General features: G+C 37.9%; 2 protein-coding genes and 2 long non-coding RNA genes across 4 annotated transcripts; 1 reads left to right on the top strand and 3 right to left on the bottom strand.

The window, feature by feature from the left end:
- Window positions 1-22508: 22508 nt before the first annotated feature.
- LOC110878222 (transcription factor RAX3) lies at window positions 22509-24093 on the bottom strand. The gene is made up of 3 exons (XM_022126491.2): window positions 23849-24093; window positions 23569-23698; window positions 22509-23482 (listed from the first exon to the last, which is right to left on the bottom strand). Exons 1-3 carry the CDS (start codon window positions 23982-23984, stop codon window positions 22759-22761), a joined length of 990 nt encoding a protein of 329 aa, XP_021982183.1. The 5' UTR covers window positions 23985-24093; the 3' UTR covers window positions 22509-22758.
- Window positions 24094-38619: 14526 nt separating this feature from the next.
- Window positions 38620-39567, bottom strand: LOC110874538. The gene is made up of 2 exons (XR_002556035.2): window positions 39518-39567; window positions 38620-38920 (listed from the first exon to the last, which is right to left on the bottom strand). It is a non-coding gene; the product is annotated as an uncharacterized LOC110874538 (long non-coding RNA).
- A 5415-nt stretch (window positions 39568-44982) lies between these two features.
- Window positions 44983-46815, bottom strand: LOC110874539. Its single transcript, XR_002556036.2, has 3 exons — window positions 46487-46815; window positions 45881-45937; window positions 44983-45283 (listed from the first exon to the last, which is right to left on the bottom strand). It is a non-coding gene; the product is annotated as an uncharacterized LOC110874539 (long non-coding RNA).
- Window positions 46816-58731: 11916 nt separating this feature from the next.
- Window positions 58732-60141, top strand: LOC110876133 (zinc finger MYM-type protein 1-like). Its single transcript, XM_022124309.1, has 3 exons — window positions 58732-59522; window positions 59610-59824; window positions 59906-60141. The coding sequence occupies exons 1-3, from the start codon at window positions 58732-58734 to the stop codon at window positions 60139-60141; spliced, it is 1242 nt and encodes a 413-aa protein (XP_021980001.1).
- Window positions 60142-72089: the final 11948 nt, after the last annotated feature.

Here is a 72089-nt window from a genome sequence, read left to right as displayed (position 1 = left end):
TTACTATCAATCTTGGATCCCGAGGCTACTACACACACTCTAAGATGGATGATGGATGATGGTGGTGGATGTGGATTGTAGTGGTGGTAGAGTGTGGGTGAAGTGGGAGAGAGGTGGTTTGCCAAGGGATACCTTTGAAGTGAAACAAGCACCTCTATTTATAGCCTGCACAGAAGCCCGGACACGGCCCCGTGTCTATCCACTTTCTCTTTCTTCATTAATTGCAATTTGTCTGCATTAGCTCCACATGCCCCCGTGTCCACTGGGCACGACCCCGTGTGCAGAAGCGTATCTGTACTATCAAGATTTGCTTGGATTCTACGAATCTTAGCGTTGACCACGACCGTGTTGAGCTAGGTACGCCCCCGTGTCGGGAATAGAAGCTTCTATAGCTTTGTCCTTTCTGCAGACAATTGGCCACGCCCCCGTGTCCGCTGGGCACGGGGCCGTGGTCAGCCTTCTGTTCTCTTGTTTTTGCTAGGGAAGATGTTGTCGAGGGGTCGGGAATGCCATGGTTATTCCTTTTCTTGTATTTATGTTAGATTTGGCTGTATATTTGTTCCTTTTGTTCCTTTACGCTCATTTAATCCTGAAAATACAAAAGGAAGACAAAAGCACAATTTTTCCAACATTAGTACTAAAAAAGGGTTAGTTTTATGCCTCATTTGATGTAATTTATATGTTTCATTTTACACACATCAAATACCCCCACACTTGAATCTTTGCTTGTCCTCAAGCAAAACTCTTTATAATGTGGCTCACACACCCAAATGGAATGGGTAGAAGAGAAGTTTTTGGGCTTGTCTTGAGTGTCGGGATTCCAAGATCTTTAGTAGGCTTTATTTTTATGGTATTTACAATCCTATTCGTTATGATTTATTTAGAACGTTTCATAAGAAAAATTACTTATTTGGGCATAAGATGCCTCTTTAAAATTCCATTTATATACAAGTTCACATACCTCACGGGATATCACTCAACACTCGGCCGAAGATGTATTTTTGTGAAACACTCGAGACCGGCATGGAACTTACTTCTACCATATGCTTGCCAAGCAATCAATCCTCCTCCTTTTTAACTATAAACCTTTTTAAATATCAAGTGCACTTGGGGAAGGGTTAGGCTTGGGTTAAAGGTAGGCGGTTTTGGGTTAGTAGTTAGTAGAAAGGGCTAAAAGCGTAAAAAGCGTCGGTCGTCGCAAAACTTTTTTGTTTTTGTGACTTTTATTCAAACAAAACATTTTCAAACAAAGGTTCTTTGAGGAACTTGTTTGTTTTATTGCTAGACTTTTTTTTATAAGGAATGTCACATGAATGCCGAGCTTTTTACTAAAATAAAGGGTTTAAAAATAAAAAGGGTTTTGGTGGGTAAAATGGTGTTTGTTTTGTGGGTTTAGAAACGAAAAGGTTTAGGCTCAAAGGGGTTAACTAGGCGGATTTTGGGTAGGTGATAAAAAAGTGAAAAATAATGGTGTTGAAAAGAAAAAGGGTTAGTCCTAATGCCTCCATCATTTACTTACTTGGGTTTAAGTTGGTAAGGACCGGGAATGTGTCGTCATGGCAAGTTCTAGAGTTGTAAGAAACCAAGCGGCTATTCACACAAGAAACGAAAATTGAGCATTTAATTTAAAGATGTGTATTTGTATGCTCAATAAAGGCTCAAAACTCACTTTTTGTGGGAATGGGTTTATAATGTGATCAAGTATATATAATCAAATTTTTAACTAGATTTGTCATGCCGTTTCATAATTTTCTTATGTTGGTTCTTTTAATCACGACGCTATCGGTTGTAAATTTAAAAATATAACCTTTTTTAGAACTTGTTATTCACAAATTAAACCAAGACAAGTAAAAAAATGAAAAGTTTTTTGAAAAAATTTGGGGTGATTAGCGGTTCCAATAGAGTTTTGTGTAAGGCTTGTTATTAGGACTTGCAAGATTCAAGGTTTTAGCATCCCCCCCCCCCACACTTAAATTACACATTGTCCTCAATGTGTCCCAAAAATAAATTTGTAGGTTGACTGAATGCATAAAAAGGTGTATAAAAACAAAAATTTATGTTACTGGGCGTCTAGACACGGGCCCGTGTTGATCCGGGCACGGCCCCGTGTTCAGATTGCCAGTATCATAGTTTACAGAAGGCTGGGCACGGGGGCGTGTTCAATGATCACGGCCCCGTGTCCAGTTACCTGAACTGGGCGTTTTCTGCAGAACCTTGAGCACGGGGCGTGTTGGGCTGAGCACGGCCCCGTGCTGAACTTGCTGTAATGAAGAAAAATTGTCAGGAGGCTCTGTTTTTGTGCATGGGGTGTGGGTTCAAGTTTCCCTCAGTAACCTCCACCATTCCGAGTGTGTTTTACCCATTACAACATCATCCAAACACCATTAAAAACCGTCATTCATTGAAAGCAACAAATTACATAAGGTCCTAGAAAATTAAAAATAAAGCAGAAAATAAAAATTTTAAAGTTCCTAAGATAGATAGGTCGAGTGATACATGAAATCATCCTAAGGAGTTCTACCCTTATTGTAGGAATATCAAAAACCCGGAAATAGCTTTCCGGTATTTAAAGGCGTCGTAGAACTCGTAACCGAGGGGTGTCCCTTAGATGTCGTTGAGCCATTCTTCTATCTCTCTCGGGAGGAAGAAGGCGGGCTCATTTTCCACAACATCTTGTGGAGGAGGAGCGACGACAACCGGGACCCCATGTAATATGTCTCGAGGGGGTTCCGTGTGCATGGCGTACCTCTCGACTGGTATGATGACTTCTGGTACCACATTCCATTCCCTTTGCGTAATGATCGGTACCAAAGGAGGAGAAGCGAGAATATTCAACCTTTGGTGCAGAAGGTTGACTTCTCGAAGACACCCTTCTAGCCCCACCGTTAAATGATTGATACGGTCGACTAAAGCTTCCTCAACCCCCGTCATTTCACCTATGGCCTCTCTCAAGTCATATACATAGTTGACGAGAGAGTCTTCTACCGATGGCCTCCTTCCTCGTCGGTCGTTCCTGGAGTGTGATAAGATGTTCCGCTATTTCTGCTTGACATTCTAAGAAAACAAACCGAAAGAAATTTCAAATTAATGAAACAGTGCCTCGGACATGGCCACGTGGCCACCTCTCTGCAGGTTTTTGAAACAAGGAATCTTAAAGCTTTAAATTATTTTTCTGACTTTTGAAGCATTTTTAAGCAGAAATAACTTAAAACAGTGTTGTAAAACTTATTTCTATCAAGATTCCTTGAACAAAAACATAACAAATATCACAATAAAGCTTGAAAACATGGAGATTTCAAACTTTAATGGAGGTTTTGAGGAGAAAATGAAGAAGAAGGCAATGGACAAAAGTACAAAAGACAAGATGGTTGTTGAGAACCTTCTTTAGAATATACCTAGTATGGTATATGTGAAGATACCACCAGATCTTTGTCTTTGGAATGGGTCCAAGTGTGCAGGAATCTTGTTGTATTTATAGAAAACGACAGCACGCTGGACACGGGCCCGTGTCTGCTGGACACGGCCCCGTGTGCAGACAAAATTCTAACACTTTTTGTCTGTATTCTGACCAAAAGTCAGACAGGAATCTTAGGGTGGACATGGGGCGTGCTTACCTGGACACGGCCCCCTGGCTAGAAGTGTTTATGAAGTTTTGTCTATTTTCAAGGAGTTTATCCAGATCGGGCGGCTCTTTACTAGACGGAACAACACCGAAGTGCCTGAGATACCTAAATTGCCCTAGTTTTAGACAAGAACGCAAGAAGTTATCGGAAAGGGTGATTCCTAAGCTAAATACCGGTGGGCAAAACCAACCTTTATTTCCCTTATCCAGGCTCTCGTTAAAGAAGGTGTATGTCGAATCGCTCAGGTCTATGTATGCATCGGCGGAAACCGATGGGGAGTCCTTCATGGCACAATCGACACAGGGACGACTATCGCTCAAGTCCTCGCAAGAGTTGGAGGAGATTTCGGGAGCAACGATGTTGTTATTATCCGAATGCGATCTCAATAATTCCCCTTGATCGTCGTCTTGAGATGAATTTTTCTTTTCCATCTCAAGTTCTTTTATCCATTGGAGAATTAGTTCTTCTATTTGAAATGATTCTTCAAGAATCATTTCATTTAGAAGAGATGATTGAGAGCATTCGAGGGAGAGATAGTGATTATTTTTACTTTCGCCCATCTTAAGGCTACAGGAAAACGATGAGTCTATATAGTGGGGAATGTAATTTAAAAAATAACATTTTAAATTTTCATGAGTTCTGCCACATATTTGACAACACATACCATAAGAGGAGCGAAAGTAAAAAAAAAAATCAGTATCGCTCATGTTTGTGTCAGAAATTGCCAACCGTCGGGATCTTACGGTTCTGTTTTCAGTATCTGAAACTTGGGCACGGGGGCGTGTCTAGTGGGCACGGCCCCGTGTTCAGCTACTGTCTGACTTAAAATAGGATTGCTAGTACCAAATATTGGGCACGGGGCGTGTTCAGCGGGCACGGCCTCGTGCTGAGCTCTACAGAAGCTTAAAAATTACGAAAAATCCTAAAAAAACATAAAAACAAGATAAAAGATTAGGCCGTTGATTCCTAACTTTCATAAAATCCTTGTGTCCCCGGCAGCGGCGCCAAAAACTTGATGTGCGTGTAGCGTTATATATTTTTTATTAATATTTTAAGCCCTTTTTAACACTTTAGTTAAGTTTTAAATTTATAAAACACGATATTCTACTAACACTAAACACACATATGGGCAAGTGCACTCAACGTGAGCGTAGTATAGCGTTGGTAAGATACCGAGGTCGTCCAAGGACACAAGAGCTTTTAGTACCAGTTATCCTCAACGTCTAATTAAATCAAAATTTTAGAAAACGGTTTAAACATGAAAATTAAAAACTAAAAAATCTGAAAATAAAAATAAAATAAAAACAGATAGACAAGATGAATCACTTAGATCCGACTTGCCTTTAGTGTAACCTTTGATGATTTCCGCACTTTTGCACTTTTTAAGAGATTATCTTAGTTATAGTAGTAGGCCCCTCTTTTGAAGGTGACGTTACACTCAACCCAGTAGTTTGAGTCAGCAAGGATACAATCCTAAAGGGTTGGAATATTGAAAGATAATTAATTAAGTTATTAATGCGTAATGTGGTAGGCCCCTCTTTTGAAGGTGACGTTACCCTTGGCTAATTGGTTTGAGTTAGCAGGGATACAATCCCAAGTAGCCGGGTTAATGTATTAATAGTAGTTTACATATGAGGGGATCAAGCCATTCGCACCCCCGCCATCCAATACCAGTGGGTATTGAAGGAGGTCCTAGTAAGCTTGACCCAGGTCCTTGCAGGATCTATACACTGAACAAGGCAAGAACCTTACCAAACCATTCCCTTAACCCCCGACCAGGTAGCCAACATATCTCTATATAGGTCGTAGAGATATGAATGGTGTAAATCTTTTATTTTATATAGACAGTAAAATAATGCCAAGACACCACGGACAAATGATAAGAAAGTTTCACCTTCAACATAAGAAACTAGTTATTAAAGTCATTAATACAAAACCAAATAAAAAGTGCGAAAAGATTAAAAATCAAAAGTATTACACTAAATGCTTGTCTTCACCAAGTGATGTAAGATACTTAGGCAAACATGGCCTTTGATTGTCATGAACTCTTACTATCAATCTTGGATCCCGAGACTACTACACACACTCTAAGATTGATGATGGATGATGGTGGTGGATGTGGGTTGTAGTGGTGGTGGAGTGTGGGTGAAGTGGGAGAGAGGTGGTTTGCCAAGGGATGCCTTTGAAGTGAACCAGGCACCTCTATTTATATCCTGCACAGAAGCCCGGACACTGTCCATTGGGCGCGCTCCCGTGTCCATCCACTTTCTCTTTCTTCATTAATTGCAATTTGTCTGCATTAGCTCCAAACGCCCCCGTGTCCGTTGGGCACGCCCCGTGTGCAAAAGCGTATCTGTATCAATATTTGCTTGGATTCTGCGAATCTTAGCGTTGACCATGGCCGTGTTGAGTTGGGCACGCCCCTGTGTCGGGAACAGAAGCTTCTATAGCTTTGTCCTTTCTACAGACAACTGGCCACGCCCCCGTGTCCGCTAGGCACGGGGCCGTGGTCAACCTTCTGTTCTCTTGTTTTTGCTTGGGAAGATGCTTTCGAGGGGTCGGGCATGCCATGGTTATTCCTTTTCTTGTATTTATGTTAGATTTGGCTGCATATTTGTTACTTTTGTTCATTTGCGCTCATTTAATCCTGAAAATGCAAAAGGAAGACAAAAGCACATTTTTTCCAACATTAGTACTAAAAAAGGGTTAGTTTTATGCCTCATTGATGTAATTTATATGTTGCATTTTACACACATCAATAATCGTTATAGGATGCTTATCTTAATGTTATCTAACTGAACAACAAGAATGTTTTGGGATGACCGTACACTGATATGATTCTTTTACCCTCAAAACTCACAAAAAGAATGTCTGTAAATATTTATTTAATGCTTTCAATTTCTGCATCTCTGTATATATTTATTTACTGCTTTCCGTCTTTACATTTGAAATATGCAAAAATTCCAAAAGGATTTTTGGTGCGTTTTAATATAAACTTTATAAAAACCAAAAATATTTTATTTCTATCTTATTTTTTATCGTACGATGTTGGATCTCGAGTCTTTACCACCTGAAACCTGATTGAAACCAAAACAACTGCATCTTCATAAACCGTTAAAATTAACAAGTTTTGAAAGTTAAAATCCAAAATTGATCAAATTTTTAGGACTTTCAAACTATTGTTGGTCGGTAGTTAATTGAGAATTGGTCACATGTGTGTCATTTTAACTATATTCCAAGCGGTTGTTCTCATTATGTGTTTAGCTTTCTTGTATGTGCAGATGCAACATTTGAACCAGCTAAAGGCGAAGAGAACATGTTAGAAGATAAGCTTTGGAATAAAGACACGACATGGATGCAATCAAAGGATTAAGATAATCGAGTTGCAGCAGACCAGTCATCAACACCGAAAGGATCTGAAGTATTGAAGATCAAAAGTTGGGGAGTTTGTTGATACACTCCCTGTTTGTGAAACTTGAAGACATCTGAAGATCCGACAACGTGAAGAATGAACCTCACGAGTAGCATCCAAGGGGAAGTTTGTTGATGCACTATTGTGGATACGGCTCGTTTCGGTTCGCCTGCGTTTCAGAGTGAAGGCCGGGGTCAAGATATCCTCCTATCTTGACCCGGTACGATGTTAGTGTATTGTTGCTTGTGTTCTACAAGACCTTGTATGAAGGCATTGAAAGGCTTGCATGAAGTCTACAAAGAATCTAATGGCTGAAGAATTGCTTTGGACGAAGAATGATGTTAACGAACCATCACCATGATGCTTTGGACGAAGAATGTATAAGGATTGTTCACCACGAAGAATGATTCTTCGGGGTGATTGATGGTTCGTTGGAAAGTCCGCGAAGACTCCATTCTTCGTGGGCCTGATGAATGTTCGTGAGCCCAGTAACCATTCTTCGTAGGGTTACTGGGTGTTGGGCCTATAAATACAGGCACTTGTTTATTATTTAGATAGAACACAGAGTAGAACACAATGAGCTTATTCAGAGAGTTTGTGTGTTATCTTGTATCATCTCTGTAAACAAATTCCTTTGGTTGAATACATTTGGGCTTTAATCGTTGAATCTTGTTTTTGTGTTTGTGTTCTTTGTCTTGGTTGCATACCCGCTTGGATTCCGCACTTGCGCGTGTGTTCGGTAACAAGGAGAAGGTGTTCTAGATCGTCCTCTAGGGACCTACAGGATTCCGCACGTCGAATACGTTAGTCGAAGGTATCGTCATGTGTACCTACAGTCTTAGGCAATATAAACTGCTATAACTATTGTATCGTGGGAGATACACATGTTCTATAGAGAAGTTGCACAAACCTTTTTAAAATACCGGTCTTGTACACGAATTTTCAACGACCTATATTTGTTTTGTTCTTTGACCTTTTAAAACATGTATTTCCCCTATATTATTTAGTAAGTTATGTTTGTGTCTTAAGTTTACTATTCAATTTATTACCACTCTTAATGCTCTATGTACTCATACTTATTGCATAGCTATTTTTGTTTTATTTGTGGGTGTGTGAAGTAAATTGTAAACGCCACTATACCCTTTAACTTAACATGAGACATGTGTGGTTTAATTATTATTGTTTTCTAAAACTATTTACCTTTGAATCTTTGCACTTTTTTAAAACAAACAATAATTATCTTATATGAGTGGGTCACATTGACGGGTCTATTTATTTACCGTTTTCATTATATTTCGACAAATGATCACTTATACTAGTAACACGTATTTTACCATCAAGCCATTAACATTGCCCAATTAATTTAACTTATACCAAAATTTTAGTTTAGGTTTCATTTTCTATTTTTCTCTACGTTTTAATATTTGGTATCTGCTTGCACGTGTTTATTTAACATTGCGGCTTGCTTGTTTAAATGTGTTAACAATTGTTTCTTTTTATCGTCGCTTCGACGCTAATTTTTTTTACATGGGTTTTATTATAGTTTCAACTTAGGGCATGTTTGGCTAAGCTTTTTGAAGCTCCTTTTAGAGTTTCGTTTTCCAAAAATTGAAACGATTCAAACTCTTTCTTCAACAAATCATGACGAGACTTTCGAGTAGCTGCATTGCCTTCTCCTCTAGCAACTAAGGCATCCCACGATGTTTTCGTGGTCTTGTAGTAGGAGAACTGATGATAGATATCTTTGTTGAGTGCTTGTGTAAGTGTAGCAAAGGCCTTTTTCTCCAATTCATAAGCCTTCTTGTCATTTTCGAGCATGTTGGCATAACCTTCTGAAGTGAACGCTGCAACCTCAAGATTAGCATTGAATGCATTGATGAAACACGTCCAAAGATCGGTGCTTTGCCCTTGAACATACGTGTGAAAGCGGTTTTTCCATGATGGAAAGTCGTTCATATGATTCAACTTTGGTGGACGATTGTTGCTGCCCGTTTCGCTTTCACTAATCAGAAGATTTTGAATGCTTTGACTTTGATTGGATACCAATGCCCATTGACTTGGACTGATTGATGGCGATGGAAACATACTTTTTGCCCAAGCTGCAGCAGAGGTTAGCTCTTGACTAGATTGTGAGTCAATACTCCAGTCCCAAGGACTTGTACAACTCATTTTGATGAAATACTAACAGAAAACCTACACAAACACAAACTGTTAAATTCAAACAGACAAGAATTGAAAGATACTGACTTGTTCGAAAGATCAAGACTTGTTCGAGTGATCAACAGTGTTCGAAAGATCACTGTTGAGTTTCGAACAAAGACTTCGAAAGATTCACAATTTGAAAGATCCTTATCTTTCGAACACTAATCTCGAAAGATTCACAATGAAAGATCCTTATCTTTCGAACAACAATTTCGAAAGATTCACAATTTAATGATCCTTATCTTTCGTATAACTATCCTTCGAACTAGATTCCCTGTGTCGAAGGTTAAGTTACCAACTGCGAAGGATGGGTCGAAAGATGATTATCTATCGAGCCTTCCTTGATCGAAAGATGATCGTTCGATATCGAAAGATATCCTTCGATCGCTTCTGACACAACTGGCGAAAAGGTGACAGGTTGGTGAGAAAGGTGATTGGTTGGTGAACCAACTTTCGGCAGAAAGGATGTTCTGACCCCAACTTTTCACCAACTTTGATTTTCAAACAAAATATGCCCAAAATGGCAAACCTTATCCAAAAAGTCCAGTCACCGGAACACACCGGAATTTGGCCGGAAATCACCAAATTTCGTAAAAACAAGTTGTAAGTTACCCAACCCGCTTTTAAACACTCCCGGTTGGTTAGAACACGTTCTTATGCCAAGAAATCCCAGAAAATCACTAAAAACGGGAGCTAAACCAAGTGTCCAAACACACCAAAACTTGAACAAAACCCGGTTTTTAACAAGGTAAAGAGCCACGGCTCTGATACCACTTGTAGGTCCCTCGCGGAGGATGAGGTTCAACCTTAACCTTGTTATACTAACCCACTAGCAAGTGCGGAATCCAAGCTAGTGAGCAAACCGGGATGAAACAAGCATAAACACAATACACACAAGATTCACCGATTAACACCACTTGTATTAATACGAATGAAGGTTCCGGTTACAAGCACAATGTTTACAAATCTGTTTTGTAAACTCTCTCTAAGTGTGTGTGTGTTCTTGACAGAATGCTCTCACTATCTCGAGTGTATCTTTCTGTCTGTGTCTCCAAGTCTTACTGAAATGAACACACTGCATGGGTATTTATACCCAAACACAGCAAGTCTGTCCGAAGGGTCCGATAGATGTCTCGAAGGATCATCTATCGATGTTGAACCTGTCGAAGGATCAGGAATGCTGATCGAAAGATCATCTTTCGATCAGACTTTCATCGAAGGGTTCACAGTGACCTCGAAGGGTGATCTATCGAGGTCTATCCATCGAAGGTTCAACTTTCGAGCTCATCGAAGGATCTAAACTATCCTTCGATGAGACATCCTTCGAACTAGACATGTTACATTCATAAACTAACTGTTTGGCCAAGTCAAACCAGGAGGATGGTTGACTTGGTCAAACTTACATGACAAATAAGAACATCGTTTTACATCGTGATCGAATACAGACAAAGTACAGACACAAGTGCACCAACAAACTCCCCCTTGGCTGTAGCTTTGTCTCAATCTTGTCTCGATCTTGATCATCTTTGATCTTCGTGTCTTCAAGACTCTGATGTCCTTTAAGTCTTCGATGTCGGAGGATCTTCAAAGTCTTCACGTCTTGAAAGCAGAGAGTGTATCAACAAACTACCCGTATCGTGTAGGAAGTGTGTTGACAAACTCCCCCTTAACATAAGCTCCCCCTTGAGTTATGCTCGTGAAACACTTGATCTTTATGAAGTGAGATCCTTGTGGTGTTGATGATGGTCAGCAGCTACTCGATCATTTTCATCACTTGAGTGCCTTCACGTCGTGTCTTCATTCCAAAGCTTTGTCATCTACCATGTTCTCCTAGCCTTTAGAATCTGCACATGCAAGAAATCTAAACGCGTAATGAGAACAACTGCTTGGAATAGTTAGTATAAGCAAATGACACACGTATGACCATGTTTCAATCAAACACCGTCCGACAGTTTGAAAGTTTAATAAATTTCTCAATTTTAGATTTAACTTTCAAAGCTTGCAAATTTCGACCGTTTATGAAGATTTAGTCAATTCAGTTTTCGTTCAGGTTTCAGGTAACGAAGACTCGAGCTCCAACATCGTACGATCGAAAATAAACTAGAAATAAAATCTTTTTGGCTTTTATAAAGTTTATATTAAAACTCTCCTAAAATCTTTTTGGTATTTTTGAAATTAAAAGACAACAATTTTAATATCCTTTGAGTGTTATCAAACGACATCACCGCTAATGTCGTGCTGATATGCACCAAACGACGAAACTGTTTAAAAATAAAACAATAAAAGTTAAGCAGTAAATAAATATATACAGACAATCTTTTTGCGAGTTTCGAGGGTAAGAGAATCATATCAGTGTACGGTCATGCCAAAACACTCTTGTTGTTCAGTTAGTTAACATTAAAATAAGCATCCTATAACAATTATCGGTATTGTTGTCCACTTAAGCTCAACTTATCAGATGTAATCATGGCGAGGGGATACGTTAATGTATGATTTATACTTACCGACCGGTGTTCATCCACATCACGACACATTCCCGTATCAAGGTATGCACGAGAATTCATCTTACCGGTGAGTATACTGATTATCATCTGTTTGACCGTATAAGATGTGAGATACTCACTTATTTTGATTTGAAAACAAGCCCTATGTGATATAATCACTTATTGATGAAGAACTTGATTTTCATATACATGAGGGCACAGGAGCAAGTCCGTGAACAGGTCAGTACTTCCGTACAGCAGAGAGACGAACTTGACTCCCGGATAAATGTGATATTTTATCACTTATTTGTTTGGACATGTGATTGTTTATCACTTATTGAGGTCGAATGCAGTATGTAATATATACACGTATGTATAGTATCATGGAAGATCTAGACTTGCGTCCCCGTTATTTTTCCGGTAAAAGATACAACCATGATACCCAGATGATAAGCAGCATAAAGACCGAATATCTCAGAACCTCGGCAATCTATCAAACGAAATTTCGGTACTAAGACCATATGCCAATGAATGGTTCCCACCTGGTCTTCAGTCGATTTAAGTTTATATCACCCTGCACACTTTAAAATGATTGTGAGCCTACCAAAACATCTTATATAGAGCTGCTTATCGTTTTTCATTTAAGGTTTAAAGAGGTTTGAATAGACCACTGATGTACTATCATTTTCTCTTTTGCTCGCCAGGAAACTCATTTTTGTTTTTCTATTGTTTTTGTGTTTTTGAAATTTTTCGATTGTTTTTGGATTTTCCGATTTTTGGATTTACTCCCCCTAAAATCAATAAACTAAGACAAATTTAAAACACAAAGGTATTTACAAAAATGATTTTCCGATGTTGGTTTACTCTTGCTTGACCTTAATGCCGTTTACCAATAATAAAAAGTCAAATCTTGATTTGTCAAATGCTTTGGTAAAAAGGTCGGCATGTTGGTCATCGGTGTGGACCTTAACAACATCGATTAGCCTTTTCTCAAAGCAATCACGTATGAAGTGATATTTGATTTCGATGTGTTTGGTCTTTGAGTGCTGCACAGGATTTCTAGTGATCTGTAATGCAGCAGAATTATCAACGTAAATAGGAGTAGTTAGGAATTCAAAACCGTAGTCCCGCAATTGTTGTTGGATCCAAAGAACTTGGGAGCAGCAACTTGAGGCAGCAATGTATTCAGCTTCGCATGTTGATGTAGCGACGCACGTCTGCTTCTTGCACTGCCATGTGACTAGGCGATTTCCTAAAAACTGACATCCAGCCGTTGTGGATTTGCCGTCGATTTTGCATCCGCCATGATCAGAATCACTGAATGCGACTAAGTCAAAGTTATTATCCCTAGGATACCATAGACCGGTGTCAGGGTAACCCTTCAAATAACGAAAAATCCTTTTTACAGCTGCAAAATGTGAGGCCTTCGGGTTGACTTGATATCTGGCAAGCAGGCACGTTGGATACATTATGTCTGGCCTTGATGCTGTGAGGTACATAAGAGATCCGATCATTGCGCGATAGAGTGAGGGGCTAACAGCTTCACCCTTCAAGTCTGGAGTAATTCCGTGATTTTGTGGCAGTGGGGTACCAATGGGCGTTGCATCAGACATCTGGAACCGGCTCAAGATGTCACCAACATATTTAGTCTGATGGATGAATATCCCAGACTCAATTTGTTGCACTTGTAGGCCCAAGAAGAAGGTCATTTCCCCCATAGCACTCATCTCGAATTTATCCTGCATAATGCGCTCGAAATTCCTACACAAGACATCATTAGTAGAACCAAAAATAATATCATCAACATATACCTGTACCAGAAGAAGATCTCCATCTTGTTCTTTGATGAAAAGAGTACAGTCGATAAGACCTCTTCGAAAACCGTTCTCCAGCAGATAGGTAGATAAGGTTGCATACCAAGCTCGTGGCGCTTGATGAAGACCATAGAGAGCTTTGTTGAGCAACCAAACCCGATCGGGATGGATAGGATCTTCAAAACCTGGAGGCTGTTCGACGTACACCTCTTCTTCAACCACACCATGTAAGAATGCACTTTTCACGTCCATCTGGTAAACCTTGAATCCTTTGAATGAGGCATAAGCCAGAAAGATCCGAATAGCTTCCAGACGTGCAACAGGTGCATAGACTTCGTTGTAGTCGATCCCTTCTATCTGACGAAAACCTTGAACGACTAAATGTGCTTTGTTTCGAATAACCACTCCACGGTCGTCTTTCTTGCATTTGAAAACCCATCGAGTGCCAATTTTCTTGTAGTTCTCAGGTTTTTCAACAAGCTTCCAAACACCAAGCTTTTGAAATTGCTGCAATTCTTCCTGCATGGCTTCAACCCAAGCACCGTCTTTCAACGCTTCTTTCCACGATTTTGGTTCTTCTTGTGACACGTAACACGCGAAGGACCAGTCATTTTGTTGACCAGATTCTCTTATAGCTGAATACAAACCAGCATTCCAGTTGTTTCTCAGCTGATTACGCGTCTGCACACCGCGATAGACATCTCCTATTATGTTCTGCTGGGGGTGGGTATCATGAATCCTCATTTCAGGATTATCTGGCACACGAGCATTGATACCCAAATTGTTAAGATTAAGATCAACAACCAACTCCACACCAGGAATGTGTGTAGAGGTGGATGCATTCCATCCGGCTCAATCATAGTACATGGAGCACCAAACGGTTCTAGGTAAGAAAGATCCGGTTTCCTTTTCTGAAGGAGTTCGAAGCAAGTCTTGCCATGTCTCTTTACTGTAAGAACTCTGTTTAACGTGTAGCATGCAGCCGATACAGCCTCCCCCCAGAATTGAATAGGGAGTTCCGACTCTACTAACATTGTTCTTCCAGTTTCGATAATCGTCCGATTCTTCCTCTCCGCGACACCATTTTGTTGTGGAGTATAACGAGAACTGTACTCATGAAGAATGCCTTTAGAAGTACAAAACTCATCCATAACTTGATTTTTGAATTCAGTTCCATTGTCGCTTCGGATCCTCTTCACTTTCAACGAATAAAGATTCTCCAACATTGTAAGAAGATCCTTGAGGATGCCAGGAGTTTGACTCTTGTGTGCCATGAAGGATACCCAAGAAAATCTAGAATAATCATCAGTAACAACTAGACAATAAGCATCTCCGAATGTTGTCTTGTGCTTCATAGGTCCAAAAAGATCCATATGAAGACGTTCGAGAGGCATGCTGACAGTGTTGATTTTCTTCAAAGGGTGAGACTTCTTTGTTTGCTTCCCTTTTTGGCACGAGACACAGATATCTTGTAAATGAAAACTTCTCACAGGCACACCATTCACAAGATTATTTTTCACCAAATGGTTCATCTTTCTCAAGTGAATGTGTCCCATTCTTCTGTGCCAAGATATAGACTCCTTTTCCGTGGCTTTTGAGACAAAGCAAGTGACTTGTGCAGATGTTGTAATCGCTTGGCTCATGTCGAGAATATAAAGATCATTAACTCTCGGAGCCGATAAGAGAATCCATTCTTGTGGAATTTTGAATCCAGGTTTCAGCACATAGCAGCCGGCATCATCAAAATGCACAGAGAATTTTTTATCGCAGATTTGCGACACACTGAGAAGATTATGATCAATTTGCTTAACATAATTGATCTTGTCGAAGCACACCATACCATTTGAGATACTTCCCTCTCCAGTGATGAATCCGCCTTTGTCTCCCGCAAATGCAACATACCCTCCTCTAATGTTTCTCACGTCGTATAGGAGCCGTAAGTCGCCAGTCATGTGCCTGGATGCTCCACTATCAACGATCCAGTGACTGTTAATAGTTCCTCCTAGAACATCCTTCACATGTCATTTAAAAACATCAGTTGAGAATGGGGACCCAAGCCTTAGTGGTCTTGGGTCGTCCCTGAGCATCACGAAACGTGATATCAATCTCTTGATGATTTTCAAGAACAACTGCTCCCCCTGAATTGTCACCCGCCTTAGGTAACCAAGTTCGTTTTTGCCTACCAGTTTTTGAAGATTCTGGTTTTACAGGTTGTGACACACTTGGTTCCTTTTGAACTGTTTTAACTTCAGATTTTAAAGCTTTTTCAACAGTTTTCATGTTCTTACGTCGTTGTTTAGTTTCTTGTTCTTTTACAGTTCGTTTATCATGTTTAGGTGAAACTGACTGACGTTGAGGATGAACTGTTTCAGGTGGAGCTTTCTCAACAAATTTATTCTTTGGAGCATTTGGGCAGTTTTTGATGATGTGCCCAATTTCTCCACATTTAAAACATGTTCTCCTTTCAACAAACTTAGGAGAACTTGATTGACCACAAGATGTCGAACTCGTGGAACCCGAGGTACTAGCCTTTTCATCACACCCATTTGTGCGTTGAGTGTAATTGTTATCACTGTTACGTTTTAAGATTGTGACTTGCTTTACAAAATCAGTGTTAGACTTGTTCTCAAAAGTTTCAATCTTATCAGTACCCTTGGATGACACGAACTTGACATCTTTTGCTTTCTTTTGAAATCGAGCTCCTTTTGTTTCAGACTTCATCTGAGAGACTTTATGCTTTTGAGCTCGTTTGACTGGTTGTTTACCATTAGAAGCACTAGGTTGTTGAGTGGTTGAAGATTTTTGATTACCATACTGTTTTCTAATCTCAGCCTTAGGAATTGGATCACATTGTGTTACAACAATTCCCGGAAGTGTTTTTCCCAAAAATTTGTTTGTGTTGTCTTCAAAGACTTTGTCAATCAAAGATTGATTTACATTTTTAATTGGGAAAACGTGATCTGAGTAGATTTTATTATCTCCAACCAATGTATACAACACATTACTGCTTTTAACAGTAGACACACATGTCTTCTCAACTTTGACAGAATCAATCACTTGTTTCTTAACAGATGAGACATCAGGAGTATCAGGATCACAAAGAATGTGATTCTCTCGTGGAATAACTACTCCTTTCATCTTGTTAAGTGATTTATCCTGTTCACCTACATCCACTTCTGATTCATCATCCGATGTCTCATAGTCCTCGATAATTGGAGGACTTTGCTTCATGGATGATGATGTTTCTTGTTGCTTAGAGGATGTGTTTGAAGAATTGTCCGGTTTGAACCCTAGGCCAGTAGCAAATTCCTCAACATCAAGAGGCACACTGGGTTCATACCGAGGCATTTCCTCCTCATCAGGCATCTTGGTATAATTGTTCATCAAAGGGGGCGGACATTTCTTATACCCTATGCCTTTCTGATTTCCCTTCGGTTGTTGAACATCGATGATGTGATCAAGCACAAATTGGGAGTTCGAATAACTCTCCAATTTTTGTTTGATCGCATCATGCTCGCATTGGGCAATGGCTAATTGCTTCTTAGTTTCTTCCACAATGTTAATGTATTCATTTATACTTACTTGTTTGTGGTAAACTACTTTGTTCACTTCGGACACATTTTTCTTTAATGTTTCAATTACTGATTTAAAATCATTTTCGTTCCGAGTTAAAGCCATGTTCGCCTCTTTGCATTTTGATAGTTCAATAACCAAATTCTGATTATGACTATGAAGCTTTTCTGATTCAAGCTTCATATCAGCACATGATTTACAAACACTAGGAGCAGGAGGTTCAGAATTTACCTGACTAGAAGAGGCTAAAACGTTTGCCATAAAGGCAGTTTGAAAAGAAAAAGCTCCATCTTCAGAAAATAACTTCTCCATTTCCTTTGATGCAGTAGCCGCCTTCCTAATCAGAAATGATTTCTGACATTTAAGCTCATCAGCTTCATTCAGTAGATCCTGAATATCAGCACCTCCTTCCTCCTTCACATCAGGCTCAGACTGATTATCCCCAGAAATAGAGCCTTCTTCATCAGAACTACCCGAATAACCAGAACTGTCATCACTTTCAGAGGACTCTTCTTTATGAACATGCTTGATGATCTTTGCATAACAAGCTGTTCCACCTCCTTGATCACCTTCTCCAAACTGCACAGACCAGTCACATCCCTCATCAGCTTGAACAGCCAAAGCCCGATTGGGATTTGAAGTTCCAGACTGGCCTTGATTGTTATTAACTGCCACAATCCTCCTCTCACGGTTTTCTTGCTGGGCATTCACATTTGTAGTACTCGTCTGGTTTCTGAAAGGGTTGTGATTGCCATGTTTTGTTGGTAGAGTGCACTCACGTTTGAAGTGCCCTTTATTACCACAGTTGAAGCATGTAACGGCGTTGATATCAAACCCATACTTCGTATCTTTCTTTCCTTCCAACGAAGTTCTTCCAGTTCGAGCCATGAAATCTTTTGCCCTTCTAACTGCACTAGCAAAAGCCCATTTGATATCCATCAACTCCATTTCTTCCTTGTCGATCTGTTGATAATCTTCGTTGGTCATGTTGATGTTTCCAAGCTGACCTGCTACCAAACCACAGTAAGCACTGACCATTGTATTGATAATTTCCATATGCTCCTTAGCAACTTCAATGCTGAGGTGTGAAAGGTTTGAATTATCGACTCGGATTGTGTTAGGGTTTTGAGGTTGAGGATTGTTTGTATAATGAGCCTGCTGTTGTTGTTGTGGTGGTTGGACTTGTGGCTGTGTTGGGACGGGAATGTAAGTCCTTGGATCAAAAGCCGGAGCAGCAGTTGATTGAGGAAACGGAAGAGAACTTGTGTTAGACACAAATGCAGTTTGTAGTTTAGGTTGCTGAGCTGCAGCGGATCTTGCCAAAGCATCGAAGCCTGGAAGGTACATTTCTGTATTCTGAGGAGCGGGAGCTCGCTTTGCTTTCCTGATTTCTTCATCATTTTTATGTTCCAGCTTCTGAATGAACTCGTAGATGTTAACCGTGTCTAGAGTTCCAGTGTGCTTCAACAACTCAATAAAAGAACTCCATTTTGGAGGTAAAGCGTCAGCAAACCTATTCACCATGTCTTGTTGAGTAGAGACAACCCCATAAGCACACATTTCACTAATCAGATGATAGAAACGTGTTGTCATATCATTTAGAGTTTCGTTTTCCAAAAATTGAAACGATTCAAACTCTTTCTTCAACAAATCATGACGAGACTTTCGAGTAGCTGCATTGCCTTCTCCTCTAGCAACTAAGGCATCCCACAATGTTTTCGTGGTCTTGCAGTAGGAGAACTGATGATAGATATCTTTGTTGAGTGCTTGTGTAAGTGTAGCAAAGGCCTTTTTCTCCAATTCATAAGCCTTCTTGTCATTTTCGAGCATGTTGGCATAACCTTCTGAAGTGGACGCTGCAACCTCAAGATTAGCATTGAATGCATTGATGAAACACGTCCAAAGATCGGTGCTTTGCCCTTGAACATACGTGTGAAAGCGGTTTTTCCATGATGGAAAGTCGTTCATATGATTCAACTTTGGTGGACGATTGTTGCTGCCCGTTTCGCTTTCACTAATCAGAAGATTTTTAATGCTTTGACTTTGATTGGATACCAATGCCCATTGACTTGGACTGATTGATGGCGGTGGAAACATACTTTTTGCCCAAGCTGCAGCAGAGGTTAGCTCTTGACTAGATTGTGAGTCAATACTCCAGTCCCAAGGACTTGTACAACTCATTTTGATGAAATACTAACAGAAAACCTACACAAACACAAACTGTTAAATTCAAACAGACAAGAATTGAAAGATACTGACTTGTTCGAAAGATCAAGACTTGTTCGAGTGATCAACAGTGTTCGAAAGATCACTGTTGAGTTTCGAACAAAGACTTCGAAAGATTCACAATTTGAAAGATCCTTATCTTTCGAACACTAATCTCGAAAGATTCACAATGAAAGATCCTTATCTTTCGAACAACAATTTCGAAAGATTCACAATTTAATGATCCTTATCTTTCGTATAACTATCCTTCGAACTAGATTCCCTGTGTCGAAGGTTAAGTTACCAACTGCGAAGGATGGGTCGAAAGATGATTATCTATCGAGCCTTCCTTGATCGAAAGATGATCGTTCGATATCGAAAGATATCCTTCGATCGCTTCTGACACAACTGACGAAAAGGTGACAGGTTGGTGAGAAAGGTGATTGGTTGGTGAACCAACTTTCGGCAGAAAGGATGTTCTGACCCCAACTTTTCACCAACTTTGATTTTCAAACAAAATATGCCCAAAATGGCAAACCTTATCCAAAAAGTCCAGTCACCGGAACACACCGGAATTTGGCCGGAAATCACCAAATTTCGTAAAAACAAGTTGTAAGTTACCCAACCCGCTTTTAAACACTCCCGGTTGGTTTAGAACACGTTTTTATGCCAAGAAATCCCAGAAAATCACTAAAAACGGGAGCTAAACCAAGTGTCCAAACACACCAAAACTTGAACAAAACCCGGTTTTTAACAAGGTAAAGAGCCACGGCTCTGATACCACTTGTAGGTCCCTCGCGGAGGATGAGGTTCAACCTTAACCTTGTTATACTAACCCACTAGCAAGTGCGGAATCCAAGCTAGTGAGCAAACCGGGATGAAACAAGCATAAACACAATACACACAAGATTCACCGATTAACACCACTTGTATTAATACGAATGAAGGTTCCGGTTACAAGCACAATGTTTACAAATCTGTTTTGTAAACTCTCTCTAAGTGTGTGTGTGTTCTTGACAGAATGCTCTCACTATCTCGAGTGTATCTTTCTGTCTGTGTCTCCAAGTCTTACTGAAATGAACACACTGCATGCGTATTTATACCCAAACACAGCAAGTCTGTCCGAAGGGTCCGATAGATGTCTCGAAGGATCATCTATCGATGTTGAACCTGTCGAAGGATCAGGAATGCTGATCGAAAGATCATCTTTCGATCAGACTTTCATCGAAGGGTTCACAGTGGCCTCGAAGGGTGATCTATCGAGGTCTATCCATCGAAGGTTCAACTTTCGAGCTCATCGAAGGATCTAAACTATCCTTCGATGAGACATCCTTCGAACTAGACATGTTACATTCATAAACTAACTGTTTGGCCAAGTCAAACCAGGAGGATGGTTGACTTGGTCAAACTTACATGACAAATAAGAACATCGTTTTACATCGTGATCGAATACAGACAAAGTACAGACACAAGTGCACCAACAGGAGAAAAACTTAGCCAAACACTATGAATATAAGTCCTTTTGGAGCTTTTTTTGTCTTCAAAAAGTAGAAAGGAGAAGTCATAATTTGTGACTTCTTGATTGTGAAAAGTCGGAGAAGGAGAAAAGCTTAGCCAAACATGCCCTTATTTACTTTTTGTTCTAAATTTGGTGAGTAAATTACAGCCCTCAATGTGCGTGGGTGGTTAAATGTCTTTACGTTTATTTGCAACGTAAGAGTCCTAAAAACAGTGTTAGTCTTTTTGATCGAACTTCTTCCATCCGTTGTTTATTTGTTCCTAGAAGGCAAGATGTTTTTCTTGAGAACCCATACGCCACTACTAGAAAATGGATTTTTTTTTTCTACAAAACTAGTTTTCTCACAACTCAATTCAACGACTTTTCGACAACATATAAAACCCTAAAACCTCTAAAATTTCCCATAGTTTAGCAACGATCCTTTTTTGTCGCAAATATTTCAGTAGCTTAATTTGCGTCGAGGTTTATTCACACCAACCAACTTTGTCAGTGGGCACCCACATTTTGCCATAATTTTTTTCAACAAATAATGTTGCAAGAACAAGAACTCAGAATGTTGTAGTATTTAAACATATTTTCAACTTTGTATATTTAAAAATGTCAAAATTTGAAATGCAATAGTTTGCATTTTCTTCGGATAAAAAAATTAATTAATTTCAGGAAAACAGTAAAATATATTGCAGATAATTGTAACTAAATCACCATTTGAGAACCTTAAACAACAATTGGATTGGCCATAAAACCCATATGATGTACAAACGTACTATTTAACAAAAGAAAATATTAGAATACGAATACTTTTAAACAAAAGTCGGCCTGATCAACTCCTGGACATATGTTTCAAGGTAACATGACATCTTTCAAGGGCAGATCATATTCAGTCCTCAGATTGGTACTGATCCTAAAGTTTGAACACTAAACCATAATATACATCATATGATGCTAACTTTATTGGCTAAACCTTAATATGCATTCTAACTTTAAGTCATAAATTGTCTACTTGTAGTTATACATCCTAAATATGTACCATCCTAGCATCTAAATTATCATTTGAAACAAGACAGTACAAAATCAATAACTTTAAACAGTTGGTATATCTAATTGCATGCTTGATGGTTGATTGTATAAGGTTGTTTTCATTCATAAAGATTTGCCACTGTGATTATAAGTGTGTTAATAATTCCATTTATAACTACTGTTGCAGATTTTTACAATAATGTCATTAGCTTATTACATGAAGATGATATTATCTGTAAGTCCTATCATAAATTTTCACATTAATTTTATATCAAAAATTGCAACTTGGAAAGTAAAAAAAAGTAAGAAACCAAACGACTAGGCATTGTTTAATTATCCCGTACAAAGATGCATAAAACTGGTAATACACGTACAATCGAAATGACAATGGGTATGCCCTATTAACTAACTCCCATCAACTTATAGCCAAAATTTAAAAGGAATCTATTTTAGGGTTCCTAGACAGTCATAAAAAGTATGATGTGACCGACATGCATCTGAGTTAACACTAATTATTTTAATCTTATGCTGTTAAAATAAATTATTATAAACTAAGACATACCTTTTGCAGGAGAATAAAAGAGGAATTCACGCATCCCAATTTGTCTTGAGTTGTAAGCTATCTTGCAATATTCCGTTAAGCACCTATTTCTTCACACATGAAAAATTGTAACAACTAAAACTTGATACCAAATGAATTGAACAGTTAATGTTACAAACAATATAAACACACACACAAATACACTTAGTCCTCAACACATTTTGGGTAAAAATAGCAATTTTAATTCAAGCATTTTCCATGAAATTAGGGTTTCCTTGATCACAGCTTCTTCGCGTCTTGTAATTAAAGAACTAGGCTGTCGATGTCATCATCGTAAGCGCGATCTTGTAGTAACGCCGCTTGAAGTGATCATTGATGGTTAGTTGAGTTCATAACATTACTTAGCGAACTCATCTCGCCCCAATCGATGCTATCTCCACATGTAACAACACTGCTGCTTCCACTTGTGTTTACTTCACACATATCTCCGTACAAGAACTCCAGACCATCCAGTTGTTTTTGTGGGTTGGTACTATAATACATTTCCTCAAAAGCTGATGGGAAAGTACCATTTTGCCCTTCCTGAATAGGCAATATGTTGTAGTGACTATTTAGCAACATTGAAGAAGAAGACACGGGAGTACTACATGCAATAAAGTTCTGATCATTTTGTGAGGATGCCTGAAGATCATTTAGATTATTGTCAATTGGAAAATGTGAGACCATATTGGATTGAACTTGATTAACATTATCATCAGAGGAAAATCTCCCCCCAAGCTTGATGAGTAGTTTCCGTACAGATGTATGATCGCTGACAAAGCATGGTTCTTGATTCAAATAGGGCATAGGTGGCATCACCGGGAGCTCTGGCAAATACGGATCTTGAGAGCTGATGTTTTCATTGCCACTAACAACTATGGATGATGGAATTTCCGATGGCGATCGAGCTTTCTTCATTAATAAATCTCCCTTTCTTCGATAAATTAGATCTTTTCGCTGCTTACCTAATATTTTTTTCTTCAGCCTTGTATTCCAATAGTTCTTTATATCATTATCGGTTCGTCCAGGCAACTGGGCTGCAATTATAGACCACCTGATCGAACACGCAAACAACATATGTGTTACAACTTAAAAACGGAACTTCAAGCTTCGAGTTTTATCAAGAAATATGTAATTTACCTGCTCCCTATGCTAACATATAGGCTGCAAATTATGCGATCTTCTTCTTCAGAGAAACCTCCATGCTTGATATTCGGGCGGAGATAATTCAGCCAACGAAGGCGACAACTTTTCCCACATCTCTTAAGACCTAAATCAAAGTTCACAAGACAAGGAACAAACATGAAAACATAAATCTCTCCTATTTTGTACCAACAATTTCATCGGAAAAAAACTAGATTTGTTTTATATAAAAAAAAACCTAATACAGGAAGTTATTATATGAATAAACATATTTTACCGATTTTCTGAGGCAAAGCAATCCAGTTACCGCCGGTGCCATGTTCTTCGATATACGCTTTAAGCGTAGCATCTTCTTCAGGCGCCCATGGGCCTTTCTTCACATTGGCTTTGTCACAGCAAGGTGCTCTCCCCATACTTTTCTCCCTCAAATTTCTTGATGAACAGTAATATGTGCGTCTCGGTATTTCTTTATGCTTTATCACAACTGATCAGGATAATAAGTAGAGAAACAAGAATTATAGTGTGTAAAACAGATCTGCAAAATGGGAAGGGATAAAGATGTGTTCTTGAGCAGCCCATTTAATAATTAAAAAGAAGACCAACATTTTTAATTGGGTGTGGCGTAAAAGATTATAGTTATTAATTGCCAGAATAGGGAATAGGTTTTTTTCTGCTTGTCTTTCATTGTAGAGCATCATTTGTTAATGCCTCACGACTGTGATATTTTGGAAGTTTCTATGTTCAAAATTCTTTCAACTTTACAAGATAGTGACCGTAAATTCTTTTGTTGTGTAATTGTATATTCCTCATACATTATTTTAGATATAAATAAGATTTCATGCTATGCATTATCTTACAATCATGGATTTTGTTGATTAAATTATCTCAAGAAAAGGTGATATCTAATATTATTAAAACTTTGTTACACTTTAATTATTACTTTTAGTCTGTATCCCTTCTGATTTCAAGTTATTTATTAATTATCAAACTTTTAAGATTTGTAAGTGATGTTGGATGAATTTTAGGGTTTCCGTCAATTATAAAATGAATTTGTGTCTGTTTCTCGTCCTAGCTTCAGTTGGGATAAAAAAATACGTCTTCTTGAAATATTGAAATGCACATCATGTAGTTAACGACACATTGAACCATTTTTTACAATTTTTGCAATGGTTTTGATTGAGACATAAAACCTGGTCGCTAATCCATATTACGACGTTAAATAATGTCGCTATCTGGCATGGGTTTATAAGATGGACTAGCTTGGTGACAGGTTTCATTCGTACAATTAACCACATTTATTTTCCGAAGTGGTTTTTCTTCACATGTATATCCAGTTATGTAGTAATATTCACTACTTTGTTCGCACCTAATTATGACAAGCAACACGCGTTATATTTACAAATTTACAAAATAATAAATAAGCTCGTGAAATTTGTTATCTTATCTAGTCATTTTATTTTATCGAGCTCTAGTTTTGTCTTTTAGAGATAATTTCTACAATTCAAGTACAATACCCCATGAACAGTAAGCGTGGACTATCATGAAGTCAATTTAAGTGTACCAATTTTAGCTGAGTTTTTTTTTTTTTTTTTTTGGCAATATTATCCTGAAAAGTTCTCAATAATTTCCTTTGGAACACAAATGGAACGGATTCTAAAGGAGAACAAACCAGACAATAATTGATTTCCTTTCTTACTTTGTTTTTGCTTTTGTTAATTTTGTTAACTGTTGTGGTGGTAGAGCTTTGTGTTAAACATGGCTAAATTTTTATTTGAGACGACCAAACTAAGGGGTCTTTAACTGTTTATTTAATGTTTCGGCATATAGTTCTTAAAACATAAAATTACATTAAACATGCTAGGGAAACTTTAATACTAACATCCAAGTCAAGTTACAAAATTAAATAACTATTTTTAACTAAAGTAAAACATAAACGTAGTTAGAAGTCAGTCTTCCAGCGATAATATGCACTATACTATACTTGTACGATGTGCATACTAAATGTCAGTTACGCTCAGTGGCTTGTAGTTTATAGTGACAACTATATGTGAAATTAAATATATTATTAATATAATATTTAATCTTTTAGCCATTATAATCATTTATATTATATTAGATCAAAATATAATAATAACCTATTAATAATTAGTTGGTAATTGTTGATGGACCATATTACCCTTATTAACTAATTGGGTTTCCTCTTGGGTGTATATATAAGGAGATCATTAGAGAGTTTAAGGGTTAGACAATTACACAATTCACACAACCCTCATAACATCTATTTCGGCTCTCTCTCCCAACCGATTCTTCCCTTGTTTCGGTTTCATCACCATCATAACTTTACACTCTAAGGAGGAACCAGATCATCCTGACAAGTATGTCGAACTCAATGGCTGCATCTCTGACTGGATTCTCTGTTGGCCTATCTGCTGTAACAGGTATTATTTACATGTTTTCCCTTATGTTTAACAGAACTGATCCAACATGTGGTATCAGAGCATATGTTGATAAATCGGTTCTGTTTTCGTATCCATTATTCTGGGATCAAAAATCTGGAAACGGAATTTTTTAAAGCCTTTTAAATGTCTCGGCTGATTTCGAGTACCTTGTGCCGAAATCACTGTTTTCGGAAGAATGTTTATATATTTGACTCGAAATCATAAAGGGTTAAACTTGTTGTTACGAAATCCATTACAAAACCATTAAAATTCAAGTTTCGGATTTCCAGAATTATGTTTTCGGAAGAATGTTTATATATTTGACTCGAAATCATAAAGGGTTAAACTTGTTGTTACGAAATCCATTACAAAACCATTAAAATTCTAAGTAAAACTCGAAAATTCCTTAAATTTTGGAATATAATTTGGATTAGTGGGTGTTTTTACTGATTTTGGTCTGAATTTTATCTATTAAAGTCTTCGAAAACTGTTAATAGATAATCAGTTATTATTTTCGAAATCTTTGATAAGTTTAGATCAGCATTAAAACAGGAAACATTATCCCACAATCCCAAAAATTTTGAGTTTCCAGTTATTATCACAAAACAGCTGTTAACAGTGGACTCGAGACCATCAGATTACGACTCGAGATCATCAGTCTCGACTCGAGACCATAAGGTCTCGACTCGAAATCATCAGGTCCTTAAATCTTCACAACTCGAGACCAACAGATCTCGACTCGAGACCACAAGGTCTCGACTCGAAATCATAAGGGCTTAAAATCTTTATAACTCGAGACAAAGGTCTCGACTCGAGACCATAAGGTCACAACTCGAGACCATAAGGTTGCGACTCGAGACCATAATCTTCACAACTCGAGACCGTGGTTGCGACTCGAGATCTCATAACTGACTTGAGATCTCAAAACTCAGTCGAAACCTAACTCGAGACCTCACTCGAGACCTCATTACCTTAGGCACGCTGTCCCCCTGCACCCCCCAGCGAACTCACCGCGGAGTTTGATCCGCGCTAACAGGTGGTTTGCTATTAAATACTTGGTTTTGTTAACACTTAATTAACTAATCAGAATCAGATAATTTTTTACAAAACCAAAATAGCTTAACTTGAATGAGCTTCTGATGTATTAATTCTGGCCAAAGCTGATTTAATACATCTATTTATTGTTCAAGAATTATAAAAGCTATGTTGAGTATGCATTACAAACGTGAAATGTCTTAATTCTGGCCAAAGCTGATTTAGTTCATTTATGTTTAGCATGCTTGACAAGTGCATAACTAAAGTGATTGTCTCATTTCTGGCCAAAGCTGATTTGTCACGATTACTTTGCACACATACTTAAATGATTACACTTCTGGCCAAAGCTGATTTGTTTTCGTTTAAGTAGAATTTTACTAAGTCTATTATTTTGATGTTAGTAATAGACATTATCACAGCTTCATAATTAAAATGGTCATTATTTATGCCTGCCTTAGTATAACATGCCCTTAGATCACATTAGGACTTCTTTCTTAGTATCATAACTTGCTCATCTTATTTCCACTATCAGCACCCAATTGCGGGATTCCACCTTTGACTGGTGATAACTTTGCTGAATGGAAGGATGCCCTCATGCTTACTCTAGGATTGCTAGACTTCGATTATGCTCTTAGAGAGAATAAGCCAGCAGATCTTACTACTCAAAGTGCTGCTGCTGATCAGATAGTTCATGAAAAATGGACTAGATGTAACCGCATGTCTCTCATGTTCATGAAGCAATCCATTCACAATGCTATTAGAGGCGCCATTCCTGATTCTAAAGATGTTAAAACCTACCTGGCCTCTATGGAGGCTCAATTCAAAGGAACATCAAAAGCACACGCTAGCACTCTTATCCTCAAGCTGGTGACGACTAAGTATGATGGGAGGAGCGGCATTCGCGAGCACATCATGATGATGCATGACATGGCCAATAAGCTGAAAGGGCTAGAGATGGATATCAGTGATGGTTTTCTTGTTCACTTCATCATCACTTCGCTTCCTTCGTCCTATGAAGCATTCAAGATCAATTACAACACTCAGAAGGACAAATGGACGATGAGTGAGCTGGTCGCTATGTGCGTACAGGAGGAAGAGCGTATGAAGATGGATCGCACTACTGATGTTGCTAACTTCACAACCTCCAACTCTAAGAAGAGGAAGCACAATCATCAAAGAAAGGATGCTTCCAAAGTCCAAAAGCCCAATCCTAATACAAGTGCACCTTCCAGCTCCAAGAGCTCCTTAGGCAAACCATATTGCGAGTTCTGTAAGAAAACAGGACATAAGCAAAAGGAATGCCCTGATTTCAAGGAGTGGCTGGCTAAGAAAGGTAACGATTTTTTCATGATACTTGAGTCCTTTAATTTAAATGTTCCTGCTAATTTCTTGGTGGTTTGATTCTGGTTCTATGGTTCATGTAACTAACTCTACTCAGGGATTCCTTTCAATCCGGAAGCTGGGAAGAAACCAAAGAACACTTAAAGTTAGGGATGATCGGGAATTAGAAGTGAAGGCCATAGGAACATTACAATTATTTTTGAAAACTGGTTTATGTGTTAAACTTTATGATACCTTATATGTTCCTGAGGTAACTCGGAACCTTGTATCAGGACCAAAGTTAGACATGGACGGTTTTGTCGTTTCTCATGGTCATCGCAAACTCTCTATTCTCTATGATTCCGTTGTTTATGGTACTGGCATTCTGGATGGTGGTCTCTATAGGTTAGAACTAGATGATAATTTTCCAAATCTTTGTTGTCATATAATATTAATGAATCACTCACAAAGATGGAAAAGAAACAAGACTTAGAGACTTCATCTATGTTGTGGCATCAACGTTTAGGCCACATCTCAAGAGAACGATTAAATCGTCTTGTAAAGGATGAAGTCTTACCTCCTCTCGATTTCACTGATTTTGGAACATGTGTCAAATGTCTTAAAGGCAAAATGACATCAGCGAATAAGAAAGGTGCCACTAGGAGCTCTAATTTATTAGAACTCATTCATACCAAATTGCTGGCATAACAGGACATACTTCATTTATCACTTTCATTGATGATTATTCTCGTTACGCGTACTTGTATCTTATTAAGGAAAAGTCTGAATCTCTTACAACTTTTAAAGATTATAAAGCTGAAGTTGAAAAGCAATTAGATCGTCAAATTAAAGTTGTGAGATCAGACAGAGGCGGTGAATATTATGGAAGACATACTGATGTGGTTCAAGCTCCTGGTCCATTTTATGAGTTTTGTAAGGGCCAGGGGATTGTGAACCAATACACCATGCCTGGTACACCTCAGTAGAACGGTGTCGCTGAACGAAGAAATCGTACCCTTATGAACATGGTGCGCAGTATGTTAGCCAACACTAATTTACCATTATTCCTCTGGACTGAAGCATTAAAAGCAGCTGTTCATATACTCAATAGAGTTCCTTCTAAGTCTGTCCCTAAAACTCCTTATGAACTTTGGACAGGAAGGAAACCGAGTCTTAAATATATGAAAGTATGGGGCTGCATTGCTGAAACAAAACTCTATAATCCTTTCCTAAGGAAACTTGACCCTAAAACAGTTACCTGTTTCTTTATCGGGTATCCTGATCATTCGAAGGGTTATCGTTTCTATTGTCCTTCCCATGTCACCGGTATTGTTGAAACCAAGCGTGCTGCGTTCCTGGAGGATTTCAAGGTCAGTGGGAGCAGTACCAACCCTTACGAAGAATTGCAAGAAGTACAAGACTCGGGGGGAGAGACTCGTCGCTTACCATTACTCCGTTTACTCCTCTTGTACCCCATGCAACTGCACCTGAAGTCACTGCCCAAATTCCATCTCCACAACAAGAACCCATTATACCTCATAACGAAGGCACATCAAACGCTCAAAACCAAGACAATGCTGAACCCGATAATCAACTCAGGAGGTCATCTAGGCAAAGACGGCCTACTAATTGGGATGATTATGTTACCTACCTGACTGAAATGGATGCTGGAAAGCTCAATGATCCTATCTCTTATAATGAAGCCATTAGCAGTGATCAGTCTTCTGAATGGAATAAAGCAATGATTAATGAGCTTGAATCCATGAAGAAAATGACGTTTGGGATTTGGTAGAATTACCCAAAGGTATTAAACCTGTAGGTTGTAAATGGGTGTTCAAAACAAAACTGGATCCGAATGGGAACGTTGAACGCTACAAAGCGAGATTGGTTGCAAAGGGCTACACTCAGAAAGAGGGAATTGATTATCAAGAGACATTTTCACCTGTCTCTCGTAAAGATTCATTAAGGATCGTTATGGCCCTAGTAGCTCATTTTGATTTAGAGCTGCATCAGATGGACGTCAAAACTGTTTTTCTTAACGGAGACTTAGACGAAGATGTTTACATGAAACAACCTGAAGGCTTTAAACCTGAAGGTCAGGAGCATCTGGTCTGTAAGTTGAAGAAATCCTTTTACGGGTTAAAACAAGCATCATGTCAATGGTACCTCAAGTTTGATGAAGTCATGAAGAGGCAAGGTTTTATGAAGAATCAAGTGGATCAATGCACCTACCTCAAGATGAGTGGGAGTAACTTTACTATACTTGTCCTTTACGTAGATGATATTCTATTGACAAGTAATAGTTTAGACATGTTGCATGAGTCGAAGCGGTTACTCTCGCATAACTTCGACATGAAGGATCTCGGAGATGCTTCTTACGTCATTGGCATCGAAATTCACCGAGATAGACACAAAGGGATCTTAGGATTGTCTCAAAAGACTTACATAGATCGTGTCCTTACACGTTACAACATGCAACAATGCGAACCCTCAGTTGCTCCAGTAGTTAAGGGAGATGTTTTCGGTTCATTCCAGTGTCCGACAACAGAGGTTGAAAAGGAGCAAATGAGCCAGATACCTTATGCGTCAGTAGTCGGGAGCCTAATGTATGCTCAAGTCTGTACTCGCCCAGATATCGCTTATATTGCTGGAATGCTAGGCCGTTATCACACTAATCCTGGTCTAGATCACTGGAAAGCAGCTAAGAAGGTCCTTAGATATCTGCAAGGGACGAAAGACTATAAACTGACTTATAGAAGAAGTGATCACTTAGAAGTGGTAGGTTATTCTGATTCTGACTTTGCCAAATGCAAAGATGACAAGAAATCCACTTCGGGCTACATCTTTATGTTAGCAGGCGGACCTATCTCATGGAAGAGTCATAAACAACAGTTAACAACAACTTCCACAATGATGGCAGAATACATTGCTGTTTACAACGCAACCTGTCATGGAATGTTGCTTAGAAATCTGATCACTGGACTCAAAATCGTTAATTCCATTTCTAGACCATTGAAGCTTTACTGTGATAACTCAGCTGCCGTTAGTTTCTGGAACAGTAACAGTTCGACTAGAGCTGATTTATATCTCGATACAAAATATTTGTTCGTACGTGAACGAGTTGAGGAAAATAATCTTTGTATTGAGTGTATTAGTACTAAAGATATGCTTGCAGATCCGATGACTAAAGGTCTCCCACCTAAAGTTTTCGAAGAACATGTATCGAATATGGGACTTACTAAAGACCTTATTTAATGGCATATTGTACTAGCTTATGTTTTAATTAATAAAATTTCCTCAGTTTGATTTTGTATGTCTCTAACATATGTTTTGCCGGTGTAATGACATATAGACAAAAATATAAATACAAATCAGACGCTAAAGGGCTTATAAGTATTTTGATCATAACTATTAGGTTTTAAATTGAGGCTATAGTAGGATTAATGGGGGTCCTGAGTCGAATGATGATTCAACGGCTGTATTTCTCTGCTATAGTTCTTGGTTTAAGACTAAAATGAATGTTAACTCCTGGCCAGGCTCATCTAATACTCATGATAAATGATTACTCGGCTAAGTGGGAGAATGTGAGATTAAATATATTATTAATATAATATTTAATCTTTTAGCCATTATAATCATTTATATTATATTAGATCAAAATATAATAATAACCTATTAATAATTAGTTGGTAATTGTTAATGGACCATATTACCCTTATTAACTAATTCGGTTTCCTCTTGGGTGTATATATAAGGAGATCATTAGAGAGTTTAAGGGTTAGACAATTACACAATTCACACAACCCTCATAACATCTATTTCGGCTCTCTCTCCCAACCGATTCTTCCCTTGTTTCGGTTTCATCACCGTCATAACTTTACACCCTAAGGAGGAACCAGATCATCCTGACAAGTATGTCGAACTCAATGGCTGCATCTCTGACTGGATTCTCTGCTGGCCTGTCTGCTGTAACAGGTATTATTTACATGTTTTCCCTTATGTTTAACAGAACTGATCCAACACTATAAACTTTAGCAAGCAACGTTCACAATATACGCACGTCATTAGATCACATAACTTTACATAATGAAACAAAATGCAACGCCTCACTATAAACGATAATATGCACACTATACTATACTTGTACTACCATCGACAAACATCAAAGGCATTGCCCCTTATCCTGTCACACCTCAACCCGCAACGGATTGGTACGGGGCAGAGTGATTACCCATAGCTCATGATACTAATTAAAGTTATAATATATAAAGCACATCCAATTAAGTTGTCACATAACATATAATATTTAGAAATTGTTCATACAACGTTCCAAAACATAACATAAGTTTCCCAATTTATTTTCCTAAGGCTCATGCTACGTGACATCTTCACTCGATCATCAACCTGATTACCTGCATCATGTGAGGAAAACATATTTTAAGTCAACAAACATGTTGGTGAGTAATTTCCTCGTTTTATTGAAAAAACACTTTTATATTTAAATTTTAAAAATAAATAATTTTAACATCCATTTCAAGGTTAGTATGGTGATTGTATCATAGTATTAACATAGGCAACAATCGCATAAACACCAAACAAGATCACGCAACTAGTTAACAATACGAAATAAAACAATAGACTCATGACAATAGCGTGCATTAGTCTCAAGCCTCGAAGAGCGAGTCTAATACTTTTGGCGATACTATGCTACAACCCATGTCCGTGTGGAACCTAGCAGCCATGGATCCACATGAGACAATAGCATGCAATAGACTTGAAAACAGATAGTATATAGAATGATGGAAAAACATATATACGCGTTCACATAATAACACTTGAACTTAACATGTTGAATAAATGGAAAACGTGTGTAACATGATGCACCCCAAAATTTGTAAAATAAATTAAAAAAAAATGGGAAATGGAAGAGATTACTCGCGGGTTGCGTTCCATTTATTTCCTTGAATCGAACGAACGGATTTGAGGAAAACACCACGAAAAGACATTATCCTAGAATATCTATTTTCATATACGAATCAATAAATATCGAAAGTAAGATACAAATAGATCTAGGTGTTAAGTAATTAAATAATATTATCCTTATCCTAAATTATTAGAGTAAATTACAAGTTTGTCCTTTATGTGTACACCAAATTGCAGGCGGTGTCCTTTACCTTTAAATTTGACAGGTTTTCTACTTTATGTTACAAAATCTTGCACGTTATGCCCTTTGAGCCTAACCCAGGTAGATTTTATGGTTAAGAATGGTAATGTGCGTTGCATATAAAGGCATTCTTGTCATTTTACTTTTCTATGGACTATTGTGTAAATAAGTTAAACCTCATCATCAGCCTACCATTTTATATCCACACATACAAACCCTAAAGAGAAAGAGAGCATCAGAGATAGGGAGAACTAGCTGGTTTCCGGCGATCGATTCTGGCTATTTGCTGACAAGAGGCGACACCACCCCTCCCTCTTTGTTCTTCACGGTGATGGTGATTGCGACTTGCGATGTGTTTCGATCAAGCGATGAAGAGCCGGACAAAATGAGGTAGTGCCGGTTGTTACGATATCTCTGGAAGCAGTGGCGGACAACGATAATGGTGTTATGTGTGGTGGTCCGTCCATAACGACCGACGATGAAGGGGAAGATCGAGCAGCGGAATCCCAAGATGTTGGGTTCAGATGTTATTCTAAGAAAATTGAGAAGGATTAGCCGGTGTTGTTGGGTTTAAATGTTGGGTTCAGGGTGTAATCTTTTTGAACCATTGTTGTTATTCCCATAAAATCGAGGAGCAAAAACATACATCAAGGAATACCCAAAATTGTTATTATTCTCAGAAAATTTTGGATTACTCTCATAAAATTGAGAATGTGCATTAACTATCGAAGCTTTTTCAACATATATTTACGATGGTTATAAAATTTTTTTTCTTTTTATAATTGGTGAATAATTATGCCAACAAATGATCCTCATAATTCGGAGGTGCGTTAGGGGCGGTTGACTGTGGGAGGTGGTTAGGGGCGGGTGACTGTGGGAGGTGGGCAGTGGTTTGCGATGGTTCATCTTCATTGGTTTTGATTATATTAACTGGTTTGTGATGGTGAAGGGAGGTGGTGGTTGAGGATGGTGGTGGAGGGTAGTGTTGATGGTGATGGTGGTTGTTGATTTTTTAGTTTTGTATAAAATAGTCCCTTAATAAAAGTTTTTAACACAATAGCTCTTGAGAAGGTGAAATGACAAGAATGCCCTCATGTGCAAGGCACATGACCATATTTAACAAAAAGATCTGACTGAGTTATGGCTAAAGGACATAATGTGCAGGATTTTGAAACGTTAAGGACAAAACTCGTCAAATTTAAAGGCAAAGGATAACACCTGCAATCTGGTACAAACATAAAGGACAAAACTTGTAATTTACTCAAATTATTATTTTGATAATTTATAAAGTAATATCATATTCTATACTAATTAGTATTTTTTTCCACCTAATCCTAAATTTATAAAATATGGAATTTAATATATAATGTTTCGACCACATATCTTATTCTCACCAATTTATAAGTTTATAAATTATGGAATTTTAAATATAAGGCTCTTAGACCCTAACACGTTTTAACCACAAAAACGCTGCGGAAAACGAGCCATAAAATTTCTTTCTTTAAAACGTCTGGACATACTTGAAAGTCCATTTTAAAATAACTCTTTTATAATAAATACATTCTTCGTTCTTATTTAGGAAATAAAACCTAACTTATGTTTACTAAATTACATGATCACACATTTCTGTAAAATTTATGATATAACTCGATCTTCAACCGCTCACACCTCGTGGTGATGATCCATGATTCAGTGCAACCTTCGGTTACCACATACATTTACATCATTAGTACTTAGTAATATAATATATAATCTAAAATTTATAACTAACGGATCATGACGCGTTTTATTCTCAAATAAATTCCATTTAGTTATCCTTCTGAGTTCAAGCATTTCATCTCAGAATCTATCTTTCGATGAGTCGACAATGATGTACCTGCACATTATTTCATTCTCAAAAGCAAACTCAGTTAGTATCATCAATACTCATATGTATATTAACACCATATATATCATCGTACAAGTCTCATTCATTTGGAAACGTATGGTTTAATAACTTGCATACATATTATCTAATCCCACTCTTTCATGTATAATTTGTCCTACTACGAACATACATACCTTCCTACTCAAACTCTTATGTACGACTTACGCACTCACAAACTCATTAAACAAATCCTATGTCACACCCCAACCGATGACGGAAACATCGGGGCATGGCACTGATCAAAACAGATTGTCCAGAAGTTTCCATAATAATTATCAATACCAATCAATTTAAAATAACATGTCCCATACCATGTCTCAAAAGGTAAACAAATTATTACAGACAAAATCTAGGCAATTAGTTCTGTTCCGACAACTCAGATTCAAATTGTACAGACAACTATTTGTTGGCCTCTAGGACCTTATTCTAGCCTCGCTTTCCTAGCGGATAAGCATCCTAAACACCTGTCACATACGTTAAAATAAAGTCAATACACATAGTGTAAAGGCGAGTATACAAGTTTGATAATAACATATAGAGTTCGAAATAGTTTACGCATCCTATGTCACACCCCAACCGATGGCGGAAACATCGGGGCATGGCACTGAGCGAAACAGATTGTCCAGAAGTTTCCATAACAATTATCATTACCAATCAATTTAAAATAACATGTCCCATACCATGTCTCAAAAGGTAAACAAATTATTACAGACAAAATCTAGGCAATTAGTTATGTTCTGACAACTCAGATTCAAATTGTACAGACAACTATTTGTTGGCCTCTAGGACCTTATTCTAGCCTCGCTTTCCTAGCGGATAAGTATCCTAAACACCTGTCACATACGTTAAAATAAAGTTAATACACATAGTGTAAAGGCGAGTATACAAGTTTGATAATAGCATATAGAGTTCGAAATAGTTTACGCATAACCAGCACGTACACAGAGGAAAACGAAGCATGTTAATTATCGACATGAACCTATCGATACCAATGACTGCGGGTCGACTGCCCAAGGCAGTTCGCAATACATGATTACCACCGTAATCCATGCAAGTAATTGTCCTTAACAACCCCCGAGTGAACGGGTGCTGAGTCCAAATTATAGTACTATCGTCGTTAAGGCAGGTAGACAGCATTCCATGTGTAAACATAACAAACAAGCATTCATTAAGTCACGTATAACATGCGGTAACGGTTAGCGTTTAAAGTATTGCGTAGTGTGTTCGATTTTGATTTTGTATAAGTAACGTATGTAACACCCAAAAGTGCATAAAGCAAAACGGGATCGAGTATACTCACAGCGGTTGACGGATTGAAGGGAGCGCTTGAGAGTAAGATTAGCCTGAATAGTTCGATAGCATAACGATAATTGACGTGTAAAACGGAAAGCAAGTGTTGGTGGATCGAACAGCTGGTCGATCGGTTGGTAGTCCGATCGGTCAGCTGACCGTGCGGGTGACTGTCCGTTCGGATGACCGTTCGAGTGGATGGTTTCTTCCTTTAGAAAGGATGTGTTTGTGTATGATGGTTTGACGTTTGAAGTTTTTGTTGTACCATTTGAAAACATTGAAGTGTCTCTACCTTTCAGGTCGGTCGATCGGACAGTCGTTCATTCGGCCGGCAACCCGTTCGGCTGGGCACCTCAGCGAGAACAAGTTCATAGCAGGTTGTCACTCGATCGGGCAGCAGTTCGATCGGGTGGCATTCCTAGTGCATTGAACATGTTGAAAATTATTTAAGTGTTGAAGTTCAAATGTCTCATGGTACGTTAGCAGTTCGATCGGTTGGCAGTCCGATCGGACAGTAACTCGTTTAACACTCAGACTTCTTAGATTACTAAAATGGTTAAGTGTGGGTCCCAAGGTGTAAGTCGTTCGGCTGGCCGGTCGATCGGGTGACTGGCCGATCGGTCAATAGGCCAATCGGACGGCACTTCGTCCCGGTCGTCCTGTTCATCTTACACTTGGTTGCCTTTGATTGTTCGTTGTTTTATCGAGACGTTTTGATAACGAGTCAAACAACAGGAACTTTTTCAATAGTTGGTTCTCCTGATCGGACAGGAATCACCCAAATCCGATTAGTGAACTGTTCGAGATGGTGGTTCACGTTTAACCCGAAATCGGTAAACCTCATGGATAGAACCCGAATCTCGAGCCACACAATTACTAGAATGAGTAGTAGGTCGGCACAAGCTCCGTTTCTATCGGTTTTGAGTGCGTTGAGTGTAAAAGAGTTGAAAGAAAGTTGGATAACCATCTTCCAATCCTTTTCTTTGTGAATATGTTTAGATCTATGAAAGATCTTTGTTAGTTTATGTGGAAATCCGTTAGATCTAAGTTGTTCTTGGTGGATTGAGGCCAAAACATGAAGTTCTTCAAGAACACATGATGACGTCATCCAAGAACACCTTGAATCTTGGTGATTTCACGGTTAAAAGTTAAGATTTAAAAGATAGAAAGGTGTAGGAGTGCGTGTAGATCAAGAAAGTACAAGATTTAGGTCGAGATCTTACCGGAATTGAGAGAAATCTGGGAAAGGTGGGGAGAGCGTGCTGTTCGGTCAGAGAGTTGCCAAAAGTAGAAAGAATGAAAGTGACATGGGTATCTATAAGGTTCCAAAAGAGGAAAGGGCTGGTCGATCGGCTAGGCAGCTCGATCGGACAGCCTGTCCGATCGGACGGCTGTCCGAACGGACGGCTGGTCGATCGACTGGTTGCCTGATCGATCGGTCTCCTGTTTCGAGTGTTTGGTGCGACGAGGTTTGCTGTTTCGATTTCGATTGCGAGCGTTGCGATGCGATAGAGTTTCCTAATCAAATTACTTTTAATCCCAACTACTCATATCTCGCGCTATCTCTTCTCCACTAATTATCATACTATATCAACATACAATCATCCTTATTTCGTATTCGTTTTGCGTTTGCGATTCGATTGCGATTGAGTTAGATTGCGTTTCGATTGATCACCACACATAACATAAATAAACATGCACAAGTAACACATAAGGCACACACACGTATAATAATCACCAAAGTGCGTATTTCGAGTTGCGAGCGCGATGTCGATTAGATTGGCTTGATTAGCGTTTAGTTAACTTTATCGCTGTTACGCCCACATTTTTCGTCCTTACAAAACAACTTACAAAAGTAATTTATAGACATCAAATTACCAAACTTTGATACATAATAAAATTCTTAGGAAAATTGGGCATGACCCGTTCGTAAAAACGGACATGCCTCCCTGTTTTTAACACATAAAACTAACAACAATCTATGACCCTTTTTGACATTAAACTACCCAAGACAAAGACCACAAGTTTTTGCAAAATACGACTACTAACAAAGTTGGACAAAATAACAAGTCACGGACCATAAAGACGAACAAAAACTAGCGGAAGCATTTGGTATAACATAGCATGGGCCCGTGCTCGCTCCAAATCTCCAAATCGCCTAGAGTGGAGTTTTACCTACATTAACAACCAAATTTTAAAGGTTAGTTGTCACACATATTAAATCATAATTCTTTCGTTTTAGCTCCATCCATACAAGAACTTTCATTCTTTTTACGCATTCGACTACCCAAGTAATTGGGTTTAGCATAAACACTCTCATTGAGAGTTAAGCATACATATTCAACCCGTTTAATTGGGTTTGGCATAAACACTCTCGTTGAGAGTTAAGCATACACTTTCGACCCGTTTAATTGGGTTAATTGCTTTCAACATAAATCTTTCCTTTCCATCCGTATAACGGATTAAACTTCAAGCATTTGTCATAGCATTCATGACCACCCGTTCAAAACGGGTAGTAGCTTACTCTTACTCGACTTGTTCAACTAGAACTTGTCGACTTGCATAGCTTATCATACCCTTTTGTTAGCATAACCAAATCCACAAGGGATTTGCTATTTCGCATCCACTACAATCATAACTTCTAAAACCTTTTTCGAGATAAACTCTTACATCTAACCAATCTTTATCCGTAAAGAAATTGCACGAATTGTATTATCAAATAATATCATCGTAAATCTACTAGTAGAGTAAATAAAGTTCAAAAGAACTTACAGCGATCTTGAAATACTTATGCCTTCGAGTGACTTGCGCCTTCTTCCTTCTTCATGCCTATATGTCATAATCCCATACTTTAGCTTTCAAAAACATTACTTTCACATTCCTTATAGTTCATTATGGTGTCTACTAATCACTTACGCCATTATCATAAAGAAGTTACCTCGACTTAACAAGTATTCATGTAAAAACCATAACTAAACTCACTTAGGCATTTCATCGAACACATTGCGTGCGTACCATCTACAAGGCATAGTGTACAAGTATATTATGCATAATCTTACTAGTTCATATCAAAATCATGAAACTCAACAATTTTTCACATAACCTTCATCCTAAATCAGATCCTTATAATAATAATTTACAACATCTAACTTCATATATCATAACCATACTCAATTTAACACATTTAGCATCATCATCTTCATAGCATTACTACTACAAGTGGGTTTTTACAAGAATCATTCAAATAACCTAAAATCAAATATAATTCTTGTTCTAGAAAGTAATTCTAACTCAGATTTCTCATATTTGATACAAGAATTCGAGATTGGGTTGAACCCCTTTATTCTACAAATCATGATTCTAAAAAATTAAACTTACCACTTCGGAAACTGAGGTTAGCTACTCGAGTTTAGGGCATCATGCATCGAATTTTTCCTTTGATTCAAGCTAAATTGCTGGATTTCTTGATGCTAGGGTTTCAACCCTTGTCTTCCCTTCGATCGTCCAGAACCCACGCACAGAGAGTGTGTGTGGGTTTTTAATCCTTTTTAATTTTTAATTAACTTTAATTTTTGACATGTTACAACTTTAGTCCCTCAAGTTTCCTTTACTTATTTAGTTTTAAACTTCACCCCTTTATTATTTTATATCATGGAAATTAAATCCAACTAACTAAGTTAAGTTTTTAAATAAACTTTAACTTATCAAATAAACATTTTTGGGGTGTTACAAATCTACCCCCCTTAAAGGAGGTTTCGTCCCCGAAACCTTTCTCATTCCAACTAGGCCACTTATACTCTTACTTATTCATCTATTCATTCACGATGCTTAATACAATATAAATGCATTTGGAATCTTGGAAAAAGTTTCATTCATGCATAAACATATTTGTGTGCATTGTCCCTACGTCCTTAAATTAAATTAAATAAAATACTTTCATAATCTCATATAAATGAGAATCTGATCCAGAGCTCTTATTAGTGTCGTTTTCATTTTATAATGCTAGCTCCTATCATACATCATCACCAGCACTTCGTTCACTGAAATTTATTCCAATGTACACTATTGGTCGTACAAGCTTATGTTTACGGTTTGTTTCTGTCTTCCTAATTAAGCGTAACATATTCCTACATTTACTAATACAAATAAATCGATTTATTTCATTCCACTCACGAATCATGCACGATATAATTCATTATTGTAATCATGGGCAAACCCCATTATCCCATTACTAACGTTATTCTAATTACTTTCTTATTCATATGAGGGCTTATCATATCATTGTACGTGTACTATAAACATTTTATGACTTAGTGGTACTAATACAAAGCTAGCCACTTCCTAATTACTTTTTCATACTTAATACGAGTATAAAGCATCATTCTACGGTTACTATCGTCACTTGAACTAGTTACAAATTTTGAGTTTAGCCTCAAATTTAATCATTCGCACCCTTTATTATTAGCTCCTTACATAACCTACTTATGATAACGACTAGGTATGTTGTGTATGAGCACCCTACGAGCGTTTAACCAATTCAGCTCGAACTTTCATTTAAGGCCTTTAGATATCCCTCTTAGTGACATTCATACCTTCTCACGCTGACCATTACAGGTCGATCATTGTATACCATACTTATTCTACCATTCATTTTGTTCATACTTACAATTTAATCTACGGGTTCTTAATCATTACTCAAGAATTAAACATTCTACTAACCTCGCCTTCAATGCATAAGTCGGTTATCCGTGTGCCGGATCGATCCGCTTCTTTATATGTACCTTCCGTACCAAAATTGGTCCCATTTATTCATGAAATATGTTTTCACTCGTGGGCATCCTTCTACTAGCTTCATACTATCATTTCACTAAGAATTCCATCATATATATCCATAATTAAATAATTAACACATAACCTTTCGTAATTGTATCCTACAGGGTGTTTGTTCGCCTATTTTATCTTTCAAAATTTTCTTACGTACATACTAAACATATCATACATTCCATTTCTTACATACAATCCCTTTTTTTTTATTGGTTATTTCTCCAACTTTCGCAGTTTGACCTTTCAAGGTCAGACTATCACCCCCTCACCTATTGTGGTTGCATCGAGGTACACGTTCGTACCATATACTTGCATAATTGCAAGGACTTCATTTATTTCGTTTGACTTTTCAGAAGTCTAATTGTAAATGCATTCTTACATATGGGTATCAGTTATCCTATTCTGACACATCATTCTTTAGTCGAGCCCTAAGCTCTCATTAAAAATATGATCTTTCTATACGTACCTGGTGCGGGTCAAAACCCTTGACTCGTTATTTATACTTTGCGACGATTAATGCTTTCCAAACTGTGACAATGCATGCCCATACATTATGCTCACCTATAAATAATAAACTTGACAAACCGAACATTAAATACCGGGTTCAAACGGTGATCGCCATTTGACCCGTATAACTTATTTGAGTTTGGTACTTACTTTTTATTCTCACTTGTTAAAATCACTTACCCGCATCATGCAGAATATCCATCTTGAATGGGCTTTAGTCTTGGTTGCATATCGCCTATGCAGCTCCCACCCATATTGAGCATCTAACTTTATTTATTTGTTATTAACCTTATATATAAGTTTCATCTAACTTTCTTTACCGATCAAAAATGTCTACCTTCTCTACACATGCAGGAGCTTTTGACCATTCATTCATTATTAGTAATTGTTATTTATTTTTATCTTTATTTTTGTTTTCAATTCGTTTCTCTCCTTTGTCATCTATAACACCTCAAAATTTTTTTTTTCACTAACCATATAGTATAACCCAATATAGTACACCATCATTATTATTGAAAACAATCCACAAAATACGAAGTGGCGTACCTGCCGGCATATGGTCGGTGTAGCACGAACTAGTCTCGACGTAGACTATGACCCATACAACGAAGGAGTGGTGTAGTCTACGCCCTTGCTATATCTTATTGCTATCTTTGCTGGCTCCTGACCCATACGAAATAGCAAAACACTTGAAATATATTATTATTTTTATATCCTCAAGAACTAAGTTCTATACCTTGTAAAATCCCACGTAAATAGGACTTCCAAATTCCAATCATGATAACACATAACAAAATAACTTTATGATCAATTTGGTTATTTATAATTTTATGACACTTGCTCATCCATTTTATTACGGCATACATAAATAGCAACCAAACCTTCAAAAATTTAGTCTAAACTTTATCAATACCAATACCAATACATATACCATTATTTACAAAGAACTAAATCATAATTAATCAGGTATTCAATATTAGATGAACTCCCCATATTGAAGTAAGAATAACTTAATTTAAATCTTGCAATATTTAATGTTTGCTTTGTGCTCGTTTGACCAGTATGGTCCTCTTGACTCATAATTACCATCAGATCATTGGAAATAACATGTATCTACACATTTCCTCTTAACTTGTTCATGAACAATACCATATATTTTAGGATGAAGAAACTAGCATACATGATTAAAGTGAAGTAGTCATGTGAAACAAACTACCTACACAATTTTTGTCTAAGATTACTTACGTAATAATATTCGATAATACTCCAAGCCTTAGATCTCGAAACTTTTCACACAACATGAGTCTTATTCAATCTCATAAGAAATCAATCTATCTCAAATTATTCTTTATTATCGATTAATTCGCATCTCAGATCGCGTAAACTCAAAATACGCATCATAGTGTTAATTTCATAACGTTTTCGAATTAAGCCATAAGGCATAAGTGACACAAAACACCAGTTACAGCTTAACAATATATTCATGATTTAGGCTATTTATTCTACACCATAGTTATCTCTTAGATCAGTATCATTATAGACATACCTCGTTTCTCCAAAAGATGGTTCACCCACTCATCACAACTTAGGTATGTCCCTGGTTCCTTAGCACATCATCACAATTTTTGTGACCACTTATACTTCCACACTTTATTACACAATGCAGTCTTTATGCCACATTGTAACATGACACTATCACATAGACAAAAGCAAAACTGTAACATAGTAAGATAAACTTACTTGCACATCATTTCTCTCTAAATGCCGCCATCTCTTATCTTTAGAGACTGCTGCCTCAATATCTCTTTGGACCACCGCCCCTCTAACATTAGAGATCATCGTCTCTATTTCAATATTGGTTCACCGCATCACGTCTCCCATAGAATATTTCCATTACTGGGGTCACAAATACCTGTGACTCCCACATGCCATATCCACTACTGGAGTCTCATCACATCATGTGACTCCCAGTAGCCTCCTACGGGTGATCAGCCCGTAGTATCTACCGCGGATGATCAGTCCGCGTAAACCGCATGGTCACAACCAGTGACTCTTACAGCTGGGAATTCTTACATTTCAATTTTTGATCTTTTAAATTTCATAACTCTTATCTTATCATTCGATTTATCACTTCCGACTCTTACGAATCCATTCTTATTGTAACCACTAAGTGTGATTACATACATCTATTAGGCCTTATATGGACCTTACATAGTCATTAAATAGGCTTTCGGACAACCCGGTAACTCTAAATGTGAAAAACAAAAATTTTCCGTTACCACAAATTTTCTTTTATCCTTTCATGGCTTAATTTGTCCCATAAGGGCTCAACGGGGCCGTGAATCAGGCTTTCGGGAAGTACGTTTGGCTAGAATGTGAAAAACATGGAAATTTCGCGGATCGGATTTGCACAACCCGTCAGCGACGGCTAGAGGATCCGTCGGCGACGGGCCTCAGAATGTGGCGTCGGCCACTTGTTTCCGTCGGCAGACAGATAGGGCGTCGGCCCTGGGGGTGGCGTCGGCGACGGGCATCCAGCCGTCGGTGACGGCCTGCCGTTTGTTAATCCGTTGCTGCTTCCATTTTTAAGTGTTTTAACTCTTTTTCGGGTCCGTTTCCAGCCGTGTGGTCCCTAAAACTTATCATTTTACCCTCCATATTTACCTCTTCGCATACTTAACTTAACTTAACAAGCACATTACACATACTTGCGTTCACTAAAAACTTAAATTGTTACCTCATTGGCGATCTTGGAGCGAGCACACTTTCGAATGAGCCGTCGGTTTGAGTTCAAGCATCGCGTTAAAAGCTCGAATCCCTCAAACCTAGGTTCTGATACCAACTTGTTACGCCCACATTTTTCGTCCTTACAAAACAACTTACAAAAGTAATTTATAGACATCAAATTACCAAACTTTGATACATAATAAAATTCTTAGGAAAATTGGGCATGACCCGTTCGTAAAAACGGACATGCCTCCCTGTTTTTAACACATAAAACTAACAACAATCTATGACCCTTTTTGACATTAAACTACCCAAGACAAAGACCACAAGTTTTTGCAAAATACGACTACTAACAAAGTTGGACAAAATAACAAGTCACGGACCATAAAGACGAACAAAAACTAGCGGAAGCATTTGGTATAACATAGCATGGGCCCGTGCTCGCTCCAAATCTCCAAATCGCCTAGAGTGGAGTTTTACCTACATTAACAACCAAATTTTAAAGGTTAGTTGTCACACATATTAAATCATAATTCTTTCGTTTTAGCTCCATCCATACAAGAACTTTCATTCTTTTTACGCATTCGACTACCCAAGTAATTGGGTTTAGCATAAACACTCTCATTGAGAGTTAAGCATACATATTCAACCCGTTTAATTGGGTTTGGCATAAACACTCTCATTGAGAGTTAAGCATACACTTTCGACCCGTTTAATTGGGTTAATTGCTTTCAACATAAATCTTTCCTTTCCATCCGTATAACGGATTAAACTTCAAGCATTTGTCATAGCATTCATGACCACCCGTTCAAAACGGGTAGTAGCTTACTCTTACTCGACTTGTTCAACTAGAACTTGTCGACTTGCATAGCTTATCATACCCTTTTGTTAGCATAACCAAATCCACAAGGGATTTGCTATTTCGCATCCACTACAATCATAACTTCTAAAACCTTTTTCGAGATAAACTCTTACATCTAACCAATCTTTATCCGTAAAGAAATTGCACGAATTGTATTATCAAATAATATCATCGTAAATCTACTAGTAGAGTAAATAAAGTTCAAAAGAACTTACAGCGATCTTGAAATACTTATGCCTTCGAGTGACTTGCGCCTTCTTCCTTCTTCGTGCCTATATGTCATAATCCCATACTTTAGCTTTCAAAAACATTACTTTCACATTCCTTATAGTTCATTATGGTGTCTACTAATCACTTACGCCATTATCATAAAGAAGTTACATCGACTTAACAAGTATTCATGTAAAAACCATAACTAAACTCACTTAGGCATTTCATCGAACACATTGCGTGCGTACCATCTACAAGGCATAGTGTACAAGTATATTATGCATAATCTTACTAGTTCATATCAAAATCATGAAACTCAACAATTTTTCACATAACCTTCATCCTAAATCAGATCCTTATAATAATAATTTACAACATCTAACTTCATATATCATAACCATACTCAATTTAACACATTTAGCATCATCATCTTCATAGCATTACTACTACAAGTGGATTTTTACAAGAATCATTCAAATAACCTAAAATCAAACATAATTCTTGTTCTAGAAAGTAATCCTAACTCATATTTCTCATAATTGATACAAGAATTCGAGATTGGGTTGAACCCCTTTATTCTACAAATCATGATTCTAGAAAATTAAACTTACCACTTCGGAAACTGAGGTTAGCTACTCGAGTTTAGGGCATCATGCATCGAATTTTTCCTTTGATTCAAGCTAAATTGCTGGATTTCTTGATGCTAGGGTTTCAACCCTTGTCTTCCCTTCGATCGTCCAGAACCCACGCACAGAGAGTGTGTGTGGGTTTTTAATCCTTTTTAATTTTTAATTAACTTTAATTTTTGACATGTTACAACTTTAGTCCCTCAAGTTTCCTTTACTTATTTAGTTTTAAACTTCACCCCTTTATTATTTTATATCATGGAAATTAAATCCAACTAACTAAGTTAAGTTTTTAAATAAACTTTAACTTATCAAATAAACATTTTTGGGGTGTTACAATCGCATTGTTACTTCCTATTATTCATAGTCGTAAAGCGATTCGTAGCGATAAATATTCGTGGATTGCTACGATTCTAACTAATTACTCCACATAATACAACTAACGTAAACATAAATTAGACTATCTACAAGTCAAAGAAGTCAAAACAGGGATTGAACAAGGAGAGACAGATCGCAATTAGCAATCTTTTCTCCCTTTGACTTCAATCTTGACTTTGACGTTGACTTTCAAAACACGGGGTGTTACAGCCTCCCCTTGTTTAGGGAATTTCGTCCTGAAATTAGGCCGAAGTGGTAACAAACAACTGTGGGTACTTCGCTTTCATGTCGCTTTCGAGTTCCCAAGTGAACTCTGCGCCTCGTTTGCCTTCCCATCGGACTTTCACAATAGGAATGCGCGAGCATCTGAGCTGCTTGGTTTGGCGATCCATGATTTCGACAGGCTTCTCCACGAAGTGAAGTGTTTCGTTTATCTGGAGGTCATCGAGCGGCACAATTAAATCATGCTCAGCCAGCCACTTTCGGAGGTTTGACACGTGGAAAGTCGGGTGGACATTACTAAGTTCCTCCGGTAGTTCGAGTCTGTAGGCGACTTTTCCGATCCTTTCCAGAATCTTAAAAGGTCCAATATATCGAGGCGCTAGTTTCCCTTTCTTGTCGAATCTGACCACACCATTCCAACGTGATACCTTTAGGAGTACGTAGTCGCCAACGTCAAACTCAAGGGGCTTGCGTCGTCTATCGGCGTAGCTTTTCTGTCGACTTCGAGCTTTCAACAAGTTGTCTCGAATCTGGAGGACATTGTCAGTCATTTCTTGCAATAGCTCAGGAGCGGTTAATTGCGAGTGACCGATCTTGTGCCATACAATAGGCGATCGACATCTTCTTCCATATAAAGCCTCGAATGGTGCCATCTGAATGCTGGTATGATAACTGTTGTTATACGAGAATTCGACTAACGGCAGGTATTTATCCCAATTACCACCGAAGTCTATGACACACGAACGGAGCATGTCTTCAAGAGTACGGATCGTTCTTTCCGTCTGAACGTCGGTTTGAGGATGGAATGCGGTACTCAGATTAAGCGTAGTACCAAGAGCAGCTTGAAACGTTTCCCACAATCGCGAGGTAAACCGAGCGTCACGGTCAGAGATGATGTCGCGAGGCATCCCATGATTACAAATGATCTCGTCGGTGTAGATTCGGGCTAATCGTTCTACCTTGTAGTCTTCTCGTATTGGCAAAAAGTGGGCTGATTTGGTTAAACGATCAACGACAACCCAAATGTTGTCGTGACCTGATGACGTGTGCGGAAGCTTTGTTATGAAGTCCATAGCTATACTCTCCCACTTCCACATGGGGATTGGGGGTTGCTCGAGTAAGCCAGAGGGCCTTTGATGTTCAGCCTTGATTCTTGCACAAGTCAGGCACTTCCCAACGTAGAGAGCAATATCCCTTTTCATGCCCGGCCACCAGTACCTGTAGCGAAGATCCTGGTACATTTTATCGGCACCGGGATGAATAGAATATCGGGATTTGTGGGCTTCGTCCATTAGAATCTTTCGCAATTGGTCTGCTTAGGGATCCAAATTCGGTCAAGATAATGGAATATCCCATTCGACTTATTCACGAGTTGAGCTCCATCGTGATAGATTCGTTCCTTCTTCAAAGTGCGTTCATTAAAACAGGCATGCTGGGCTTCTCGGATGAGAGTTTCGAGATCGTATTGGGCTTGGGTATTGCGAATGCTGAGCAAATAACTCCGTCTGCTGAGAGTGTCGGCAACGACATTTGCTATGCCTGGGTGATAACGAATCTCACAGTCGTAACCGTTGAGTAGTTCTACCCATCGGCGTTGACGCATATTAAGTTCTTTCTGGTTAAAGATGTGTTGTAGGCTCCTATGATCGGTGAAGATCATACACTTGGTACCATACAGGTAGTATCGCCAAATCTTTAACGCAAAAACAACTACGCCTAGCTCGAGATCATGGCTTGTATAGTTCTTCTCATGGATTTTGAGCTGTTGAGATGCGTAAGCTATAACATTTTCCCATTGCATAAGAACACAACCAAGACCAAGGTTGGAAGCATCACGATAGACAATGAAACCGTCATTTCCGTCGGGCAATGTGAGAACAGGAGCGTTGCAAAGCATGTGCTTGAGGGTTTGAAAAGCAGATTCTTGTTCAGTTCCCCAATGAATCTTCGATAATAGCCCGCTAATCCGAGAAATGGCAAGCGGCACAGCAATCTTTGAGAAAGCAGATTCTTGCAAAGCATGTGCTTGAGGGCTTGTCTTTATGTGTGAGAGCGGTAAGCGGCACAACAATCTTTGAGAATCCTTCGATGAATCGTCGATAATAGCCCGCTAATCCGAGAAATGAACGGACTCCGGACGGGTTCTTAGGTGTAATCCAACTCTTAACTGCTTCAATCTTCGCGGGATCGACATGAATACCTTGACTATTTACGATGTGACCCAGAAACCGAACCTCCTCTAACCAGAATTCACACTTGGAGAACTTGGCATAGAGTCGATTCCCCTGGAGTAGTTCGAGCACCAAACGTAGATGTTGCGCGTGTTCGGCCTTCGATTTGGAATAGATCAAGACATCGTCGATCAATACGATGACGAAATGGTCGAGATATGGTTTACACACGCGATTCATCAGATCCATAAAAACCGCGGGTGCGTTGGTGAAACCAAAAGGCATAACAACGAACTCATAGTGGCCGTAACGTATGCGAAAGGCGGTTTTGGGTATATCCTCCTCTTGAATACGTAGCTGGTGATAGCCTGAGCGTAGATCAATCTTCGAGAAACACGTAGCACCTTGTAGCTGATCAAACAAATCGTCGATACGAGGTAGGAGATAGCGGTTCTTGATGGTTAGCTTATTCAATTCCCGGTAGTCGATGCACATCCTGAATGACCCATCCTTCTTTTTGACGAAAAGGACTGGCGCGCCCCAAGGAGAGGTGCTCGGGCGAATGAAACCTTTCTCAAGTAATTCCTGGAGTTGGTTTGAGAGTTCACGCATTTCGGACGGTGCGAGTCGGTAAGGGGCTTTGGCAACAGGGTTGGCTCCAGGAATGAGGTCGATTCGAAAGTCGATATCACGACTTAGCGGTAGTCCAGGAAGATCGTCAGGGAACACCTGAGGAAATTCGCGGACCACAGGGACGTCTTTTACTTCAGTCTTCCTTTTCTTTTCCTTCTTCGCTACTACAATGTTAGCCAAGAAAGCTCTGTATTCCTTGCGGAGATACTTGCTAGCTTGGACACATGACATGAGTTTGAGACCTTTTGAAGCAGTTTCACCATAAACACACAACAAATCACCATTCGCGAGCGAGAATCAGATCATCTTATCGAAACACACAACTTCAGCATGGTTTTCGCGAAGAAAGTCCATGCCTACTATGACGTCAAAACTTCCGAGTTGCATCGGGATAAGGTCGATTGGGAAGATGTGATTGTTGAGCTCAAGAGTACAATCACGGAGAACAGAATTAACGGCGACAGTTCTTCCAATAGCGACTTCAACATCAAATGTCGAGGGGAGATAGGAGCGCTTACGACTAAGAAGCTTCTCGAATTCAAACGACACAAAGCAATTATCGGCTCCAGTATCAAACAAACACGATGCATAAATACCATTCACAGGGAACGTACCATTGACCACGTTGTTGTCTGCATGGGCTTGGCGCGCATTGATGTTGAAGGTTCTAGCGCGTGCGGCTTGCTGTTGCTGCTGAGGCTGCTGCTGTTGGTGAGGCTGCTGCTGTTGGGGCTCTTGTTTCACAACCCTGTTCGGGCACATGTTCGCAAAGTGGTTGGGATCACCACATGCGAAGCAGACTCGGGCGTTGATCGCAGGTGCCTGAGCCGCATGTTGGCCTTGCAGGGCTGGGAGCAGAGCTTGATGAGCAGTGGCAGGAGCTGCGGTGTTGCGGGGACCAGTACGGCAGTTGACAGTGAAGTGGCCGTACATGTTGCAGTGAGCGCAGAAACGACAGGCAAGACCCACCGGGTGATGATAAGAACATGTTGGGCAAGCAGGGTGGGGGCCTGTGTATGCACGCTTTGCAGGTGGTGCATAAATGATTGGAACTGGGCGGTGGTGAGACTGCTGCTGAGCCGGTACGGCTTGGAGAGGAGCAGCAGTGGTGGTGACAGCACAGTTCTTGTTGCTGGAGCTGCTGTTGTTGTTCGTCTTCTTGCGGCGTGATGATTTTGATGATTGAGGAGCGGCGGTTTCAGCGGTTGGTGCGGTGGTAGCTTGATGCAGGGACTTTGAAGGCTTATCCCAAAAACCAGCTTTTACCCGCTTGTCGATGATTTCAGCGGCAAGCAAGTAAGTTTCTTCGATCGTTGCTGGCTTGGCGGCATGCACTAAATCAGCGACACAATCAGGTAGAGATCGAATGTACTTCTTGATCGTCATGTCTGTAGTCTTGACTTGATCGGGGCAGATGATGCTGAGCTGCTTAAAGCGAGCAGTCAGGGCAGCGTTATCTCCATCCTTCTGCTTAATGTTCCAAAACTCGTCCTCCAGCTTTTGGCGTTCATGGGGAGGGCGGAACTCATCCATCATGATGGCTTTCAACTCTTCCCAGGTCAGCTCATAAGCTGCATCATTCCCGCGTTTGTTTCGTTTGGCCATCCACCAGTCTAGTGCGTGGGACTGGAAGACACCAGTTGCGTTTAGGGTATGGAGATTTTCAGGACATCCGCTCTGGCGCAGAGTGACTTCGATGGAAGCGAACCATTGAAACATAGCCGTAGGGCCATCTTCTCTAGTGAATTCCTTTGGACCGCATGCCTTGAACTGCTTGAAGCTGAAAGCAGTCTTGGTAGCAGCTTTAGGAGCTTCGGTTCTAGACTCCTCGGATGATTTGCTAACGTTCTCGTAAACTTCACTCACGATCTGGGGCACAACCTTGGCCACTTTTTTAGCGAGGATGGCAGCAAGGCGTTTGTCCCGTTGTTCTTGGCGAGTGAGTCATGGATGTCGGGGTCCAGATGACGACATTGTCTGCAACAGACATCGTCATAGGTCTCAGACATATCATAATCGAATCTCACCTCACACGACTACTACTAAAGCTCATAATCACATAAACACATAAGCACGAAGTCACATATTCACATAAACAAAGAGGCACGTAAGCACATAAACACGTAGGGCACAGAAACACAGAAGCACATAGTCCACCTAAAAGCACATAGGAGCAGTCAGAATACAAAAACCTATCATTCAAAGTTCGCGAGCGTTAGAATATAGCGATCGCGTCTAACATTGCGATTAGTATAGTATAAGCGTATAACATAGCATGAGGTCATCCATGATTTAGCGATTTTCCAGCGTTTTGAGGTAGAATTGCAGTGCGACTCGTGTGTGTCGATCAAAGTGAATGCAAAATCGAATAATTCCCCAAAATTAAACACATATACAAGTAAATACACATACAAACACATAAAATCAACGAGTCATCAGAGTCAGCAGTTGCAGGCTCAGAATCGAAACACATAAAAATCGAGAAATAGATTGTCTGCGGCTATTAGACATTGACTACCCAAAGCGATTCGACTATTTTCAAGGACTTGTTGTACCCATTTTGACTTTCAGGATCGTGTTCCTGCCTCGATTCTTGGGCATCCGGCATCCATCCCTCTAGTCATTTAGTGACTTCAGGTCGTTGGAGTCCGTCGAGACTTTGGTGAGAGTTTTGGAAAAACCAAATAAAAGTCGAAACAAGTCGTCAAGGTTAGGGTTTCACCCCTGGCTTAACAACCTCTTTCCTATCTCAGTAAATTGAAGACGAAAATTTCGCGCTAAAGTATGGATTTCACTCCTGATTCAACGCGAATTCTCGCGTTTTATAGATAAATACAGATCAAACAAGCAATTAAATCGAGAGTTTGCGGTTTTCACACCTATCCCAAAACGATATTTCGAGTGCAGTGATAGTGTAGCGTAGATGAGAATGACGAAGAATAGCAAGTAAGCTCATACATAATCCCTACTGGAGGTGTATGAGTCGGTCTGTTGGTTCCTAACTATAGACTAGGTCTCTAAGACATCGTCCCGGACCAGGTCGAGTCTTGCCTAATTCCGTATAGTTATGGCTCTGATACCAATCTGTCACACCCCAACCGATGGCGGAAACATCGGGGCATGGCACTGAGCGAAACAGATTGTCCAGAAGTTTCCATAACAATTATCATTACAAATAAATTTAAAATAACATGTCCCATACCATGTCTCAAAAGGTAAACAAATTATTACAGACAAAATCTAGGCAATTAGTTCTGTTCCAACAACTCAGATTCAAATTGTACAGACTATTTGTTGGCCTCCAGGACCTTATTCTAGCCTCGCTTTCCTAGCGGATAAGCATCCTAAACACCGGTCACATACGTTAAAATAAAGTCAATACAAATAGTGTAAAGGCGAGTATACAAGTTTGATAATAGCATATAGAGTTCGAAATAGTTTACGCATAACCAGCACGTACACAGAGGAAAACGAAGCATGTTAGTTATCGACATGAACCTATCGATACCAATGACTACGGGTCGACTGCCCAAGGCAGTTCGCAATACATGATTACCATCGTAATCCATGCAAGTAATTGTCCTTAACAACCCCCGAGTGAACGGGTGCTGAGTCCAAACTATAGTACTATCGTCGTTAAGGCAGGAAGACAGCATTCCATGTGTAAACATAAAAAACAAGCATTCATTAAGTCACGTATAACATGCGGTAACGGTTAGCGTTTAAAGTATTGCGTAGTGTGTTCGATTGTGATTTTGTATAAGTAACGTATGTAACACCCAAAAGTGCATAAAGCAAAACGGGATCGAGTATACTCACAGCGGTTGACGGATTGAAGGGAGCGCTTGAGAGTAAGATTAGCCTGAATAGTTCGATAGCATAACGATAAGTGACGCGTAAAACGGAAAGCAAGTGTTGGTGGATCGAACAGCTGGTTGATCGGTTGGTAGTCCGATCGGTCAGCTGACCGTGCGGGTGACTGTCCGTTCGGATGACCGTTCGAGTGGATGGTTTCTTCCTTTAGAAAGGATGTGTTTGTGTATGATGGTTTGACGTTTGAAATTTTTGTTGTAGCATTTGAAAACATTGAAGTGTCTCTACCTTTCAGGTCGGTCGATCGGACAGTCGTTCATTCGGCCGGCAACCCGTTCGGCTGGGCACCTCAGCGAGAACAAGTTCATAGCAGGTTGTCACTCGATCGGGCAGCAGTTCGATCGGGTGGCATTCCTAGTGCATTGAACATGTTGAAAATTGTTTAAGTGTTGAAGTTCAAATGTCTCATGGTACGTTAGCAGTTCGATCGATTGGCAGTCCGATCGGACAGTAACTCGTTCAACACTCAGACTTCTTAGATTACCAAAATGGTTAAGTGTGGGTCCCAAGGTGCAAGCCGTTCGGCTGGCCGGTCGATCGGGTGACTGGCCGATCGGCCAATAGGCCAATCGGACGGCACTTCGTCCCGGTCGTCCTGCTCATCTTACACTTGGTTGCCTTTGATTGTTCGTCGTTTTATCGAGACGTTTTGATAACGAGTCAAACAACAGGAACTTTGTCAATAGTTGGTTCTTCTGATCGGACAGGAATCACCCAAATCCGATTAGTGAACTGTTCGAGACGGTGGTTCACGTTTAACCCGAAATCGGTAAACCTCGTGGATAGAACCCGAATCTCGAGCCACACAACTACTAGAATGAGTAGTAGGTCGGCACAAGCTCCGTTTCTATCGATTTTGAGTGCATTGAGTGTAAAAGAGTTGAAAGAAAGTTGGATAACCATCTTCCAATCCTTTTCTTTGTGAATATGTTTAGATCTATGAAAGATCTTTGTTAGTTTATGTGGAAATCGGTTAGATCTAAGTTGTTCTTGGTGGATTGAGGCCAAAACATGAAGTTCTTCAAGAACACATGATGATGTCATCCTAGAACACCTTGAATCTTGGTGATTTCACGGTTAAAAGTTGAGATTTAAAAGATAGAAAGGTGTAGGAGTGCGTGTAGATCAAGAAAGTACAAGATTTAGGTCGAGATCTTACTGGAATCGAGAGAAATCTGGGAAAAGGTGGGGAGAGCGTGCTGTTCGGTCAGAGAGTTGCCAAAAGTAGAAAGAATGAAAGTGACATGGGTATTTATAGGGTTCCAAAAGAGGAAAGGGTTGGCCGATCGGCTAGGCAGCTCGATCGGACAGCCTGTCCGATCGGACGGCTGGTCGATCGACTGGTTGCCTGATCGATCGGTCGCCTGTTTCGAGTGTTCGGTGCGACGAGTTTTGCTGTTTCGATTTCGATTGTGAGCGTTGCGATGCGATAGAGTTTACTAATCAAATTACTTTTAATCCCAACTACTCATATCTCGCGCTATCTTTTCTCCACTAATTATCATACTATATCAACATACAATCATCCTTATTTCGTATTCGTTTTTCGTTTGCGATTCGATTACGATTGAGTTCGATTGCATTTCGATTGATCACCACACATAACATAAATAAACTTGCACAAGTAACACATAAGGCACACACACATATAATAATCACCAAAGTGCGTATTTCGAGTTGCGAGCGCGATGTCGATTAGATTGGCTTGATTAGCGTTTAGTTAACTTTATCGCATTGTTACTTCCTATTATTCACAGTCGTAAAGCGATTCGTAGCGATAAATATTCGTGGATTGCTGCGATTCTAACTAATTACTCCACATAATACAACTAACGTAAACATAAATTAGACTATCTACAAGTCAAAGAAGTCAAAACAGGGATTGAACAAGGAGAGATAGATCGCAATTAGCAATCTTTTCTCCCTTTGACTTCAATATTGACTTTGACGTTGACTTTCGAAACACAGTGTGTTACATCCTAATCACAACATCTATGCGTATAATTCTCTTACATACTAGTCTACGAGTATACTCATATCTAATCATGTTCAGTTATGGTTTCCATATTACATTACATCACGTGCTTTCACATTCACTTAATTTCTTTTGAACACCTTACTTTACTAGGAGCACCATTCTCTATTTATAAGCTTAATATTATGTACGAGTTCCATCACTTCACATATCTAATATATATCATAAAATTTTACTTATAAGACTTCGCCATGTTCATTATGAAACCACATTACATTCATCACCATACATGCCACATCATTGTACAAGCTCCCCTAGGTCCTCTGTTCTTACTCATACCCTACAAAACTCCATAGTAGGCTTGGGGTACCTTTGGGAAACTTAACGGGAACAAGGAAAAGTGAGAAAAATACGAAAAATTGGTTTCCAGCCGTCGGACCCACGTAGACGGCAAGATAAGGCGTCGGGTGAAAACGACAGGGAGCGCCAAACTCGGGCGTCGGCGACGCGCCTCCTGTAATGTTGACGCTGATTTTTGGTTTTTGTTATTCTACCCACTAGTCGCGTATCCTAGGAGTTCCAAGATGTGGATTAACATTATTCAAGCCCACCACATCCTTCTAAGCGTTCGTATTCGTATTTGCTCCCTTGCCTCATCTTGACCCGTTTGCCTTTCATGCTTGTGTCATCTTGACATGATGCTTATCCTTACATGTTACCCATTTACACTCTTGTTAGCATATAAGATTTTACATATCACCAATCATATCTAGTTCGTATCTCGCATTTGACTTTCAATAGTCACTTCTAACAAGTACAAAGCATAGATTTAACAATGTATCATTCCAAATTCACGCAATTTAACATATCATCAAGTATAACATATAAGGATCCATAATGCGTCATCCAATCCTTCTAGTCTTACAATCATTTTAGGATTTCTAATCATACTATTCTCATACCCGTTGACTTTTCAGAAACTAGTGTATTGTGATAACATCAGTTCGATTTATCTAGCAACACACTCAAACATAGCATACCAAACACATCAGTTGGACATTAATATTGTACAAGAACATGTTTAGCGGGGTAAAGTTCGCATTCTTCATGTCCCATCTCGTTATCAGATTGCAAATATCTTCACTAAAGGTCTTCCGAGATTCCTGTTTGACAGTTTTAGATCCAGTCTAAGCATCAGGCCTCCTCCCACTTCGACAGCATGGGTGTGATTGATATCCATAAGCTAGGAATTTGTATAATTTGAATATTCATGTGTATCTCATCTCCGAAATAGGGGTGTTAAACGGGTCATGTTTGTGGGTTGACGGGTCTAACCCCACCCAAACCCGAATTTCGACGAACCCGAACACGACTCGAACTCGAAAATCGTATGATACATATGAACCCGAACACGGTCCGAATATTTGCGGCTTAACCCGAACATGACCCGTTCAGCCTGATTTTTTTAATTATTAATTCTTTTTTCAAATAAGTATATTAAAATTAAAAGTTTACTAAAAAAACACAATTTTATGTAATGTTAATCTGCCTTTTTAAGTTATAATATTATGGCAAAAAAAATACCCACCCATTTAATTTATGACATAAAATATATTGTAAATAATAAAATATGATTTAAATGGGTTGAGTGGGTTAACCCGCCAACCAGGGGCGAAGGATCATGGGTGCCCGAGGGTGCACTCCCCCCCCTCCCCCAATGTTTCGGTTAGAAGTGTATATGTTCCGATTTTTCGTCTGAAAATTTTAAAATTATATAGGATCCCCCCCCCCCCGATTATTTTTCCTAAATGATGGGTAGTTTGGTAAATATATTTTAACTCTTATTTTTATTTTTTAACCCTAGATTACCCACCACACAATAAACTTAATACCAAATTATTAACTATCAAATATAATTATCTTGATCCCAGCCGACAGTCGTAGCTTTTTGTTTCTGCAATCAAGACTTTTGGTTCTTGTTTCTGCAATTCTGCTCTGCCGAAGACTTTTGGGCTAATTTGGGGAGAGGTGCAATCCTTATCCTTTTCCTGTTTTCCAATTCACGATTTCCCAATTCAAGATTTCCACTTTCCACCAACATTTTGGGTAACAATTCTCTATTCTTTTATTGTTATTAGGAGTGCATTCGGTAACAATTCTCTATTCTTTTATTGTTATTAGGAATGCAATCGGTAGCAATTCTCTATTCTTTTATTGTTATTAGGAATGTATTAATGTTTATTTTTATTTATGAATGAGAATCATAATTATATAAATGATAGATCTAAAATACTTAATAGATAAAGAGGACTTGATACCTTGATGATGAATTAATTAATGTATTATTAGTACTTGATGGCATGATATTAATATATTGTTTATGTATTAGTCATAGATGATTACTTCAAATATTTTATATATGATATTAATATAATTTTTATGTATTATTAGTCCATAATAATATTAATATAATGTTCCTATTCATTGTTTCCTTTTTGTTAGGAATTCATGGGAAAGACGAAAACTATTCATTCTTTTTTCAAAAGAAAGGATGATGAACAAGAGAGTAAACATCAAAAAGCTTCAACTAGTGAGCCTGAAGAGCATGAAGCACCACCACCACCACAATCAAACACAAGTCCAAACGAAGCTCCACCACCACAATCAAACTCAAACGAAGCTCCACAACCACAATCAAACACTAATGAAGTGGATGTTAATCTTTTAGAAAGAGATCCCGGTAAACGAAAACCAATGTGGGAGCATCCAGTTAATTTAAGAGAACAAGTAAGATGTGGTTATCTTTCTTTTGGACCTTACCAAATAGAACTTACAGAATATAAGTTAATGGTACAAAGAAGCAAGCTCGTAGGTTCCGATATCCTTGGTTCAAACTTTACCCTAATTGGTTAGAGTATTCTCCAACAACACATTCGGCTTATTGCTTTCTATGTTATCTTTTTTGTGACAAACCAAATATGAGCCATGGTCATGATACATTTACAGTTAAAGGGTTTGATAATTGGAATAAAGTTTGTGGGAAACAATGTGCATTCATGAAGCACATTAAAACTTCACATCATAGAGACGCCCTTTTATTCAGTCAAAACTTATTGAACCAAGAAGCACACGTTGATAATTCCATATCGAAGCCAAATAAGGAGATAATTATGAAGAACCGTTCACGATTAAAGACTACTGCTGATGTAGTTCGTTGGTTGACATACCAAGCTTGTGCTTTACGAGGACATGATGAATCTGCTAGTTCTAAAAATCGAGGTAATTTTCTGGAATTGCTAACACTACTTGCTTCTTATAATGATGAAGTTTCAAAGGTTATACTAGAGAATGCTCCTTATAATGCAAAGTATACTTCTGAAGATATTCAAAAAGAAATTCTTAGTATTATTGCAAATAAAATTCAAAAGCATATTCGTAGTGAAGTGGGGGATTCGGCCTTTTGTGTCATGGTTGATGAGTCACGAGATGAGTCAAAGAAAGAGCAAATGGCCATAGTTGTGAGATTTGTTGATGAAGAAGGGATGATACAAGAAAGGTTCTTGGATTTGGTTAATGTTAGGGATACTTTATCAGTAACCCTAAAAACAAGTTTGTGGAAACAACTTTTGCATTATCAGTTTGATGTAAGTAAAATCCGTGGGCAAGGTTATGACGGTGCTAGCAATATAAGAGGGAAATGGAACAGATTACATGCACTTGGTCTTGAAGAATGTCCTTATGCGTATTACGTTCATTGCTTTGCTCACAGGTTAGTTACTTGGTTATTTTTTTCTTTCATTATTCAGTTTGACTAAAATACTTTTATGCTTATTACGGTTTTGCTTTTTGCTAACAGGTTACAACTTGCCTTGGTTTGTGCTTCAAGGGAAGTTATTCCAGTACACCAATTCTTTACATACTTGGTTGACATAGTTAATGTGGTTTGTGCTTCTAGTAAGCGGCATGATGAATTACAAAAGGCAAAGGCAAGCGAGGTTGAAAAGTTATTGGAACTGGGTGAAATCAATTCAGGGAAAGGACAGAATCAACTTGGGACATTAAGAAGAGCTGGTGATACTCGTTAGGGGTCTCACTATAACTCCGTTTGTAGTTTGATTAAGATGTTTGATGCCATTCATGTTGTTCTCGAAGGAATAATCGATGACGTAGCTCATACTACTTTTGCTCAACGTGGAGATGCTGAAGGAGCTTGGCGTAACATGCAATCATTTGAGTTTGTCTTTATTCTTCACTTGATTGAGAAAGTAATGGGAAAAACCGAAATACTTTCTCAAGCATTACAAAGGAAATCCCAAGATATTCTGAATGCCATGGAATTAGTTTTGGCAACAAAGATTACTCTAAATAATTACAGAAACGATGGATAGGATTCTTTAATTAAAGAAGTTACTTTGTTTTGTAACAAACATCTAATAGAAGTTCCGGATATGAATGCTCCATTTACATCTACTCGGTATCGGGCTCGTAAAAACGATCTTCAATTTATATTTGAACATTATTACCGAGTAGATCTGTTTACATCCACATTGGATAAATAGATACATGAGTTAAATAGTAGATTCAATGAGCGCATGATTGAGTTGTTATCTCTTAGTTCTAGTCTAGTTTCAAAAGTGATTAACATTGATCGGATTTGTCTTCTAGTTGAGAAGTTTTATCCTGAAGATTTTACGGACCAAGAGAGGACTGGGTTACGAAGTCAGTTAGAGCTTTTTAATGTTGAATTGTCAAAGAATATCAGGCTAAGTAGTGTATCAACTATTTCTGATCTATGCAAAACTCTTGTGAAAACTAACACCCGAGAGGAGTACACTTTGGTTGATAGAGTGGTTCGGCTAATCTTGACACTTCCATCAACTGCAACAACAGAGCGGGGATTTTCAGCAATGAAAATATTCAAGAATCGCCTTCGCAATAAAATGGCAGATGCATATCTCACAAATAGCTTGGTGATTTACATAGAAAAAGAAATTGTTGATAAGTTTGATTCGGAAGACATAATTGATGAATTCAAAAATCTTAAAGGTCGTCGGGCTGAGTTGTAATTCTTCGTCCAGGTTCCATTTATCTCGTATCATTATATATATATATATATATATATATATATATATATATATATATATATATATATATAAGTCTTTTGTTTGTTATACAATATTTAGTTTTTCTATGTTCAAGAACGGGTCCTTTGAACGAATGATTTTTTTTAGTTTTATTTGGAACTATTATTATTTGACCCGACATGAATCGAATAGCCGACCTGACCCGACCAGAAACATAACGATAGGAAAAAAAATTTGAGTCCCATCACTTTACGCCCCTTCGAAACTTTTGGACAAGCTCCGCCACTACCGCCAACCCGACCGGGTTGACTCGAACCCAACTCGTTTAGCTAAACGGGTTTACGGGTTCAACCTAAAACTAACCCGATCTCGTTTAGAGTTTAGACTAAACCTGAACCCACGAATTTCGTGTTAGGTTCGTGTCAGGTTTTCAGGTTGTATTAGAAATTCACGCTCTTACTCAATATTTTAAAAACCGGTCTTTTATTTATACCGAGTTGGGCTTTGAAATGGTTTAACCAGTTGAACCGGGTTGTATCGGGCGGTTCAACCGAGTTACTAGTTAATCCTATAATACCATAAAATACAAATTCATCTAGAAAAATAATCCATTCTCAATTAAGATATACGTAACCGATCTTGGTTTTATCTTAAAACAACTATTTTCTTATAAATATTACGCATTTTAAGTACATTTTTATTACTTATAAACAATAGAGTAAATTACGTTTTTTGGCCCCTGTGGTTATATCACTTTTACTATATTAGCCCAAAATAGGATTATTATACATATGTGCCCCCATGGTCTCTATAACTAACTATTTTGACCCCTGAGTCTAACTCAACCCCAAACTCTGGTTAATTATTAGTCACATGGCAGGCACATGATGGGCATATTTGTAATTTCCCCTCCCCCTCTTTTGCTGACTATATAAAGAAAACCCTAGGCATAATTTATCACTTCATCTTCTTCGCGAGTTCTTCTCAAACCCTAATTTGATCTGGATATGTGGGTTTGATCTGCATATCCTGAGTTGGGAAGGGTTGGGTGTTGCCCCCTCCGCAGCCCATGATCTTCGATTTCCCCCAATATTCAATAGCCCTTACATCTGGGATCGAACTCAGATCATCTGATCTTCCGATTGCTTGTGCTTGTTGACTGTATTGCTCTGTTTCTTCTGTTATCTGAGTGAATCGACTGATTTGGTTTAGTTGCCTAATATGCTCGATTAGAAATCACAAGTCAGTCATCTATGATTTGGTTTAACTGCCTAATATGCTCTGATTGCTTGTGCTTGTTGACTGTACTACTTCTGATGCTTGTGTTTGTTGACTGTACTGCTCTGTTTCTTCTGTTTATCTTTTGAATTTTATGAATATTTGCTTATTTCAATTAATTGATTCATTACAATGTGTTTAGAATGTCAGAAAATAGGTATTTTAGTTGTTTTAAACCTGCAAATCCAGCTATGAGAGACATATTTTGAGCAATCTATTATCATAGTTTAAAATGGTTCTTAATTTGTAGTTTTGAAATTGAAAGAAACCAATGGCTATGATGAAATCTGGTATGGATTTAGGGTAATATTGTATGTAAATTGAGCTTAATTACCATTTTCTAAAGTCATTAAAAGGGGGAGGTGAAATTACCATTATACGCATCATGTGCTTGTCATGTGACTACTAATTAACCAGAGTTTGGGGTTGAGTTAGACTCAGGGGCCAAAATAGTTAGTTATAGAGACCATGGGGGCACATATGTTAAAAAAATCTTATTTTGGGCTAATATAGTAAAACTGATATAACCACAGGGGCCAAAAACGTAATTTACTCTAAACAATATTACATTGGACGATATGTGGATAATAGTTTCAACAGTGATGAAATATTGTAATGGGAGACACTAGTTTAATTACCAGAAATCTGGAAAATCGGTATTACCTTAATATCGTATTTTATTATAATTAAAAAAAAATCAAATTTTAAGATAATGCAAACCGGTTCAACGGTTCGAACCAGATTTACCGCCGGTACATAAGACATGCCGTATTCGAGTTTTATCGGCCTTTATCATACCAGGCCTGTATCCGGTATCCGGTTTAACCGATATAACCAACTAGTTCCTACCAATATTTAAAATATTGCCCCTACTCCAAAATAGTAAATATTATTGTATCTATGTATATCAAGGGAAATCAATTATTTAGGAATCAATTCTTGTTTCTTCACTAATTCATACATCTTAATTGGTGTTATTTAATTAGCCATCATCACATGAATCTGAAATGAGCCTTCGCCTATCTGTGTGTTGAAACTATTACCCACATAAACGCCTGACTAATGCTTCAAGCATTTTTATAAGGACCCGTCCCCGGAAAAACCAACCTGCAATCCTTGTAATGCAAGAATGTTATAAAGAAATTATTTATGCTGACTCTCCACATTCTTAACTACCGTCTCTTCATGTACTCTTGTATTAATAACTTGACCTATATATAGAGGTCCTTTGTATTTGATATGATATACTCAACATCAATAAGAAATTTATTCTCCCATTCTCCCATTCTTACTATACATTGCTAATAGATTTCTAGTTATTACATAACACGTTATCAGCACGAACGCTTTTAAAGTTGGATCATGTTATCGTAAGTCAAAGTGATCTCACATGAACAAGGATCAAGGTATGATTCGATTTTCTTTTCTTCTAAAATGTTCTATCAATGCTAACTTATTAGGTTTGGTATGAAAATCTGAATATGAGATTGTGGAAGATTACCTGGAACCATATTTTCTTGAAAGTTGTTACATGTGAATGTGGTACTAATTTTAATATACATCGTAGATGTTTCGACCCTTGAAAAATTATAATTCATTTGGTATACTCTTTGAAGCACATTATCTCTAGTCCACTTTCTTACTATTTTTCTTTTGAAATTTATTTTAACTTAGTAATAATAATATAACTTAAATTCAATCAAATGAAATTGAAAAGTATTAATTGTGATATTAATTCTTATTAACCTCATTACAAAATGTTATTTATTTAAATTTATGTTTCTTTATTCTTTTTAATCATTACTTAATTAGTTGAATTAATAAAAGAGTTTATTAAAACTTATAATAAGTTAAGTTTACATTATTTATTATTGTTATTATAGAAGTATAGCAACGGAAGTGGTCTTATTAAGAGGTTATCTCATGTTATCTTTGTTCATAATTAATATTATTAGTATTATTGTAATTAAAAGTTCAATGTGAGTAGATGTATAACAACACAATAGTTTAATGGGTACATGTATAATAGCCTAATTTTTAATTTTTTTAATTGTTTTATTATCGAAAGGTTATTATTTGCCACATTATAATAATATGATGTAAAGTTATGTTATCATGTAGAAATTGCATACTTTACATTGGCCGATGTTACCACATACATACTTATGATGATTAATTATTCTAAAGTTTTATTGCGTAAGATCTATGGGATTTGAGAAGGCCTCTCAAAATATAGTAATATATTGCTTTTCTTTTATACACTAAAAGAGATACTATGCATCGGTAAGTTTTATATGCTATATTTGGTTCAACTTCCCAATCATAAAAGGATGTTCAACAGTAAGTTTCCAGCCAGTTAACACATTGGTATGTTTTCTATGCTCTGATCTTAAATTTCTGTTGGATCTGAGATTTCATGCTCTTAAGTTTAGATCTTGTATTTGATGATTAGTTTACAATTTATCTCGTTTAAGTTTGTGTACTGAAACTTCATGACTTCACGCCCTTGATAATTATATCATAAAGTGATATTGCTTCTATATGTAAGTCAGGATATCTAATGACCTATAGTGTATTTACATAGCTTTCTTTTCTAAAATAATAGTTGCTACTTATTCTTGTTTGTTCTTGTTTGTTTGTATAGTTGTATGTGTAATATTATTTAACAATTTTTCGTAATTCCTAAATGAAAAGAATTATTATACCATGAAAAATATGCTATAATATTTTATATATTCATGTACATTCAATTCTGAGAATGTGTAATACGTATATTTGATATATAATGTAAGTGTTCATAGTCATTTTACTATAAATACAATATATGATAGGTCTATGCTTTGGTGCGTTATATGATTATTTTTACTCCCACTGATGACAAATAATTGCTACAAATTTGTAGCTAGTAAAAAGACATATTAAGTTAATGTTAAGACTTTCTAGATACCTCTCAAAGGAGTTTATTTGAATAAAAAAAATTACTATTGAAGACTTATGGAGATATTTTGGTGTATGATATACTTGTGATTGTTTATATTGTGATAGGATAATACATATTTATGATACGATAGCATAGAACATAAATCATATATATTTGTAAGTTGTAAGTGATGAAAACGGGTTATGAAGTTTTATCATAACTTGCTCGCTTTACTGGTGACACGATTGAACAACTAAACCAAACTTGTGGTTTATTATCAATATCATGAAAAGTATAAATACGCTTATATTTGACATCCAAAGTGTCATACTCCCTGTATCTCATTATAAAGGTCATAAGATATAAGATTGATAAATCTTATACGACTCAACTACTTCTCAATTGATGGCAAGAAAAGAGAACATTAGGAAAATCAAGATAAAGTTTTCCATTGCTCACACCTGAGATATACTCTTGAAGTAGCAATATCAAATGAAAAGTGCGAAATGATTTCTGTTGGACCCAGTATGGCCTTAACAACTTCTTTTTACATAATATGGCAAGTGATTTCAGTATATGTGAAAAAGATGTGCGGAAATGGAAATCAGACTTTCAAGAAACAAGACCTACAGAATTATCAAGTTTATATCACTTTGAAACAAATTAGTTTAACAAGGTGATTGTAAGATTATTATCTAATACAAATAATCTTGATTTATGTGGGTGAGAAGAGCAGTTGGAGTTTGAGTGTTTGTATGTGAATGCAAAGCTTCAAACTCAAGTATCTTCTGCCTCTCGAGCCTTCTATTTATAGACGGCTGTGGACATGAATAAACAATTGTTTATTCATGCAATAAGTCCTGCATAAAGTAGCAATTTGACATATTCATTGAATCCATCGTTCAAGTTGCATTTGTAATCATGAAAACCAATAATGTCATGCTTCGGTCATGGGTGGCAAGATAGAGTTGTGATTTTAGACAAGTGGGTCTGTCATCAGAATTTCTGATAAGCCACTTCGTCAGAAATTCTGGTGAACAAATCATCAGAAAGTTTGATGATCAGAATTTGTTAGAAACTGATGATATTTCATCAGAAATATCATCAGATCCATCAGAAACGACCTTCTCTGATAATCCAAATCAACTCTTTATCAACTTGAGATTCTTTGTAGTAGATACTTTGCCTTTTAGTTGTCCCAACTATTTTTCATCTTGCTGTGTTCTTCAGGACTGTTATCTTCTTCAGAGATCCAGTTGATTGAGATTTTCTTCAATACTTACAAATAAAGTTTCCTAACAGTTTCCCCTAAGTATTGTAAGAAAATGAACTATCTCTATGTCCAAATGTAAACAACTTTTAACTAATTCTTGAAAAAGAAAGATCAAGTGACTATGTCCCACAAACATAAAGCATAAAACATAAAAGTTAAAGCCCCTATACCATCCAACCATTGTAAAAGAAACAGAAAAACAACTTCTAAATATTGTTCAAAAAAAATTTCTATCTCATCAATTCATTCAATTGATCTTCACTCCACTTCTGTGTTTGTCTCCTGGTTTCAGCTTCTTCTTGTGATCAATTATCTTTTGAGTTGCCTTGTACATTGATTTATACCATTCTCTTGCTTCCATCCAATCTTCAATGCAATCTTCAATTTTCTTTCTCAGCTGCTCATTGTTCTTTCGTTTCATCTTGAGTTGCTCTTGTTTCTCATTTATGCAGTTTCTTATATACTTTAAAATTTGGTTTGAGTACCTGCAAATTTCACTGATTCTGAATAGAGCCTTCTCATTATGAGCATCTTTGAAGACTGCACAGATTTCTGGTGTGTCAAAGATTGCACCAGTTCTTGCCAATTTTGAAGGGATTTCAGCTGGAATAATTGTGTTAGGTGGAGGTATTAACACCTTAGTGCTATACTCGAAATTGATACACAGATCAAAGTCTGCTAATGCTGCTCTTTTGTATAATTTCGCTCCTGCATTTTTAACACTGTCAAGGGCTCTTCTGATCACTACTGAACCACCTTTCCATTCATCAATGATGTTCTTCATCTTGACTATGTCCATTGGATGAACTTCATCAGCCAGGTCTACATCAGTAACTTTTTAAACATCTTTGTCTTTTCTGACTAGGGTGTACTTGTTTTGACTATCATTCCCTAGTAAGCCTCCTCCAGTAGTCAAAGTATCAACTCTTTCAATTGATACTATTGGATTGGTCAATTTGTTGTGCAATATCACCCAGCTGCCATTTTTTCTTTGTTCATAAATACCTTTACTCATTGGTGAGAGTGGCCTTGTTGGGTTGTCTTCTGGACCTTTCTAATAGTAGTGCTTCAGATGTTCTTCTGGATACATGATTGTGTGTAGATCACCTTCCAGCACTTCTGATTCTTTGATGTTGCCTTCTGAGTCTTCTCTCGTTATTTTTCTTGGCCTTTTTGAAGAGGTCACTTCATGTTCCATTCTTCGCTTCTCTTTTGTGTCCATCCTTATGCTAAATTCTGTTTTTCCAGTGATGGTTGTAGTTGATGGTTGAGCTGAAGTGTATTCTTTATGTTGGAAATTTGAAGTGTCTGGCTTTGATATGCTTGGTGGAGGACCCATGGGTAACTTTTGTTTATCTGGTGGTGGACCCATGGTCTGCTTTTCTTTTTGAACTGTTACAGCTTTTGTTTGCTTTATTTGTTCTTATTGGATGGTTTCTGGTTGATGTTGGGGACTTTCTGACTCTTTTGCTTGTCTTTCTTGTGGAATTGGAGTCTTTAGTTTATGAAGATCAACTTTTGCCAGTGTGGCAACATTGTATTGCAATCTTTTCACTAGCAAATGAATGTTAGTAAGAGATTGATTGTTTGTTTCTTCTTGCTTCTTTATCTTCTGAAACTCCTGATTTTCTTTACTTCTTTGTTCACTTAATTCCAGTACCAACTTTTCAAAAGCCTCAGTTAGACTGCTGCTGTTGGCTCTGAGCAGTTGTATTTCTTCAAGAAGTCTTCCTGAACTTGAACTTTCTCCTGCAGTTGCAATCTCTGTCATCTTTTTCTTGATATCACGCAGTTCTTTAAGAGCCTTTTCCATTTCTGAAGAAATTCCTTTGTTTTCTGATGACTTTTGTATTTCTTTAAGAGCTGCACTATTTTCTTCAGTTTGTTTTTGCACAGCTTTGACAGTCTCTGATAGAGCTTTGACTTCTGATTTTTGATTTCTGATTTCTTCCAGTATCAGATCAAGTTTTTCGTTCATGACTGTTTTCTCAGCATCAGCATCAGCTTCATCTTCAAGTTCTTTATGAAGTTGTTTTGGAGACATAGAAGGTTGTTCTTGGGAAATAGGAGAAACAACAGATGTTTCCCTTCTAACACCACCAGAAAACACATTTTCTGATGTTCTGAGGTTAAGAGGATTGGAAGTATCCAAATTCTCTGTTTCCTCACCAGAAATTTGAAACAAATTCAAGTCCTGGTTTTCCTCACATCCTTGAACCTTTTCAAGTTCTCCATGAGTTGTTGAGAAACTTTTATTTTTCTCATCCAGGTTTCTTTGATCAGTGAACTGATCTCCACCTGTTGTTACCACATTTTCCTCCTCAGAGTTTGACTCAGAAAATGGGTCTTTTGTTTCACTCACATTTTGTTTTGTAAAAACAGTGCTTCTTTGTAATATTTCATATCTTGGTTGAATTGATTCATCAGAATCACTTTCAGAAGTATATAATATATTGAGTTTAGATTTTGTTGCACCTGTTTCTCCAATGTGTGAGCCTTCAGCATGATGTTCTTCTGTTGCGTGAGTCATATGCACATTTTATCAGCTGGATGTGGATCAGATTCATCCTGCTGCTCTATTCTTGGTGTGCTTGATTCTTCTGCATCATGCTCCATGGGTGACACCTTTTCAAATCCTTCTTTTGTTTCTGCTTGCCTACTTAACATTCTCATGTATTCTGCTCTGTATGATGAATTTTCTGGTACAAGATCCATCATATTTTCTGGTAGAACAGGTACATCAAAGTCTGACTTCCATGACCCTGTAGCACTCCAAGGTCTCATAATTTCTGATCTCCACATATATTTTGATTTTGGAGTTTGCGGATTTCTTTCAGAAAAAACATCAGAAATTATGATGGATAAAAATCTGGGAAATGGTAGATGTGAATCTATCTTTCCAGTTTTGGTCAGAATTGATCTTTTGATCAGATTAAATATTTCTGTTCCAAAATCAATATTCAACCCAGTTATAAGGCTGAACATGATTGTTAGAATATTCATATTTATCTGATCCGTACCTCCGATCTTGGATGATAAGCATTTATTCAATATTTCCATCAATACTTGCCAGAAGGCAGGTAGCTTGTTCCTCTTGAACTCGTTGATTTTTGAAATCTTCGACTTGCATCCTATTACAGCATCAAGTTGTTCAAACATGTCTTCTTTTGGTGGTGCTTCTTCATACTCTTGATTCAAGGGTAGTTCCAAACATTCCCTTATTTTCTCTGGTGTGATTTTGATGAACATATCTTCCCATACATGTGCTGTTAGCTCCATATTTGTACTATGTGCTTCGAGAGTGTGTACAACCTGTTGTATCAATCTTTCTGGTACCTCTCTGATCTTTGTAAGAGCATGACTATTGGGCTTCTGATCAGAAACTCAATGAGAATTTGACACTTCACATCATAATGTTCGATATTGGTGTTCATTGCTTCATTGTTGTTCTTCAAAGGAAGATATTCAGCTTCAGTGATTAGGGGAACAGAGTGTTCAGCTGGAGGTGGACTGTTGTTTGAGGCAGCCATTAAGGATTTGGGTTTTTGCTTTTGAAAAGGGTTTTTAGGGTTTTGAGAATTGAGATTGAAGATGGACGTCTCTGTTGTTGAAGGGGATATTTATAGTGAGCTGAGACAGAGATTTTTGAGTGTTTTTCGTGGGTTGTTTGTATTCAAGGTGTTTTATGACACCTTAATGATGTTTTAATCTTTTAAAGACGCAACCGTTTTTGAAAAACCCTTGGTTTATCTCTAATTTAATGTATATCTCATTCAAGACAATTAGAGATTCCAACGATTTTTAAAAGATAAACATTAGCATCCAACTTGCACCTTTTTATGTGGGACCCTTTTTTATTTCAAAATTGGTCCAATCAAAAGCCCTTTCTTCAATTGAGTGCTTTCCCATGTTGTCTTTTTAATGATATATATAAGATCTCTTAAATGTTTCATAAAGAGTTGTATTTATATCATTAGAAGACATTTGATTCATTTATAGGAGTCTGAATCAAAAAAAAAAAAATTAAGATGAGAGGGAATGAGTGGAGTCTGATAAAATTTGTTACCTTGATCTTGTGAACTCCGCATTTTTGTTCAGATGTATCAGGAAGTCTCTCTCATATAGCTTGTTCCAGTCCTCAGAAAAAAAAAATTGAAAGAAACACATCTAAAAATAATCTAGAATTTTTTGTTTCTTTGCATCTGATTTCTGATGTTTTAATGAAATTTCTGATAAATTTTATCAGATTCTGATGATTTATCATATCCTATCAGATTTCATTTGATTCTTACCAGATTTTCCTTGTTATCATCAGACAAGATTTCGTAGTTCCCCCTGGACCTATTGACATATTTAACTAACATTTAATTAAGAAAACCTGAATATATTACTGAACAAAAGTGGGTTAGAACATACAAAAACAAACTTAACAAGCTAAAACAAACACAGATAGACCTAACTACTCATCATCTTCATCCAACACGTTATACTTGCACTTCACATATAACCAGAGACTGGTTATTCTTCCTGTATGAAAGGTTGATGGAACCAGGGAAGCAACTCTTAAGTTTTCTTGAAGTGTCAGTTCAGCTCTTGTATAACAACTTCTCACACCACCAAAGTCAAGTTGACTTGTGATTACTTTGGTTACGAAACGAGGGTAGATTAAAAAAGGATTACGGTCATGGACGTTTCCTTCTAAGTCTCTCATGAGAAACTTAGCATAATTGTAAGGTTTTTCCTGTACAATAGCATGCGCCACTTCCATCATCCTGTAAGACAGCTCATTAAAGTGTCCTGTCTTTTTCGAAAAGCAGACACTCAGTTGTGTTACCAAATATTGAAAAGGTGGTATGAACCCAGATTTGCAAATTTGCCTTGACACATTGCTTGAATTATAGCCCATTTCAGTCAAGGTCCTTTGCACTTCTGCCTTTTCCAATATATTGATCCTTCGATAGTCACCCAATTTGAGGACATCTCTGAGTGTTTCCTTTTTTAGGGTGATCTCTACCCCCATAATCTCACTTCTTATCCACATAGAAGTGCCACTCATAACGACTTGAGCATTCCACCAGAACTCCTGAAGAAGTTCGGATATATCGTGACATGTGTAGACATGGCAAAGCCCAAAGGACTTCTCATGATCATAATGTACACAAACCTGCAGTCCTCCCATGCAGGTCCTTCTAAGTTGGATCTTAATATGAGATTATGATGTTCGTAAAGTTTGAGAGGAAATTAGTTGGATTCCATTGATCTTGGGTGGTTCATTTTGAAATAAGAAATTTTTTCTGATGGTAGGCTTTTGAAGAGAAGATTTTGAAGTGAAGAATGTCTTTTTCAGATTGTTAATATTTATAGATGAAAGTGATAGTTTCATATTAACAAAAAAAATTTCTTCTCTTCATTTAAGACAATATCTATTGCAGTAAATATGACAGTCTACTGAGCCTTTTATGTGAGTAAGCATTTAATAGGTGGACGGCTACTTTCATAGCTCCTAATGATATTGGTGCTTACGTGTTTCTGTTAAACTCCTTATAACCGAATGACGTTGCATGTTAAAAAAAAACCTTTTTTGTTAAAAAAAATTGTGACGATTGAATTCTTTGGATTTAATTTTATCTTCATGCATGTCATGTCCCCCCCCCCCTCTTTCTTTTTTTTTTAAAAATAAAAGAAATTTATACAAATGGAATATGTATGAAGATATGGACTTTTGATGATTACTGATTATTATGCATAGTTAAACAAAAGTTTCTGATGTAAATCGGAATT

The sequence above is a fragment of the Helianthus annuus genome, chromosome 9 (genome assembly GCF_002127325.2).
Source record: "Helianthus annuus cultivar XRQ/B chromosome 9, HanXRQr2.0-SUNRISE, whole genome shotgun sequence".
NCBI classification, from domain to species: Eukaryota; Viridiplantae; Streptophyta; class Magnoliopsida; order Asterales; family Asteraceae; genus Helianthus; species Helianthus annuus.
The sequence above is the reverse complement of the archived record's forward strand: the minus strand, read 5'-3'. Positions and strand labels throughout refer to the sequence as shown.

Coding starts and splice junctions, on each gene's coding strand:
- LOC110878222 (XM_022126491.2), bottom strand. CDS start 23,984: ATGGGGAGAGCACCTTGCTGTGACAAAGCCAATGTGAAGAAAGGCCCA. Junction 23,699..23,848: donor TGCTTTGCCTCAGAAAATCG/GTAAAATATGTT, acceptor ACTTTGATTTAG/GTCTTAAGAGATGTGGGAAA. Junction 23,483..23,568: donor TATGTTAGCATAGGGAGCAG/GTAAATTACATA, acceptor GTGTTCGATCAG/GTGGTCTATAATTGCAGCCC.
- LOC110876133 (XM_022124309.1), top strand. CDS start 58,732: ATGAGCCATGGTCATGATACATTTACAGTTAAAGGGTTTGATAATTGG. Junction 59,523..59,609: donor GTTCATTGCTTTGCTCACAG/GTTAGTTACTTG, acceptor TTTTGCTAACAG/GTTACAACTTGCCTTGGTTT. Junction 59,825..59,905: donor TGGGACATTAAGAAGAGCTG/GTGATACTCGTT, acceptor TTGTTCTCGAAG/GAATAATCGATGACGTAGCT.